Below are 72,089 nucleotides of genomic sequence, written 5' to 3'. Positions count from 1 at the left end.
CAAGATATGTTTCACTTTCATTTTCCCCTTTATTTCTAGTGAGTATCACAATTATTTTTAATCACAAGCTTGAAGGTGATAGCATATGCTTGTCATATAAGTTCATTCTTTGAATGAATCCATCATAGTAATTTTTACGAGTCCTAGGATGGAGAAACTCGGTCTCATCATGGTGATGAGTCTTTCATCGTAAATTTTTTAACGAACCCAGTGGAAGGATAAATCGATATCTTTTTCATATTTAGAGAGTTTGGAAAAGAGACAAAAAAGAAAACTCCATCATGTCCCTTTTTGTAATTTGTCTCTTGAACCCAAAAAAGTAGGAAATAATATTCGAGAGAACCTCTTGTGCATCTCGGCAAAGGGGTACCTTTTTCGTAAATAGTCAATCCTAGCTTGAAAAATGGGTAAACGTATACTGAGATGACGTCAATTCATTTAATTTAACCAGGGAAAATTTTAAGGATGGAAATTTATCTTAAAGTTTGTAAACATTTGCGAATCCCACTTGTCAGTAAAATGAAATCTATAAAATGTTTGGAAATACTTTTGTAAAAATATTCAAATTTATAATATTTTTATATAGTCTATATACAATTTTGTGGTGATTTTTAGGGTAAAATAATTTCATTCTATAAAATTTGGGCGAATCATTATTACAAAAAAATGGAAATTAGCGATTTTTTTTTGGAAAAGGTATAGAAAATTAGCCCCTAAAAGTTTCCCTGAATTTAACGAGTTCGAAAAGACAAGTACTTGACAATCTTTTCCTATTTTTGGAGTTTGAAAAGAGTTGAAAGAGGACTCCATCTGGAGGAACAAGCGGTATGAAAGGATAGCAAGTGGTTATGGTCATGATGGAACTGCTCAAAACATGTAATGGTCAAGAGGCTGGCTAGTAAGACCACTCATCGTAGATGTTCCTCACACAAGGGTAAAACAACCAAGTGAAAAAACCAAGGGTAATATGATAGGCCAAAGAGATGGTGACGATGGAATGAAAAAACCAAGGCTCATCTGGAAAAATAGGCTGATAAAGATGGAACTCGTGAGAGGTAAAGTGGGAAATGGTTTCACTTTTACACAAGCTTGAAACATGGGAAACTGTGCTTGAGTATACTTGAAGATGGTTTCATTTTTTCACAAGCTTGAAAGATGGGAAAAAACTATGTTTGGATTTGGTTTCATTTTTACACAAGCTTGAAACAAAGATAAATTATGCTTGAGATGAGTTTGAATGCCCCCATCATAATGACTGAATTCTAGGTACATGCCCCTCAAGCCTCATCTCATTCACCTAAGTAGAATATTGGTTACTAATAGGTAGATGGAATGAAGGTTCACTTACAACATCAAGTGAAAGACTTGACTCGAATTTTACGAGATCTAATCAAAGACTTGAATAGGAAGGGGATTTGTTTCATTTTTTAACGAGTTTGACACAAGTAAAGGAACTATTCCCATGGGACCTATTTCATTTTTAAACGAGGTTGACATAGTAAAAGAACTAACCTCATGGTCCTTGTTTCGTTTTTTATGAGCTTGACACAAGATAAGGAACTCTGCTCCAACTCTTTGATCATATACCAAAGGAAGTCATGGCTTCCAAGAGTTTCTCATCATATGGGAGAACAACACTCTCCAAGGGATACATGTCCAGGGATCCAAATGAAAAATTGGGCTCCAATGCCCCTAGTACATGATGTACTACATCACCTACTAGATCATCAGTAGATGTGGGCATGGAATAGGTGGCCAAGTAATTAACCTGTGGTAGGGGTGATACCACTTGCATATGAGGACCATTTAGGGACGATGGTTGAGTGGGAGTTGATTCAAGACCAATGAATGTAAGTTGATAAATTATCACAATGCTTCCTTCATGCGTGAAACACATCATGCGAAAGAGGGAAGAAATAAGAGCTCCCATGACATAAACATAATCACATCCAAGGAGTAGATTAAAATCTAAAGGGCCTTGGACAACCATCACATCTATATAGATAGTCTTCCCTCCCAAAATTATAGGTAACTTAGGAAGGATCCCTAAAGGTTGACTAGTTCCTTTGTTAAAAGCTAATAGATTCTGGGTGACGGGGAAAAGCTGAGGAGAACCTAAAGCTTTCCAAGAAAATGAGGAAATAATGTTAACAGATGCACCCTTTTCTATTACTATGCTAGGTACGACCATATGGTAAGCCTATATTGTAATCTGGAAAGGCACATAAGATGGAAGGTGATATCCTTCAAGTTTACTCCCATCAAAATAAGTGACTAAAATACTCAGAGGGGTTGTCATAGGAACGCGAGAGATACCTTCATGCACTATGAGAACATGAGAACTACTTTCATGCACCTTGGTAATGGGAGGATTTCACTCCAATTCATTCAACATTGAAGAAACCAGAAGAACCTAAGTAGTACGAAGTTCACTCTCTACTGGAAAGGTATGGTTAATTGAAGGTGGAGTCAATTCTACCATTTTCTCAACCAATGGTTGATCGAGAATGGACTCATGAGACTCACTTTTAGAGAGAGTGAGGTTGACCAATGACAACTTTTGATCAATCACTGGATCAACTAGTGAAGGATGAGGGGAAACATTTTGATAACTAACCAAAAGACAAGGTTGGGAAGCTGTAAGGTTTTCCAACTCTTTAGAAGCTTCATCCATAAGAGAAGAAAGGTGAATAGGATGATTACCTTCACACAACTTACATGGAAATTTGACTTTTCACTTTTTCCCATGGACTTTATCATTATTAGTTTAAGGTTTTTCACCAGCATGATCACTAGAGGCTAATGACAAAGGTTGATGTGAACCCGTGGACCACACTTCTAAGAGCTTGGGAATACCAGGACAATTTTGAAGAAGGTGATCACCCTTACATAACATGTAAGCGAATTTTACTTTCCGAGGCTAATTGGAAGATTTCTCTACATCAGTTGCATATGTAGCAATGGCTTCTTGGTTTCTCCCTTTCTTATTTTTCTTCTTCTTCTTCGTCCTCTTCTTCTTATTCTTCTTCTTCTTAGCTTCCTAGTTACTAGAATCCAGACTTTCACCAGGTGAAGAGGAAGAATGAGGTGAATAAATAGGTGAATAAGGCGAGGGATCAAATTTAGGATCAACATGAGGTTGATGTTGTTCAGGTGGAGGAGAACTCGGTTGAAAAGAAAGTTGGATACTCAGAATCATTGAGGCCAAAAATAACCAAACTGGAAGACCAATGGTCAATCCAAGAAGGCGAAACGTTGCCATATGAGGAGCACCAGTATTTCCAAAAGAAGGAAGAGGACTAGAATTACTGTCAGAGTGGCTTCCTTGACTGGTAGACTCAGGAAATTTTGTGATTCGTATAAACCTAATACCTACTAAGTAGTATTTCCACAGGAAGGATGTTTTTCTGTGGTCAATTAATTGATTTTAGAACTTTAACAAAAATAATCAAAAAGGGGTAATTTAGGAAAAATGGCTTACCAAGTATCTGTGAACCACTATATACACCTTAGCTGAAACCAAGGACTTAAGGTATTGTGAATGATCTCCCTGAATGTTGTGTTTAGAGTATCACGTTTACAAGGTGGATGACTCGATTACCTATGGCTAAAAGATAGCAACCTAGTGGGGTATCCCAATATATAATTGATGGTATAGGGAGCACAAGTCTGTGTTAGTGATGTATAATGCATAAGTGTTTAGTGAGAGCTTTGCCATATAATTTCCATACTAGAGTACCTCCTATATACTCAAGAGTACTGGAGAACCTCCGATATACTTCCATATTGGAACAGGATTTCACCCCCAAGATACAATGCAGGTAGTTGACGAAAACTACTATGCTTAAAGATGTTGAAACACATCTCTAGCCTAGACCTCTAGATATTTTTGTTAAGTTCCAAATGCTCCTTAGGCTAATTGAGGTAAATTTTAAGTTTATCTTCAATTAAGTTTTGGTTTTAAGGCTCAAAACGATGTCACCTAAACACCTAAGATGCAACTATATGAGAATAGGAAAACTTTCATTTTTATGAAAGCTAGACTCATCAAGGGAAGAAATTTCAATCAATAATGCATCAAACAAAATGCATCATGCAAAATGTATTCCACTAACTTTCACTTTCGTCTTCCAAATGCAATGCGAAAAGTGAAAAAGATTTTCATTTTTCACTATCCTAAATGCAACTTTTCAAAAGAAAACTGATTTTGACTTTACTAAGATGCATTTATATGAATTATGCTTTTCTTTTCATTTTGAATGATTTGATGCACATAATACAATTTTTAGCTTTCAATCACTGAAAAATGTGATCTATTTTCAATGATGAATCTCAAAAAATAACTTTTCAATGCAACTAATCTAATGCATTTTCACGAAAAGTAAATTTTGAAAAACAAGCTGAAAAAAATGTAAAATGATGTTTTCAATGATTTCCACAGAAAATAAAACTCAATCAATTAGCAAAACCAACACCTCAATGACATCAACAAGCAGCAAGCAATGATCAATTGAGCAAAAACCCTAGAACTCAGTCAAATTTCACTTCGAAGACAATGAGACAAATTTTGCAAATTAGTCCAGAAAATCAATCAAACAACTAACAAATCCAAGCATATAGGATGGAAAATACCTTAGGGGCCAAGACACACTAGATTCTAAGGAAGAAACCTTAAAAATTCTCACATTCAAGGATCAACGCTACTTTAGATAGCAAAAACTATGATGATTGGGTTATCAATGCTACTTTTCATAGCCGAACCTGTGTTGGTTGGGGTCATCAGCACTACTTTATATAGCAAAAGTAGTGATGATTTTCAGCATGAGCAAATAGTGAAGAAAATTGTTTTCAGTGCAACTGTAAAGGTAAAAACAAGTGTTGCCAGCGCGACTATCACTCATAAAACTCGCACTAAGCAAGGAATATGGGAAAAAACAAAAATAGTTTCACAAACACTCCAAAAGTAGCACTCTAAGGTAGCAATCAGTGATGGTATAAACCTAGAATGATGCACACAAGACGAGAAATTGATGGTTGATCAAGCTAGTCAAAGGATCAGATTGAAGAAATGGATGGAAAGGGTTATACCTTCCCTAGTGGATTCACCATTTTTTTATCTAGGTAAATCCTCTATGTGGATAGAGACGATCCCTCTAGCCCAATGAGTGGGACTAGAAACCTATGTGATAATCTACTATACACTTTCCTAAATTACAATCAAAATGAGAAGAGGAAGATGGCCTACGTCATTCTTATGCCATATTATCCTCCTTTGTTGAAGACCTCAAATCTATTGTGCCTTGGGATTAGTCCTACTGCTTATAGTGTTTGAATGCCTGCATAAGAGATCAAAGACACAACAAAGCATACAAGTACAATACCATAATAGAAAGTAACCTACTTAACAGATCAAAGAGAATTAATATAAATGATGCATTAACAAAAACATTTATGGAAAGTGAACAAGAAGTTGTATATATTAATAGAATAAAGGAGGAAGCATACAACCAAGCCTCGATGTCAATACACTCTCCTTTAGTGAGTCCAAGCTCAAGCTCTCCAAGCACTCCTTCTCCAAGCCACATGAGTAGCATGTAGGCACAATCTCAGCATAAAGGTGCAAATACTCAAATACCAACCATTTGGGAATGGGAGAGGATGAATATATACGCAGCGAAATGGAGTTAGGATCTCTCTAAACATAGGGGAAGACCCTAATATCAAGGAGGTCACTCATCAGGATAAGATAAAAGGGAAATATTGGGAGAATTCAACCACATCCACACTGAACAACCTCTAGCTCGTCATTTTGGAAGCCTCTAGATCATGAAGCTTCTTGTCATCTATGGGAAAAATTTCCTTTTAGGGATCAGCATAGGTATCCAAGAAAAAAATGCACTAGCAACACAAGGCTAGTATAGTGCAACTAGCGATCAACACAAGTTTCCAGTGCCAGGGTCATGCTGATCCTGAAATTAGGGTTTTAGAGCTCACTTCTTCAGGGAAGGCTCAAGGCATGTTTCCATCAATGTTTCAGGGAGGATTTGAGCTGCATATCACGATGGGTACACTCCATGATTGCCAAGTTTCGAGCACTTCGGGGTCCAAGTATCGGGCACTTCAGGGTATGACACAGGGAAGTGCATGAGGCATGACAAAATAATGTGTAACAAATAAGAAGTCGTTAATTCCAAAATTGAGTTTGAGGAGTGGAAAAGGGAGGTGTCAGAGCAGATATATTTCTATGATGAAACTTCAGATAAATACAAAAATATTATAAAGAGGACTTGTCCTTTGCATAAGATGTTGTACAGAAGGAACATCTAGCTACAAGAAGATAGGAAGAAGTTACAGGGACAAGTCAGATCATTAGAAACTAAAATTGAAATGATCAAAGTTTAGTTGAAAAAGCAAAATCTCAAGATTATTGTTGAAATAGATGCTACTCCTTGGATATGGTAAAACTTTCAATCTTTTCTTTATTATGCTTAACCATTCAATTCAACCTTATGTATATTTGAAAAAGGTATTAGGAGTAATAAGGAGGCACTAGAAACCACGAAAAAAAAAAAGTCTCAGAATTTTCAAATTTCGTAGCAACTCCCCATAGTGACGCTGAAAATTTGTAGTGAAAGTGTTGTAGCTTTTCATGCAATAGAAGGAAAACTAAAAACACAACAAAGGAAGTTCTAAGGGCATGTATATAGCTTAAAAACATTGAGGAAACCCTCATAACTTGAAAAATAGTATAGAGGGGTCACAAAAAAGTGTTTTTTAAATTTTCTACTGAAGTTTCCTACGAAATTGTTGAAGACTCTGTTTTTCTACTATGAAATTGTCAAAATATGTTTTTATTCGTTTTTGAAGTTTTTGGACATCAAATGGTGAGGCATCTAGATGGATTACAGGTCATGAAAGGTTTCCACATCAACTCTTACTTTTAAGGGAGACAGGTCAGCAAGCCAACTAGGTCAAAATCCATGTCGCATGAGACACATCATCAACTCTAGCACATTCAAAAAACTAGTTTGGTTTGATAAGCTCTATCAACAGAATTCAATTGATTTCATTAATGTTGGAAGAGTCCTATTTGTATTCAAATTGTGCAAAACATAAATCCCTAATATTTCTCAATAGGTCGCAAGTAGGATAAGGTCTTTAAACTGTTTGATCGAATCTAGACCCAAGTGGTAGATTTTTATAATTATTGATATAATGGTGGTCTTAGTCTATATATTAGTAGTTTCTTGACTCTAACGGGGTTGATTGATAATGTGAGAAGCTAACTCTATGTAATCTTTTGATCTAGTTAATATCTATATTGTTGAAACTCTGTTTTTATACATGAGATTCATGTTATGGATTTATGTGTTTTTACCATGTTTTCTATGTTTCTATCAGTGTTCATAGTATTTTTATTACCTGGAATTCCTTTCAAGTTCTGCAATTTCCTTCACTTACTATTTATGACTATGAATATTTTTTTGATATCAGTTTTAAAGCCAGAAATGCCTCAACTTCCATTAAACACTGTTGTTTGCCATGATTTTCTTTTATTTGACTCAATGCCCAATGGTGGCAGCCATCACATTTTCCTTCACCTGTAAAACCACCTAAAAAAGAAACCAGACTTAGTCATCTGTAGTATCTTGAGTTGATTAAAGTGAACTTGATAAGTGTTTTGAGAGAGCCCTCTTAGATTGGAAGGGCTAACTACCAGTCAAAATAGTTTGAAATAGTTATGATAGGTTGAAGGTTGACACAACCCAACTCTTTTAGCTCAGTGATAACACAAGATATAGACAATTGTGTTGCAATCTTTGGATTAAAGACACATGGGTAAATCCTTGTCATGGATCTTGGTTTTAGCTATCTCAACCATGGATTTGTTACTCTAAAATCCCATTCTTAGCACCCTCTCGATCCTTGTTTCCCTACAAAAGGTAGAAAATTCCTTGGAGGTGTTATCTCCCCTAAAATTGAAACATTTTGATCTTTCCTCATTTGATTTTCAACCAATGCTTTGAACTCTTTAAAATTACCAGATACTTCATCTTTAGTCTTCATAAAATCAATCTAGCTTTTGTGAGAGAAATCATTAATAAAGGAAACATAATATTGATTATATATGAATGAAGAGGATGACATAGGCCCATAAACATCTAATTGTATCAACTTGAGAATCTTTCTTGATTTTTCCTCACTATATGGAAAAGCAATTTTTGAATGCTCATTAAGTGTGTTGAGAATTCAATAAAGAAATGATTATGGTTATTTATCTTTACTTGATAACTGCTTGTGATTCATTTTTACTTATTAGCCTTGTTCCTTAGTATTTTATGTGTGAATCATCAAATAACTACCAAAACAAGAAGAACAATGAAATAGTATACAGGCTCCAAGCCAGGGCCAAAACCTCTCCTCTTTAGAGGAAAACCCTTAAATCTATTCTCTTCCTTTTAGATTCTTCAATTGAAGAATTCCATAACCTTAAGACTAAGACCAATACCCTTCAAGACCAAGACCAACCTTTTTGGATGATGTGCCAACTTCGATCTAAACAAACCCAGTAAAATCTCTTCTAGTAGCTCCTTTTCAACGTCGTACTGCAGATATGAAATTTTTCCCTCCCTATAACTATTGCTACCACACATGGGAACTTTGATCTTCTTCTAGATCCCTTCTCCAACCTTCACTTGCCTTTCCCTAACTTTTGGAGCTTGAGAGTGACCCTTGGTTACCTTCGCTTGACCTATTTGCTTCCTTTTCTCCAAGATCAAACTTGTAGATGGATGTCGTAGGTCTGTTGCAGAAACCGTAGTCCTCTTTAGCACATGTGAGAGAAAGATAGCCCAAACATAAATATCCTTCGTCCTTTTTCTTCTTCGCTACCTCTTCCTTCCTCTTCCTTTGCTAGAATGAGTGGTGAGTGAGTGTGCTTCAAGGAGGACTAGTCCTATTCTATTTATAGGCTCTTCAAGGGTGGGCGTGGCTCTTACTTTAGGCTGACTTGCCAGCTGCCAAGCTAACTTGGTCTTGGAGGGTATTCTGACACTTTTAAAGACAAAAATAATTTTCTTTACAAGTTACAATGTAACAACCCTGATGAAAATTCCATGTAAAATTATATAAATACCACAGATGATGGGACACATATTCCAAGCTGAATGGTGGGTAGGACATCCTAGTATGTGTTCATTTGGTTGTTTATGGCTAAGGAAATTGGAAAAGGGAATGGCTAAGGCACTAAACATGCAAAATGGTATTTTGGCACATTTATTTATGAAAATAATGGAAATTAGGAGAAAAGGAAGGTGAAAGGCCACATGTTGCATGTGAGGAGGAAAGTAAAGGAAAATAATGGAAAATGAAGAAAATAGAGGTCTCATTAATAAAATGGCTTCTGAGGATCAATGGGCATGAATTGGTCAGTTTAGCTTTGGATATATCTCATTATTCTCTCTCTCTCATACTCTTGGACACTTAGAGATTTCTTGGATCACTTTGGCATTGGAGCAAGAAAGGAAAAGAAGGCAAGAGGAAGAAAATTTCAAGAACGGAAAGGAAAGATCAAGCACCTACAATAGGCTTCATTATAGGTATCAACTTGCATGTGTATTTTCCCTGCTAGATTTGGCATGCATGCGATTGCATGTGTTTTTTTTCTACCATGACATGGGCTTTTCCAGGTGTGATAGTATTTTCAGCCTAGCCTTGTCATTTCCTGATAACTTTGATGAGATGGGTTCTCTCATGTGTTTTGTGGGGGATGGTCAGATTGGATTCGAAGGTGAGTGGGGTGGATCTCCGAATTGTCAAACACATGGTGCTAGTGGTCCTTGAACCAGACTAAGGATGCACGAAGCCGGTGAATGGTGGATATATGATAAAGACAAGAGGTGGATTTTCTCTCTGTTGGGCCTAGTGATTCCAGGATGGAATGCACGGTAAAGCCTATAGGGTATGTCTTGGTGTAGGGCCTATTGATCCCTGGATCAGACTATGGATGCATGGTAAATCCTGAAAGACTAGGAGGCACTAAAATTCCTCACGTTGTAGGCGGAGAACTCCTGTGGCATCCAAATTGATTGGTGTTTTTGATGTGTTCTATGAGTCCCACATTCATGCCTGGAATATGACACGAGGGTGATTGGCTGAAGAGAAACTTGGATCCACCAATCTATGGTCGGGTGGAATGTGGTAGTCCCATCACCAGTTGGTTCATTGCATTTATTAATGAGAAATTCATTCCCTTGATTTTCCTGTGCAAATGTACTGATATATATATATATATATGTGTGTGTGTGTGTGTGGATTTTGATGGCCGATATGTCCATTGTATTTCTTTTCTTATTATGCTAGTTATATGTGCATTTTATGGTAACAATTATGTTTGTCTCTCAGCATGTTTTCACTTTTATATGAATCGATAATGTGTTTATGAGTTAATGGAGGATAATGCAGAAAATGGCATGAGGGAACAATGGTTCATAGCAATTCTTAGATAAGTTTGAGATACCTACACTTAATTCTATTATTTACACCTGTAGGTTACATGTTGATGATATGTTTGACGAAATGCCTGTCATGGCTAGTAGGGGTATGGTGATGATCTTGTTCATACTATTGCTTTTGCATCATTGTTTCCTTACATCCTTACTAATTCCAAGTGATCATTCCCTTTTGGGCAGTGTCCTAGGCTCTGGGCCGAAAAAGGTGGCTCAAATCTCGGAATGCTAGCATTAGTGCTAAGACTAAGTTGCCTAGGCAGTGTCTGGGAAGTGTTATAAAGAACCTGGGCAGTGTCTGGAGAGCGTTAGTCCTGAAACTAACTTGCCTGGGCAGTGTCTAGGGAGCGTTACCTTGCCCTTAAGTCTCTTAAACAGCAATGGGACCCAAGGATAGGTAGTTTGAGTGGCTGATTTGTCTCCTAAAGGTTATTTGGATGATGCTGGGTGACTTTATGTGATTCTCTGTCGATTCCATTTCCTTAAAGTCACCAAGGAGGTTGAATCTTATCATAGTGGCCTCTCGTCGCATGTTTACCCCGGCTGGCCAATTGCTTGGGTAGATGTGGCAGGAGGGTGTTACAGATTGGTATCAGAGCATGGTTCAACTCTCAGACTGAATGGGTTTTATGTGTATTGGTCATACATGCATGTCAGTTTCATGTCTGTATATTACACTTATATACTTGTTGCATTTTCTTGATGATTGATTAGGGTTGTAGTATGGTTATCATGGAGAATTTGATATTGATTTCATGAAGTATATTTTAGATGTTTATGTGACTAACTGTGTATGGATTATATGTCCCTTACATGTTGATTTCATGATACCTACTTACATTCTTGTATGTTAGGTTACATTTTTTTTAAATATTTTGATTACATGCCTCAGTCTCGTAGGTTTATTACAAGATTTGATCACTTATGTTCGACTACATGTGTTTATGCATAGGTGTAGGTGATTTGGCATTTCTTATGCATACTGTTGGTTGCATGTGGCAATGTGTATAGTGGAGCAATGGTTGTTTTCATGCATGAAGTCATGGTTTGTGTAGTTGATATGGTCATGCACTGATGAATGGACTCTAGCTAGAATGGTGTGTATATGGTTTTGCACTCATGTGTTATAGGTCTATATGCAGACATTATGCATGCATGGTCTTGGTTATAGTATTGCATGAATAGTAGGTAGAACATGGCTTGTGAAGTCATTGTATGCAATTTAGGTCATCATGATGTTATTGGTTGTTATGATGCTAATGAGCTAGTTGATATAGAGCAAGGGATGCATATCATCATAATGAGGTTGGAGCGTTAGAATTTTGGATAAGAGCAGATTGTCATACAGGTAGTGTATGTTTGGCATGCAGGTATGTAAGTTAAGGATTGTTATATGCATTAGGCTTATATACATTACGTTTATGAACATGTATTTGATATTATGGTTACATTCATGATAGATGTTGGTTGATTAATGTAGTTATGTGCACATGTGTCAGATAGTCAAGAATGATAATACCCTGTAGTTGTACGCATTGCTATTGTTGTTTTATATTAGATAGCCTGATGATTATGCTATATGTTTCTGATGAGTATGTTACAGGTTAACTTATTGATTGTTATATGATATTTAGCTTGATGATTCAGTTTTGTGTTGTTGATGAGCATGATATATAGCTTATTGTTGTTATATGCTATTAAATTGATGATTAGAGTTATTTCATTGAGATCTTGATGTCGTCATTTGGATTGGTCATATGTGTGATGGTTAAGTTCATTTCATTGAAGATCTTGATGTTATATGTATTGCGTTAATCTAGTTTGACCTATGCAGATGGTTATGGTTGTGATACTCATGTATGTGATGACATATTTGTGATGTGGTGTCGTACTAATTTAGACTAATGATACATATGTAATTATTAAGCATGAACGACATATGATTATGAACTTGTAATATGAACATGTTAGTTAGTTACTATTATGGATATCATAATTTATGTTGACATGTTGTAATGTTATATCTTGCTAACTAGATTGATTATGCAGACAAGATAGCCTCCCCTGAGGTACACTAAGGTATGAGTTTTCTTATGTATCATACTTGGTGTTTCACGGTTGATTATGTCACCTATTTGATATTTGAATGTTTGGTGCCTATTATGTCATCTAATTGATTTGTTTAACATGGTATGTTTGCAAGTGGTTGAATGATTGATGAATTGCTCAATATGAGTATGTGTTCAAATGATTTTGTTTTAAGATGATTGTACTAAAATGTATGCGTTGAGACAGTTGATATGTACTTGAATGTAGTTGATAGTTGTAGTATTATGACTTACGACTATAAGTTGACTATGGATTATGACATGATTGTTAGTCATGGCAATGGTTGATTTCAAATTGATAGATATGATTGTCTTGATATTTGGAACATGTGGTTGACATGTGTGAGCAGTTGCAGGGTAACATTCTTGGTATTAGCATGACAAGTAATAGTTGATGTGTCTATCTAAATAATAGTTGGGTGGTGTGACAACATATAGTAAGCCTCGATTCCAACAAGGTAAAAAGGTAAAAAAAATGAATTGGGCAAGAATTCCTTTGGCTATGTTTGGAAACCCTTATTTCAAATGAATGAGTGCTTTGCACACAAGAAACATTATTAACCTTGATTTTGTCTGGAATTATGTGGATATGTGTTATATTCATTAACATGCACTTGATTAGTATATTAGCTAGTCTTTAGCTACATGTGGATCTTTTAAAGAATTGGAGTCCCTCGAGATATGGTGTGGATGTGTTCAGTTGCAAGCAACGTGCTTGGCATAACAAGGTGAAGTAATTGGTTCATTTTTATGCTTATTTATACATTGATAGTTATGTGTTTCTGGAAGCATGATGTAGGGAGTTGCATGGAAAGAGAGATTTCCATGAAATATTGAAGAAGGCTCATGTTGAGCTTTCCATGGGAACCATGGGGATTGAGTCATGGTGTTTTTTTTTAGTCTTGTGCTTTTGGTCTTTTGTGATTTTCTTGCACTTGATTTGAAGATTTGTTTCTGTCTAGAGTATGGCCATACCACTTTATTTGTGGAGTCATTTTGTTATTGGTTTTCATGGTTTTCTTCTTGTTGTTATTACTGTTCTTGTCTTTTATGTCCTGAGTTTGGGGAATTGGTTGGGAAAGAGGAAAATTAATGGAACTCGAGGAGAGCTATTTGGTCCTCGATAGGTAATGTAAGACATGGATGGAGTTCGGTGTATGAATAAGTGCAGCGAAAGGTAAGACTATGACAATCGGATGGGCTGGTTGGGTCCATTGTGGTAAATGGAGAGAAGTAGTGCAGACATGAGAAATGTAACCAGAAAAGGTAAAGTAAATGGATTAGAGGTGTCATATTAGTGGCTTGTGTGTAAGCGATATGGACAAACGGCCGAAGCCTGATATAATTTATTCTAATTTAGGCTGAATTACTCCTTCTGTTTCAACAGGTGTATCAGTCATCTAATGTTAGACTGACTATCTCATGAGGTCTTCCTCTTATCACCCCAACCCTTGTTATCGGCGCTTTCAAGGAATACACCTATTTTCACCTTTCTCAACCTATAATTCTATAGAATTATAGAAATACATTATCGTTCCTGTAAATAGAGGGGAATGCATTTTTAAACGCAAAATACACAGTCATGGGCTTTTCATTCCAGAGGAATGGAAATACACTATCAGCACCTTAATACCATTGTAGTGTTAATTCTAAAGAATTACACTATCAGGGCTTTAATTTCATGAAATGCATTTAACACAATTAACGCTATCGTTGGTAACCATCGGCCCTTCCAACGCTTCTTCCCCGGTGCGATAACACATAGTGTTATCGGAGGTCACAATCAGCGACTCGAATGCTCTCAATGCTAGTCTCCTCTCGCTCCAATCTTACAATGCGATTAGTTTCGTGGACCCTACACCTTATTCACTCAGCACTATAGCATTTTAGTTCCAAGATATTGGAGTTTCAGACTCCGGTGGCTCCAAAGGACCCTTCCACTCCACTTGTGGTTTTGCGATGCGATAAAGTTTCAGAACCGATATAGGTATGAACTAGATTCAATAATGTTTCAGGTCCAGAACTTTGTCCAGATCAAGTATCTTTCATGGATTTCTTGTGTAAACAGAGTTTCTGTAAAGTAATTAAAGAAGCCAGGCTCGCCAATATGAAAGGAAAACAACCCAGCAGGCCTAAGCTTAAGTGTTAATTGGAAAATAAAGATTGAATCACCATTAATAAAATGTATAAATAACGGAACCGGAATTGATACATGCATAAAAATATTAGTTAACAGGGAAACATAAAATCAGATGAACGGAGAGAGGTTTTTAAAGATGATAATGCTTCTGGCTTCACCCCCTCAGATTGTCCCATTATTTCCTTTTTAAAATAATAGATAAAGCCTTCTCGGCCCTTATCCTTTACAAAAACATGCCTTTTACATAGAGTGATTTAAAGAAATTATGCATAAAGCTTACTACAACTTATACATAAGCGATTATTACAGCATGATTTTATTCTTAATTCTATCGTTATCTTAAACTAGAAAACCATGGAAATTGCTGTCTAAAGGACCCCACTCCTTTGCCTGTAGATTTTTTTGGACTTTTGGATTAAGTTTGAAGATTTTCCCTCCAAGTCACATGCTCTTGCATCAGACTCCTGAGGACAAAATTCTTCATGGGCTCCTGTCCATGAGTTTATCTACAAAACCGCCCAGTTTCTGTAGCATGTCTTCTGTAACCCAAGTAGCTTTAGTGGTTGGCTGATCCTTCCATTTTACCAAATACTGGAAGTATTCTCATCCCCTTGTTTTCTTAAACACCTTCTTGTCCAGAATTCTTTCTGGCTACAATTCCTTTATTGTGGGTAACTGTTTTACCCAGTCAATTTCTTGGGTCTCTTGATCTTATGTTGTATCATCTGCAGTTTCACCTTCATACTTGTATAGGTCTACAACATTAAAAATTGGTGATATTCCAACATGAGGGGGTAACTAAATCTCATAGGAATTTACAGAAAATTTCCTCAACACTCTGCACGGTCCAATTTTTTTGAACTTCAATTTGTTATACTCCCTCTTTGGAAACCTCTCCTTTCTGAGATGTGCTAAACCAGATCTCCAACCTCAAAGTTCACCTCTCTTCTTCTCATGTCTGCTCTAGTTTTGTACTTGATGTTGCTATCCTGCAGCTATTGTTTCACTTGTTTGTGTATTGCTTGCATTTTTGAAGCAAAATCTTCACCCTCTGCACTTCTCAACTCATCCTTTCCCAAGTTTCTTAACTCAGATACTCCTCTTGGATGCACTCCATAAACAATATGGAATGGACTCTGTCCTGTGCCCCTATTAGGTGAGTCATTATATGCATATTCATCTTGTGCCAACACTTGATCCCATTTCTTTGGATGTTCTATAGTAAGACTCCTTAAAATATTGCGCAAACTCCCATTCACAACTTCAGTCTATCCATTAGTTTGTGGATGATAAGCATAACTGAAACTTAATTTAGTTCCCAGCTTCTTCCATAATGTCCTCCAGAAATGTCCAACAAATTTGGAATCCCTGTCTGAAACAATACTCTTAGGCAACCCATGCAATCTTACAACCTCCTTAAAAAAAAATTACCAATTTGAGAAGCATCACCAGTCTTATAACATGGAATAAAGTGTGCCATTTTTGAAAATCTGTCCACTACAAAAAAAATTGAATCATTACCTCTTTGAGTCTTTGGTAAGCCCAAAACAAAATCCATACTTACCATATCCCAAGGCCTATCTGGAATTGGTAATGGGATATACAAACCTATGTTTTATCTTCTTCCCTTTGCATATTGACAAACTTTGCAAGTTTTCACATACTTCTCCACTTCAGATTTCATTTTCAGCCAGAAATAAAATCTGTTTAACTGCTCATAAGTCTTTTCTACACCAAAATGTCCTGCAAGTCCTCCACTATGTTTCTCTTTGATTAAGTTCTCCTTCATAGAACATGTTACACAAAATATTGTCACCATGACTTTTTGCAGTCAGTGTGAGTCTATCACCACTCATGCTGTCCTTCTTTGCAAATCTCAAAACTCAGCTCTTCATGTCAAGCCTTAAAAATGAGAAAAATTCATTGAAAATCTCTAAAACTCTGGTTCTGCACTTTCTCTTAGCATTACCTGCGGTCCCACACCCCTTGGTCATGTTCCCTGTGGACCTTCCTGCTCTGTCTCTAAAGGAATGGGTGCGGACCCCTGTAAAAGTAAAAAAGGCGTAAGTTTATTATTAAAAACTCACTTTGGATCAATTCTGGACGCTTCTAGAAGGAATCTTGAGGTGGCAAGTTCGCTCCTAGGTGGTTCATGCATCCCATAACTAAAGGAGCTAACCCCTTGATGAGAGGAGCTTATCCCTTTGAAGGAGGACTCTATCCCTTTGAAGGTGGACCTGGTAACTTCCTTCCTCTGCACTATAAAATGAGGCATTGGGCTGGTTGCTAGGGAGGTTGAAAGTTGAATATTTTTTAGGGTAAATGTTGTTGGAATTTAGACTTCCTAATTGAGCTTGAGAGGAGAGATTACAAACCTTTTGACCTCTTTGGGAAGAGAGTGAAACTTGTAAAAGTAAAAGAGATTCTTGCTGGACCCTGGGAGGAGCTTGTACAACATCAAGGCACCAAGGTTGTAAAGTTCTTCTTTATTTAAAGTTAATACAATCAGATTCATTTTTCTCAATAAATTGTCTTCTATGGTTTATTTCATGAATTCCTTGATCGTCATGATAAATATGGTTTATTATATTGGCTATGCAGGTGTTATTTGATGTGTGCCTGTTTGTGTTTGCAGGTTCTTCAAAAGGGAGCTCATTTGGATGAACGGAGCGTGGCTTCCATAAACTGGCATTGGACTTGAGGTAGGGTCTAAAACATCTCTTGGCTTTTATTGATAAATCACAATATTTAGAGAAAGATAGAATTTGTTTGTCTTGCTTGTCGCTAGATATCCATAGATACTAGGGAGATCAGTCTTGTCTGCAAGAATGATTTATCCGCCCGACAAAATGGCGACTCCACTGGGGAATTGAATTTTGGTTTTTGCCTTTGCTTTTACTTTGAATTGAGAAACTTTTTCTTTGTTTCTGGTTTTTGCTTGATGTGTGTGGGATTGGGTAGGTTCTTTAGATTTTGAATTGTTTTTGTTTTTCACGCTTTTGAAAGAGGACCACACATTCTGGTTGTAACACAATACTAACATCCCCACACTGTTGCTTTACTACATAGAGCCGTACCGCACCTGGTTATACTGGGGGCCTGCGGACCCTGTCAAAATTTTGAAAAACTTAAAATTTTATCATTCAGTTAAGCTTAGGATTTGTTTATGTGTTTTAGCCTTTGCCCAGATCTGCACGTGTCTTGTCAAAAATGTTTTGTAGGTGAATTCCATTGGAATTTAGGTTTTAGGTGAATTTCTAGAAGTTTTGTGTGCCTGGCTTGATTTTCGTTTGGTCTTTGTAGTAACTCAAAGCTTAGAAGCCTTAGAAACCTCATATCACCCTGGTTTTTGCTGGTCTTCTTTATGAGTCTGACTGATTTGTAAAATCTGCCTTTGGTGAGGAATACATCTCGTTTTTCTCTTTGCGAAGCTTCGAAAGAACTTGTTTTGAAAGTTTTGGATTTCATTTTTAAAAAGGAAACAAAAACTAGTTGTTTTTTGATTAATTTGTTATTCTGAACAAATTAGTCCTTAGTTTTCTCATAACTAAGTAAAACATCCTTGAAAAGAAATTTTGTAAGCTTTTACTTCAATTAGATTTTTAGAATTTATAGATCTAAAGATTAGATTTTTAATGGTTTTGAGTGTGTTCTAGAAATTAAAGAAAAAATCTCTTTTGAAAAAGTTTGTTTTTGTAGTTTTTGAGTGGAAAAAGAAAGGGATATTTTTCGTGAGCGTAATTAGTAGTCTCTTTTTTGAGTTTATTGAAAAAGACAAAAAAAGTTTTTCTTTTCATTTATTTGTTAAGGAAAGATTTGTTTTTCAAGCAATTGCATTCTCAACTCTTTCTTTAGCTAGAAATTCATTGAAGAAAAAGGATTATTTATCATCTTAGGTGCATTTTTAGTGTTTTGGAGTCAAGTCTTCACACCATAAAGTTTCATCTCCACAGCTTTTGACTTAAGAAACAACCATAAAAATAACGCTTAAAGTAAAATCTATCTAGCAATTTTTTTTATTTCTAGGGCTCTTTATCACCAACATAACTTAGGCTAGTATCTTGGAGTAGGGAGTAATTAACTCTCCAAGATAGTAAAAACAAACAAGTAGCTATATCTTGCGGTAGGAGATAAATTCCAATTGTTACATCTATGCTCTGGGAAGCTCCTCTTAAAGGAGTCAAGCACGAGGTCATATCCGAACTAGTGGGGTAATCAATCCTTCCTCATTGGGAACGATAGCAGATATACACGTATTAAAAATGGTAAACCTCGGATTAACCATTGTCGAGGAGCCTGGGGTCACTTGTTGGTAAACCTTGGATTATGTCAAGGAGCCTTCAAGGGGATTGAGCTTTGCTACTCTTTCCTTGCATGTGTGTCGGCTCACAGACTGTTCCCCCAGGTATATTTGTTTCCGTTGGTAACCATAGTGACCATAATCTATAGGATTCTTTCCTAAGGTGACGGTGGAGGGAAGATCCCACTGTACCTGGAGCAGACGTCGACTAGACTCACTTGGACTCTCTGGGGGGTTCTCTTCACTCGAGACGGTTTAGTGGAGAAACTTGTGCCAGTCTGTTTCATTAAGCAAGTTGTCGGGGTAACTGTTCCAACCGCCATTTCTGTATTGAATTCTGTGACATTGGATTTCATCACCAACTAGTATTTTCGGTACTGAAAGTTACTGTTTGTGTGTGGTTTGACCTCCTAGATTCTTTAGGCGTGTGATTCAAATTTTTTGGTTCTTTAGAGACTTTAGGTGGTTTTCATTGAGATTTTTCTTTGTTTGCGTGTGAAGTAATTAAAATATTTAATCATGGCTGAATTACCGAGACAGTCCCGTAGACTTCGGGTCCAACCTCCTAAGTTTTCACCAAGCCATCTTGAAGGGATACAGGCCCTTGTAACTCCTAGTGAGTAGAGTTGGGTCACCCCAAGAAGGAGAATCTTCTTTAGTTGTGCATCCTAATTATCAAGTTCAAGCACTAGAGTATATTATTGAACCTATTTCATTTTCTGAAGTTACTGGTAGTTTTTCTTCTACTAGTGAATTAGCCGAGGAACCTGAAATTTCTGAACCTGAAACTGAACCTGCTGCTACTCCATCATTAGGATTTGCCTCTCCAACTTCCAGTGGTCCTGGTTCACCCAGGGTAGGAAGAGTCATTACCCAAAATCTTCCTTCTGGACTTATTTCTATTGAAGAACTTGTTACTTCGGAAGAAGGTATATCTATCCCTGAAAATCAACCAACTATAGAACTTAGGGAGTGTGAATCGATCTTTTACAGTCCACCTAGGAGGGATGCTTGGTATCTTTCATTGACCAATTTTCTAGAAAACCTGGGACTAAGTTTTTCACCACCTCGCATTCCTTTTCATCCAACACCTAGAGGTTATTATCCTCCTTTGAATATGTCGAGACAGTCATCCATGTTTTCTCAATCTCCAAAAACATTTTTATATGGCAGTCCTTCTATTCCATCTGGGTATCAGTCACTTACTGGTACTCTTTCGGGAGCATCCCCTCAACCTGTTGAACAAGGGTTATTAACTGGTAATAACAGAACTAAGCCATTGAGTGTAGAAGATATTCTTATGATGTCAGGTACCATTCCAAATCTGCAACCTCAAGGTAGTCAGTTACCTCCTGGGGGGCAACCTCAAGGACAGTACATACCTTCGGGATAGTACATTCCTCAAGGTCAACCCCAGACTTAGTACATACCTCAAGGTCAACCCCAGTATCAATATATGCCTCAAGGTCAACCCCAGTTTCAGTACGTCCCTCAAGGTTATCAACCTCAAGGTCAGTACCCAACCCAAGGTTTCCAACCACCTTCAGGTCAATCATTTGTCCAAGGAGCTGGAAATGTAGCTTTGAATTATCAACCCTACCCTCAACCTAGTTATGGTCCTCAATATTCTTAACCTTCTATGGGTCCATACCCCGGAATGAACATACTGTGGGATCCATCTCAATCTCAATAGATCTTGCAACTGAATGTGCAGTTGTCATCTCAATTTGGACAACCCTTGGTTCTGGTTCAACCCAGCAACCTGTCCAGCCTACTATTCAAACTTCTACACCTGGTGTAGTTTCTCAGCCTGGGCCTAGTTCACCTCGAACTATGCCTCAAACGACTGCTGCAACTGCTGCAACATCTATTCAATCTACCCCACCTACTTCTGGAGTATCGACAGCTCCAGTTTCTATTGTTCCTGCATCAATTCCTCAAGCATCTTTACCTTAGTCTAGACCTACAATTCAGACTTCAGTTCAAATGCCTGTAGGACAACCTGGTCCAAGTACGGTTGTCACAAGTCAACCTCAATTTACTTATCAACCGTACCAGGGATAGTACCAATTCGGTCCTGCTGTGTAAGAACCCAGTCTATCAGTATCAACCGTACCCTAGATATACTTATCAGCAACCTCAACAACCCCAGTATGGTCCGGTTAATCCTAGTTTTCCGTGAGGATATAATATCCCAAATGCAATTCCAATTCCAAGTTATCCTAGATATCCTCCTCCTGGGGCTGGTCTCATGGTCCAGGGCTTTCGAGACCCTAATCATCAGTTACCATTCATTGCAACTTTGGACTTGCCTGATTTGTCACGCCTTACGAATGATCAGATTAATTATCTTCTGTTTTGGCCACCAATGCCGAATAAGTTGCCCAGTGATATCCCAAAGTTTGAAGGTAAATCAGGAGAGGATCCATCAAACCATGTGATGATTTATCACCTCTGGTGTGCATCTAACTCCATTTCAGATGATTCAATTCGTTTACGTCTTTTTCAATGCACTCTAATTGGTCTTGCGGCCAAGTGGTACATTGAGTTACCGCGAGCCACTTTTTATAATTTTAGTCAGTTAGCCACTTCATTCTTAACTCATTTTCAGTTGTCTGTCAGATATGACAATGGCACGGAATTATTAGCTTCATTAAAACAGTCAACGTCCACTTATATTTCAGACCACATTCATGAATGGAGACGTCGACGACGTTTAGTGAAAGTTTTTATTCCGGATCAGATCTTAGCAGAATAGTTTGTTAAATCATTATTACCTAAAATCACTGAGGATGTAGCTAAGGCAGGAGTTGTTACTGAAGAGCAAGTAATTTCTCAAGCTCAATACCTTGACCTCGTTTATACGCAGTCTGGTACTTTACATGAGAAAATCCCCGACCTTCCTAAGCAAAATCAAATAACTACAGCTCCTTTAGGGTCTCATGCCGCTGATGGTATGATTAGTTCAGTTAACACCAAAAGTAAGAATAAATCCTCCAAGAATTCTTCTCCTATTATAACTTTACCAGATTCCCTGACAGGAGACTCTTCCACTGAAATTTCTGCTGATATTCATGTCGTAGAGTCATCTACGGCCAAATCAAAATCCGGCGATAAGAAGAAGGGGAAGAAGAAAAATAAATCAGATAAAAATTCGAAAGAGAAACCAGATAAAACGGAATCTACTGATGAGAAACGTAAACCTCGTTATCCTTGTCTCATTTGTGATGAAGAGCATTTTACAAGAGACTGCCCTCATTGCGCTGAGGTTGCGAAAATCGTCAAAGGTTCTTAAATGCCTGTTATCTTGAAGGATCCTTTTCCTAGTCAAGACAGTAAGATGATAGGTTCTTCCTCAAATGCCTCAGAAGAAGCCATAATGATGATGTCCCATGTTAGGATTGCGACACGATCGCAAGATTATGGAAGTAAAAGTCCTGTTGGTGGTAAGGAAGCAAAATCTTCTAATTCGAACCCATCAACTTCAACTCCCGATTCCGATCTGCTACAGATCAAGAAACCTAACCCAGACTTAGTAATCAAACAACCTGCTAAAGGTATACTCCGAAAGTCAGCTTTCAATCCACATGCGAGAGCTGCTCAAAACTATAACATTGTTGAAGATTTAGCTATTTCACCTTCATCAATGTCGGCTTTGGAGGTGCTGCAATCATGTCCAACACAGCATAAATTGATATTGTCAGCTATAGGAGGTTTTGATATTGAGGACTTGAACCTTATAATTTTCGATATAGAAAATAGTACACCTCATTTACCTCATCAAATGGCTTTCCAGATTCCAGTGTTAGTCAAAAACAGACCTTGCTATAGGACTGTAATTGATGAGGGAACTTCAACGTGTATTATGTCAATCCAGTGTTGGAGATCGCTTGGTTCTCCTACGCTTAATCAATCCTCGATGATTCTAAAGGCTTTCGATGGCCGTGGGTTCCATCCTTTCGACATTCTACATGATTTACCTATAGGGGTTGAAGGTAAAACTATTAATCTAGATGTGGAAGTGGTTGATGCCCCTCTAGATTACAATCTTCTCTTGGGTTGTAGTTGGTCTTACGCTATGACTGTTGTTGTTTCATCGGTCTTTCGGCTTATAAAGTTTCCTCATAATGGAAAGATCGTAACTATAGACCAGCTAACTTATTATTCATCCGACCCAGCCTCTTCTGAAAGTATCCAGCATGTCAGCAAAACAACTATCCCTTATAAGGATGTTGGAGTAGGATTAGTTAAAGATTCTAGCTTACTAGGAACTTTTTCCTTTCCTACTCCTAACGTATTTCCTTCTACTACAACCCTTCATATGATTTCATCAGACACTATTGTTTATGATGATCCTTGGATCGTACCTTCTGAATCTAAGATGGATTCATTTGGTGATGCTATGCCTTTGAGTCCCTATGAAATTGCGTATCAGGATGTACAGTCGTTTACTGATCCTTTTTCAACCGAAATTGACCTAATGAATGTGGTCCATGAAGAATCACTTTCAACATCAAACTCAGATTCAACAACTTTTTCCGAACTTGTTCACACTGATGAGCAGATTTGTGAAATCGTGTCTGTTGATGATTTACCATGGGAAGATCTTCATCATAAATCTTCATTCTTACCTGAGATTGATCGTTTTGAAAATGATTTTTCATCTATTTTTACGAATGATTATGTCAAGGAACCATAGAATCCATTGCAAAATCCTGATTCTGAGTTAAATTTGGGCAATATTTCTCGAACAGTTCCTATTGACATTTTAGTTAAACTTGGAATTATTGAAAACATTCATATAGGTGCCTCATGTACGAAAAATGAATTGCAAACATATAAGGCCCTATTTCAAGAATGTTGCGACGTGTTTGCCTGGTCATATGAAGAAATGCTAGGAATTGATCCAGCAATTGTTGTTCATGAAATCAAAACTTACCCAGATGCTAAACTCATCCGGCAATGTTTGCGTCAGATCCACCCGCGAAAAGCTACTACTATTAAAGAAGAAGTTGAGAAATTACTTAAAGTAGGTTTCATTTATCCAATTCCCTTAACAGATTGGGTATCGAATATTGTTCCTGTTAATAAAAAACAAGGAACAATAAGAATATGTATCGATTATAGGGATATTAATCGAGCCTGTCCAAAAGACAATTATCCAACTCCCTATATCGATCAAATCATTGATGATTGTGCCAGCAGCAAAATATTCTCCTTTATGGATGGTTTTTCTAGTTACAATCAAATCAACATTCTACCTATTGATCAACCAAAAACGGCTTTCATTTGTCCATGGGCAACGTTTTCTTATTGCAAATTACCTTTTGGGCTAAAGAACGCTGGTGCAACTTTTCAAAGAGCTATGTCGTACGCGTTTCATGACATCAAGCACATTGTGCAACCTTATCTCGATGATTTACCTGCTCATTCATTACGTAGAGCCGATCATCTCATTCGTTTACGAGAAATCTTTATGATATGTAGGCATTATCGAATTAGGTTGAATCCACACAAATGTGTTTTCTGTATAGAAACGGGTCGTTTACTGGGATTTGTTGTTTCGAAAGTCAACATTCGTGTCGATCCCTCAAAGGTTGAAGCTATTGTCAAATTGCCTCCTCCTTCGACTGTTCACCAACTCCAAAGTTTGCAAGGGAAAGCAAACTTTTTACGTCGATTCATTCCTAACTATGCCAAGATAACAAATGGTTTTACCAGGTTGTTGAACTAGAATACTCCATTCTTTTGGGATGAGATAGCTGACAGATCTTTTGATGCACTAGAACACGTGTTGACCCATGCATTATTATTGCATCCTCCCAACTACAACCAGGACTACTTCTTATATCTCGCTGCCTCTCATTCCACCATCGGGATGGTGTTAGTTCAGGAAGATGAATTCGGTAGTGAACATGTGATTTATTACCTTAGTCGAACTTTGAATCCAACTGAGCTAAAATATTCACTTGTGGAGAAATTGGCCTTGGTAGCTGTTTTCATCATTACATTTTACTACGCAAAACTAATGTAATTTCTGACTGTAAACCTATGATCTATATTTTGACCAAACAATTGCTAGGGGGCAAGTATACCAAATGGATTGTAATCCTACAAGAATTTGACTTGGAGTTTGAAAAATCTAAGTCAAAGAAATCTTTAGTTTTTGCGGAGTTGATGTGTGACTTCCCGCGTGCTGATACTGAAACTATGGCGGAAGATCCCATTGCGGACAAATCCTTATTTCTTATCAGCACTCTTGATCCATGGTATGGAGATATCATGGTTTATCTCCAAACCCAATCCTTTCGGCCTAAAATTTCAAGATCTCAACGTCGGAAAATACGATTCCAATCCCAACAATACAAAATTATTCGAGATACACTTTATCGTCGTGGGGCAGACTCTGTTTTCCGACATTGTTTAACTCATGAGGAAGCTAAAAGGGTTCTAAATGACTGTTACTCTGAAGCATGTGGCGGTCATATGTCTGGGTTTGCCACATCCCAAAAGATATTGCATGCTGGATATTTCTGGCCGTCTTTGTTTAAAGATTGTATTAACACAGTCTGAAAATACCACATATGCCAAATTTTTTATCGAAAGATGCACGCTCCACCTGCTCCTCTCCACCCTATAATTGCCGTCAGTCCTTTTGCGAAATGGGGTATCAATTTTATTACATGTAACCCTCACTCGGCCAGGGGGCATGCGTATATCATCCTTGCAGTAGATTATTTTACCAATTGGGCTGAGGTGATGCCTACATTTTCGGAAGATGGCAAAACTGCTGCAATTTTCGTTTTCAATCATATAATTACTAGATTCGTTGTTCCACAAGCGACTATCACTGATCATGGGCGTCATTTTCAAAACATCATGATGATTGAACTAATAGATCAACTTGGCCTACTTCACGATAGTTCTACTCCATATTACCCACAAGCTAATGGTTTGGTTGAAGCCATCAACAAAGTTCTAGTCATTATGATCCGACGAATCATTAGGATTCATAGGTCGAATTGGCATAACATGTTATTTTCAGCGCTTTGGGCGTATCGAACCTCAGTAAAAACATCAACTGGTTTCACTCCTTTCCAACTAGTTTACGGTTTGGAAGCTGTATTACCCATTGAATGCGAAATCCCATCATTGCAAATGGCCATAGAATTACTTCCAGCCACTTCCGAAGAGGAGAAACATTTGTTGTACTTGGCTCATCTAGATGAGAATCGACGTGATGCTGCATTAGCAATCGAAACTCATGCCAAATGTATTAAAGCTCAGTATGATCGAAATGTTACACCTCATAATTTTTCGGAAGGAGACCTAGTCTTACTATACGATCAAGCAAATGATAAGCTAGGCGCTGGAAAATTCGTACCCATGTGGCATGGTCTTTATGTTGTTAAGAGAAAGCTGGCAAAAGGGGCCTATGAATTGGTAGACTTTGACGGTGTCTCTTTAGGTAAGCCCAGAAATGGTCTTTACCTGAAAAGATATTATGCTTAAATCTGGGTGTGGAGATTTTAGTAGATTAGTTTTCTTTCTAGTTGGTGTGTTTTAGATTAGAAAAGTGTGCTTAGTTTAGAGAGTGTTTTTTTCATTATTCCTGCTTATCTTGATTTTACTCTTGATATTGCAGATGTCGACGTCTCTTTAAACATACATTGGTTTCACTGATGGTGCTTGTCATAATACACGTAAAATTTCTTCTGCAGCTTGGGTTATCTATTCACCCTCTAATGAGTTGGTATCTATGCATGGGGTAAGCCTCAGTCAAACAATGAACGACATTGTAGAGTATAGTGTAGTGATTGAGTTATTATCTGAATCCATCTCATTTGGGATTCGGAGTTTGATTGTGAGGTTAGATTCTGAACTCATTGTATTGCAGCTTAATAAAGTTTATACCATTAGAAACCCAGTGTTATTAAGATTATTTTTAAGAGTTCGTCTCTTGGAACGTGAATTTGATTCTATTGAATATCAACATATTCCAAGATATTTAAATACATTAGCAGATGAAATTGCTTCTCGAATGTTAAATAGACATTTGCAATAATCAAACAGTAAATTTAAAAACATTCCATAACATGTTTTACAACATACCCAGTAATAGTAATATAGCATAGCATAGAGGTGTGTCAATATATACATCGTCTTCGATCATAGGTTGAAAAACACCTTATGATTGGCAAAAATGATAATACAAAAAGAAAAAATGGCATATGAGTCTACAATAGGTGATCATCCTATCACTGGTGATGATCACGATAAGAAACCACTGCACAGGCCACCCTACAAAGGAACCTCTTGAAAGGTCCTGGGACCCCAATCACATAGCGCTGTAGCCTAAGAGGAATGTCATCTATGTTAGTCTCTGGAATGTCTGCTATCAAACACTTTAGATGGTTTTCCAATTCAGCTAGGGACTCTGTAGATTCGTCCCGTGGGGCTGGTGCTACTGCAGCTGGCTGTTTCCTCTCATAGGGCTGGAGAGTGGCTGGTCACCATGGACCTACATCTGTATTTGAAACTTTTTACTATCAGTTTTGGGACAATTTAAAAAAAAAAAAAAAAATTAAACTAGAAAATGTTGAAAATGATTTTACTTGAGTCATCCCATTTCTCTTCTGGTGGAAGAGCCATGTTTGGGTCACCACGATAATACATCCCAGCATAAGGAAAATCCCGAATCACAAAAAATTGGTTCTCCAACCAATGAAAATACTCAGGAGGAAATCAAACAACCTCTGAACCCTCCTCAGGATGACGGGCCATAAATGCAACCCAACGCATCAGCTTGGGCTATCAAGGAAGTCCATCTTCAATGGAAAGATGTTGTGGGACCAACATTGGGATCCTCTCTAGACGAAAGCTCACAACTAAGAAACCATATCCAAAGTTTTTCAGTTTTCTGTTCTTTGCTCTAGTCAGTTGGCCTTTTACATTAGCCAACACAGCTTCGCACCAATTGAAGACGGTGCCTCGAAAACAATCTATTGTCATCTGCATTTGGGATCCAGTGGCCATATGTAGTGTTGCGCTTCCGCAGAGTCTGGTGACAGTAAATGCAGTCACTTTGAGTTCAGGGCGGGAGATGGTTTTGATATCAATCCCTTTGTCCTTGGTTTGGTCGTTACAAAACTCTAGCTGAAGGCTATCGACAGACTGACCACCTGGTCTAGTCCCGAATAGAGTCAATTGTTCACCTCTCTTGGGCAAACCAGTCAAAAAGTAAATGTCCTCTGGCTCCATTTCGAGCTGGTGGCCACCAATAATGAAACACTGGTCCTGCATATTCCACCTGTCCACCAGCCACTGCAGAAAGTCTACTTGGGCCCTCATGCCAGGTATGGCCCAGAATTTAAATAACCCGCATGCCTTTAATGCATCAATTGAAGGTTGATGATTGATTGCGGCGAGGTCCACATCTTCGTGCTCCCGTTCCCGCCAACTAAGCATGGTGTATACCCTACATTGAAAGAAAAGGCGGATTAGAATATTTTAAATCAAAGCTTTTGGGCGGAATTTGAAGAATTTGGAATTTTAAAACCTATGTTGTGGGGACCGCACTCTCTAGTTAGAGACAATGCGTAGGTCCACACTCTACCCAAACAACAGGGGCGGGTCCCTGGCTCTTTCTTGCGTGGGAAAAAGTCGAGGTCTGCAGGTTTCGCATACTACGCCTGCGGACCCCCGCAAGCGGACTTTTAAACAAATTTCTTCCTAGAAATCAAAAAATAAACCTAAAAACAAAATTCAAACGGTTGAAATGCAAGAGTAAAGTGATGTGAATTACCTGGAGGTGACGGTGTTCGTTTCTAACGGACGAATTTTCCACAATCTTCACGGGAAGTTTCTTACCCAAAAGCTCTCTTTTCTCACTCTGAAGTCAAACGGTAAAAATGAATTTACAAAAGCCCTTTTTATAAGATTTTTTGAATAAATAAATTTTTAATTTGTTTATTTTTCACTTTAAAGAGGTAACTTTTGAAGCATTTTTATTTATTTTTAAAACAGGTATGAGTAATGTTTGAGCTTTTGTGCAGAATATCAAAATTTTTAGGCAAAATTGATCACTTTTGACAAAAACATTAGAGTCATATTTAAGCTCTTTTCTGACTACTAAAATATGAAAATATTGTTGAGTTTTTCTTTTTAAGCTCGTTAAAACGAAATTAAAAGGACAGTCCACTTACAGCTCTTTTCTGACCATATAAACATGAAAAGATTGCCGGATTTTTGTCGTTTCAAATTCGATATTGGTTATAAAATGACGTGTCATTGATCGCTTGTTTACTTTTTCGGATCAGAGGCACTAATGATGAAAAGTACTCCTTGATCGTAATGGTCAAGTGGTTCTCTCAAGTATTATTTTATACTTTTTCGGGCTTGGGAGACAGAAATTTACGAAAAAGGACAACCATGGAGTTTTCTTAAGCTTTTCTTCTAACTCCCTAAAATTGAAAAACGTCGAGTTTCTCCTATATTGGACTCGTTAAAATTTAACAGTAAAGGACCTATTTAATTACAAACAAGAATGGACCACTCCTTAGGGTTTGAATTTAAACTAAGTTGGACTCATCCGAAGTATAAACTTGTAATCAAGCAAATGTTATCCTCCTCAAGCTTGTCAAAAATAAAGAGGTACTTTTCAGAAATGGTGGGGGAAAAGAGAGAAAAATGAACCTGTTTGTCATACTTTGTGTCTCAGAAAAACATTTAACCACTCTTGAACATGACACTTTTTGTTCACCTGGGTTGGGAAATCCTTTGCCTAACAATTAATCAAACCATATTGAAAGTCTTCAGCCGGTTTCTAGGTATTGGCTTTGGGTCAATTGTCACCAAACCATTTGCAGTGTCATTATGTGTTCAAGAGGTCAGTGCAAATAAACCATTCATCTGAAAAATATTTGTCATCCATCTTGACCATCCCTGAGTCAGTCCTTGCAACTATATTTCTTCAAACTTGATCTATGATTTCGTGTTGTGGGCTTGCCTACGACAGATCGCTTTCTATCGACTTCAGCTCATTATCTAGAAAGATGATCTAGAAATTGTTAGTACCATGGAATTTGCATGCCTCAATGGCAGGTTTCTCACCTTCGACGACAAGTTGCATCATTGACCTTCTATCAAAGGCTTCTGTGACATGTTTGACATCAACTCATCTATTCACATTTCATGGATTGTACTGAGTACTTTGAGAGCCATTAACATTACTGGTGGTTTCTCTCACACTTGTTAACAGTTTACATCATTGACTGGTAATCAATTGGTTTCTACCATGTTCGACTTCGACACATTCATTCACACGGATAGAATCGTACTATTTCGGGAAGTAGAAATCAAGACCCTGGATCTAGTTTCCACCATCCAGGTTGCGAGGAATTTTGTTATTCATTATACAGTGGACTATTCATAAACAGATGGCTACGCCCATACTATGCCTACATGTGTCTATACTTGTGATGTATTACAAGATCATTCGTATATCAGAGCAATTTAGTTAGTTTTCTAGTCAGTTTTGATCTTAGTATGGGAATGCCTACCTCAGCGATGATATGATCTAATATATATATTTTGCATTGAATGTTTTTACAGGTTCCAACCAGGCTTTCCAGAAGATGATCCTTGAAATGATAAAGTACTTCACTCTTCTTAGATGACAAATACTATCTATTATAGACTTCGCACTTTAGGGGGCAATCTGTTACACAAAATATTGTCACCATGACTTTTTGCAGTCAATGTCAGTCTATCACCACTCATGATGTCCTCCTTTGCAAGTCTCAAACCTTAGCTCTTCATGTCAAGCCTTAAAAATGAGAGAGAGTCCCTGAAAATCTCTAAAAATCTGGTTTCGCATTCTCTTAGCATTACCTGAAGTCTCGCACCCCTTGGTCATGTTCCCTACGGACCTACCCACTCTGTCTCTAAAGGAATGGGTACGGACCCCTATAAAAGTAAAAAAGGCGCAAGTTTATTATTAAAAACTCACTTTGGATCAATTCTGGACGCTTCTCGAAGGAATCTTGAGGTGGCAAGTTCGCTCCTAGGTGGTTCATGCATCCCATAACTAAAGGAGCTAACCCCTTGATGAGAGGAGCTTATCCCTTTGAAGGAGGACTCTATCCCTTTGAAGGTGGACCTGGTAACTTCCTTCCTCTGCACTATAAAATGAGGCATTGGGCTGGTTGCTAGGGAGGTTGAAAGCTGAATATTTTTGAGGATAAATGTTGTTGGAATTTAGACTTCCTAATTGAGCTTGAGAGGAGAGATTACATACCTTTTGACCTCTTTGGGAAGAGAGTGAAACTTTTCAAAGTAGAGGAGATTCTTGCTGGACCCTGGGAGGAGCTTGTACAACATCAAGGCACCAAGGTTGTAAATTTCTTCTTTGTTTAAAGTTAATATAATCAGATTCATTTTTCTCAATAAATTGTCTTCTATGGTTTATTTCATGAATTCCTTGATCATCATGATAAATATGGTTTATTATATTGGCTATGCAGGTGTTATTTGATGTGTTCCTGTTTGTGTTTGTAGGTTCTTTAAAAGGGAGCTCATTTGGACGAATGGAGCGTGGCTTCCACAAACTGGCATTGGACTTGAGGTAGGGTCTAAAACATCTCTTGGATTTTATTTATAAATCTCAATATTTAGAGAAAGATAGAATTTGTTTGTCTTGCTTGTTGCTAGATATCCATAGATACTAGGGAGATCGGTCTTGTCCGCAAGAACGATTTATCCGCCTAACAGAACAGTTTGGTATGCACAGCTGATTTTTCTTAAACAACAGTCCATCTTGTAAGAAGTAAACCAACCATCTACTCCTATCCATCAAAACAAGATTTTTACAAGCTTCAATTGCCTCTTTAAAATCTGGATTTGTTTCATACAATTCTTTAAGAAAATCAAAACCCAACACTTGGATTTGACTCTCTTGAAATAATACAATCCTCCTACTTAAGGCATCTGCAACTTTGTTTGATTGGCTATTTATATGATTCAAAACAAAATGGAAACCTTGAAGATACTCTACCCCTTTGGCATGTTTCTGGCTAAGCTTTGGATGTTGTATAATATATTTTAGTGCATGGTAATCTAAGTAAAGGATAAATTCTTTTGATATTAGATAATGTCTCCATTTCTTTAATTACTGCACAACTGCATAGAACTCCTCGTCATAAGAAGAATACTTCCTTTTTGAATCATTTAGCTTTTCACTATAGTAGTCTATAGGTCTATCTCCCTAGCTTAAAACACCTCCAATTGCTTCTCCGCTAGCATCACACTTCACTTGGAAAGGTTTACTAAAATCAGGTAGAACCAAAATAGGCTTTTCAATGATTTTCTTCTTTAACAGTTGAAATTTTTTTCCTACTTCAGAAATCCATATAAATGGCTGTTTATTCTTCTTTATGGTCTCAATAATAGGTGCATTGATCTTACTAAAATTCCTTATGAATTTTCTATTAAAACTAGCAAGACCAAGAAAACTTCTTACCTCAAAAACACTCTTGGGTAAAGGCCACTCCATGATTGCCTTGATCTTCTCTAGATCCATCTTCAGCCCTTCAACAAAAATAACAAAACGCAAGTACACTAGCTCTTCTTTCATGAATGAACACTTCTTCCAATTCAGCAATAATTTCTCTTGTTGTAGCCTTTGTAAGACATAATTCATATGCCTCATGTTCTCTTCCTGAGACCTGTTGTAAACTAATATATCATCCATATATACTATTACAAATTTACCAATAAAATCTTTAAAACCTTCATTTACGAGTCTCATAAACATACTTGGTGCATTTGACAACCCAAAAGGCATTACTCTCCACTCATACAATCCCTCATTTGTCTTAAAAGTGGTTTTCCACTCATCCACGAACCCTTTCTATTATCCTTATCTGATGATACCCACTTTTAAGATCTAGTTTTGGAAAATACTTTGCTCCACTCAAGCAGTCCATTAAATCTTGAATTATAGGTAAAGGAAATCTGTACCTGATTGTGATTTTATTGATGGCTCTTGAATCTGTACACATTCTCCACCCTCCATCTTTGTTTGGACTCAACACTGTTGGTACTGTGCAAGGGCTCAAGCTTTCTCCGATCATCCCTTTGTCAAGCAATTCTTGCACCTGCTTACTAACCTCTTCATTTTCTGTAGGAGTCATTCTATAAGCTACTTTGTTAGGTAGACTTACTCCAGGAATCAAATCTATATGATGGCTGATTCTTCTAATGGGTGGCAACTCATTTGGAAAATCATCAATAATAATATCACAATATTTCTCCAACATTTCTTGAATTTCAATGGGTAAATCAGAAACTTTAGTAGAAGTCACTATTACCTTGGGCTAGCAAATTACAGGAAAATTTACCTCATTCTCTTCAATCTGCTTCAAATATTCCTTTCCTCCTAGTAACAAAGTTTTTGGATCAATCTTCTTTCCTAGTACATCTTCTTCTTGCAGATGCAGCAACGTATGATTGACACCATCCTTTCCAAACTTGTAGGTGTTTCTTTTCCCATCATGCATGGCTCCTCTGTCATATTGCCATGGTCTTCCAAGCAATATGTGACACACATCCATTGGCATCACAACACATACAATTTTATCTTTTTCCTTGCCCACCTGAAATTCCACTTCACACTGTTCCTCTACTAACAGTTGATGTCCCTTTTGTAACCATGACACCTTGTAAGGTGTTGGATGTTTCATTGTCTTCAGCTTCAATTTCTCCACCACTTCTATAGAGACCAAATTATCAGTGCTACCACTATCAATGATCATCTGACAACATTTCCCTTGAACTTTACTCACTTTCATGAATAAAGTCTTTCTTTGTGATGGTTCAACTATCTCCTTTGCTGACTTGAGCAAAACTTTATTAACTACCAAAGGTTCTCCTCTCTTTGGTATATTTTCTTCTTCTGTCACTGTTGTTGTTTCTTCCCCCCTAGCTTGAGCAACAATAGCATTCCTCTAATTTTTTTCTGCTTTCTTTGGGCACTCAAAGGTTCTGTGTCCCAGTTTGTTACATCTGTAACATCTTACTTCTCTTCCTCTTCCTCTGCCTCCTCTCCCTTTAGAAAAACTCCCTCTACCTTTTGCATCACCTCCTGTGGTTGCATCCTGGGTTAAGCTACTGCTACCTCCATCTTTAGGTGTTGTAGATCTTCCTCTACCACCTTGACTTCCCCTTCCTTGGAAAGTACCTCTCCCTCTGGCAGACTGCTTCCTCATGAGTTTTTCTTTAGCTTTCTTTTCTATCTAATAAGCTTCCTCTACTATTTTAGGAGATAGTATACTTATCTCATGTTGAATGTCCATCCTAAGAACACTCACATCTCTAGCCACCTTCTCATCTATATCCTGGGCTTCTCCAGATCTTATGCTTACCTTGTAGAATTCCTCTGTGTATTATTTCACTGTCAAAGACCTTTGTCTAAGATTTTCGATCTGTCTAAACAAGGTTTGTTGATAATTACTTGGTAGAAACTTACCTCTTAGCTTTTCTACCATCCTACTCCAATCCTTGATATGTTGCTTGCCAAGGCTCTTTCTTTCTACCTACACACCATCCCACCAAAGTGTTGCATGGCCTTTTAACTTGGTGACGGCAAACTTTACTTTCTTCTCATTTTTCGTTTCTTCATAGTCGAAGAATTTCTCCATGCAATTAATCCAGTCTATCAATTCTTTTAGATTCATTCCTCCTTCATATATTGAAACCTCGGTCTTTGGCTAGATGTGGATCTCAACACTGATTGGAGGAATCTTATCTCAGGGGTAAATTCTACAGCTTCCACCTCTGTAGCTTCAACCTCAGGTTCACTAACATCTCCATTGTCTATATTCCTTCCTGTTGTTAATGCATCCAATCTAGCTTACATCTGTTGAAAAACTTCCATCACTTCAGCATTTGCAACAGGTCCTCCTCTTCCACCACGTCCTCATCCTCTTCCAACTCTGTAAGCCATATTAACTTTCCTTCTCCTACCTCTGAGATTCAATTCAATGTTAGCTAGTTGCTCTGATACCACTAATGGTGGCCTAGGTACAAGCGATATGGACAAACGGCCGAAGCCTGATATAATTTCTTCTAATTCAGGATGAATTACTCCTTCTATTTCAATAGGTGTATTAGTCATCTAATGTTAGGCTAACTGTCTCATGAGGTCTTCCTCTTATCACCCCAACCCTTATTATCGGCGCTTTCAAGCAATACGCCCGTTTTCCCCTTTCTCGGCCTATAATTCCATAGAATTATATAAATACATTATCATTCTTGTAAATAGAGGGGAATGCATTTTTAAACACAAAATACATAGTCGCGAGCTTTTCATTCTAGAGGAATAGAAATACACTATCGACACATTAATACCACTGTAGTGTTAATTCTAAATAATTACACTATCAGTGCTTTAATTTCATGAAATGCATTTACCACAATTAACACTATCGGCAGTAACCATCGACCCTTCAAACGATTCTTCCTTGGTGCGATAACATGTAGTGTTATCGGAGGTCGTAATTGGTGACTCCAATTCTCCCAGTGCTAGGCTCCTCCCACTCTGATCTTGTGATGTGATCAGTTTCGTAGAGCCGACACCTTATTCACCCTCCTCTATAGCGTTTCGGTTCCGAGTTATCGGAGTTTTGGACTTCGGTAGCTCCAAAGGTCCCTTCCACTCCACTTGTGGTTCTGTGATGTGATAAAAGTTTAGACCTAATATGGGTATGAACTAGTTTCAATAATGTTTCAAGTCCATAACTTTGTCCAAATCAAGTCTTTTTCATGGATTTCTTGTGTAAACAGAGTTTCTGTTGCGAAGCTCTGTAAAGCAATTAAAGAAGCCAGGCTCATTGATATGAAAGGAAAATAACTCAACAGGCCTAAGATTGTGTTAATTGGAAAATAAAGATTGAATCACCATTAATAAAATGTAGAAATAACAGAACCGGAATTGATACATGCATAAAAATACTAGTTAATAGGGAACCATAAAATCAGATGAACAGAGAGAGTTTTTTGCATATGATAATGCTTCTGGCTCAACCCCCTCAAAGCATCCCATTATTTCCTTTTTAAAATAATAGATAAAGCCTTCTTTTCCCTTATCCTTTACAAAAACATGCCTTTTACATAGAGCGATTTAAAGAAATTATGCATAAATCTTTCTACAACTTATCCATAAGCGATTATTATAGCATGATTTTATTCTTAATTCTATCCTTATCTTAAACTAGAAAATCATGGAAATCGCTGTCTAAAGGACCCCACTCCTTTGCCTATAGATATTTTTAGATTTTTGGAATAAGTTTGAAACTTCGAAGATTTTCCCTCCAAGTCACATGCTCTTCCATCACGTATTCTTTGGCTTGTTGGGAAACGTTTCTCTCAAATCCTTTGCATAAATAAGGAAGTTCTCTTAAACTAGACCTTATGTCATCTGTTACTTATTTTATGATCACGACTATATTGAAGTTTTTATATGTATACATGTATGTATGCATGTCGTTCTCTGATAGGATCATGATTGTTTTATGGTAAGATTTATATACGTATGTATGTATCCATGTATCTGTGTTACTATCTAATAGGGTTGTCAGGGATCATTCTTGTGGAGGAATGATTTCTTATGCAGGAGAATGACATGAAGAGGTTCTTGGTCTTATGATGAATCAATTGGGAAGAGTAGTCACGAAAAATATACGAGGTCAATATCATGTGGATATGAATTGATATTGTATACTTGTATTATGCCTATGTTTATGTTATGAGTGGTAATGTTGAGGGATACACCAGAAAAGTGAAATCAATGTGTCTACGGCATGCTAGGATAAGCATGAATAAGACACTGGAAGCAAGGTTTCTTGGTATGGATAGTGTGGTAGTATTATTGTGCATATGTTGTATATGTTTTACATGGTGCATCTGTGATGGTTGTGCACATGGAGTATTGTGCATATGTAGTGTGTGTACATGAAGTTTATGCAATATTATGTACAGGGTGTTAGTATAGATAATGTTGTATGAACGTTGCATATTCAGTACTGGTATATATGGTGTGATATATATGTTGGATATATGGTGCTATGTATATGTTGGATATATGGTGCCTTATACATATTGAACTGTGCGCATGATGGATATACGATATTGTATGCATATGGTGCTTTGTGCCTGTTGGAGATATGGTGTTGTGTACAAATGATGCTATGTACATGTTGAATATGCAGTGCTATGTACATGTGGTGTTGCGTGCATATTGTACATGTGGTGGTATGTACATATGGTGTGGTTTGCATGATTGTACAAGTGGTGCCATGTGCGTGTGGCACTGTGTACATGTTGTACAAGTGGGGTTGTGTGCATGTGGTGCTATGTACATGTTATGCATGTGGTATTGTGTACATGTGGTGTCGCGTACATGTCATGTGTGTGTTACTGTGTACATGTGCTATTGTGTAGACATTGTATGGTGGTGTAGTGTACATGTGGCATTGTGTACACGCTGTGCAGGTGGCGTCGTGTACATGTGATTTTGTGCACACGATGTGCAGGTGGTGTTGTGTATAGGTGACACTATGTACATGTTGTACATATGGTGTTGGTGCACATGTGGTATTGTGTGCATGTCATACATGTTGTGTTGAGGCATGTGGTATTATGTATGTCCATCATGTAGTCATGTTATTGTAGCATGTGTACTCGTTGTGTGGTACTCTGTGTAGGTATATGTATTGGGTGGTACTTCACATCAGGTATAGATGGATGCATTGTATTGTATACACTGGGTGTAGGTGTATGTGTTGTATGTTAGGTGTATTTGCATGTATTGAATGGTGTGGTATTCCATGTGGTTGTATGTGTTTGATGCACACTATGTGTATATGCACATGGTTGAGGAGAAGGCATTAAGAGACTATCGAGTGTGGCAACCGATCCAGAGTGCGTATGGGATAAAGAAAAAGGTAGAAGTAAGGATCAATGAATGACAAGTATCAGTATTGTATTTCATTTTTATGTGATTTATGGTTCTAGTATATGATGATTACATTTGATATATTATTTTGATCTATGATGGTTGTGTTTTGAGCTAACCAAATGTGATATTTTTATACCTGTTGATTTGGCCAAAGATGGTAGTTTGACTTCTTGTGACAGGAAATGAACATGAATCCAGATGTACCTTATTGACGAACTACCCATGAGGTATGATTTGAAGTTATTTCAATTTATTTTGAATCTAATGGAAGTTACGTGTTTGGTACAGGAACACATGAAATCTGAGTTGGGTGATTCAAATTGACTGCAAGAATTGGTAGTAACAACAAAAGAAATTGGAACATGTTGGTAAAGTATTCAAGAGTAGGGCCATTATGGGACATTGGTACCCAATAGTGTCCATTGATTTCCATGACCATGCTATGACCGATATGATGTGTTGAGGCAGGTATATGCCTGGGTTTTTGTATCTTCCAATGCAAGGAAGCCTTGCCAAGGGATGGACTGCTCGGACTCGGGGTGCCAGTGGAACTTGGAAGGTGAGTGACTACACCGAAGGGATTAACCGGATTGCCCAAGGGACTATGTAGAAGAGAAGGGAAGGTCAGGGATGGATTTGTTTTGGTCATTAGCATTGCAATATGGAATCAAATGCACATTGGGAGTGTGCCCTGGAACGATGAGACGATAATTGTTCGTTTAGAGGAAAAGTGGTGTAGGATTATAATGCTAGACATTGGATGCAGATTTAACTTTATAGTGGATTCTTGACTTCCTGGGAAGGAGGTGGATCCTGGTATTACTTTGAGGGTGGAGGTGTGAGCCTCTAGATTCCTTTATTGATTGATACGAGCATCATATCCTTTATTTGTTGGCTAAGAAAATGTGTATACGTGTATATGTGTATATCATTGTAAATACCGTAATAAGCTATTTTATAAAGCTCCAATAAGCAGTATGGTTTTTATCTAGTCATGTTGTCATCATGTTTTGATTTTGAGCAGGTCTTCCATTGTAAATACTACAACGAGATGTGTTATAAAGCTCCATGAGCATTATTTTTTGTTTCAACATTCATGTTGGTTATAGGTGTCATTGAACACTGAGGACGATGTTCCCCCAAGGGGGAGGGTTTTGTAACAACCCTGGTGAAAATTCCATGTAAAAATATATAAATACCATGGATGATGGGACACGTATTCCAAACTAAATGGTGGGTAGGTGTTATAGACATTTTTGTGCCTTGCAACACTAAGCATGAAATGTCAATAATCTAAGGGATCCGAAGTCCCTAAACATGTTGTTCCTACCCCTAGAGGAACAAGGCTAACAAACCACAACAATTCACAGAAGTTCTCCACCTGAAACTGCTCAAAAACAAGTCAATTCAGGATCATGTCAACTGCTCCACTGACCATCTGCGCAGAATGTCAGTGGCTCCACTGTATACCTGCGTTGAATTTCAACTCCAACACTAGCTACCTGCGCTGAGCGAGTTTGGACATGTGGCAGACTCATTCCTCAAGGTGTCAGAACCCAGGAAGCTTCCAAAATGACACTTGCCTCAGGGAATTCGACTGGTGATGAGTAAGAGGTTCCAAATCTCCAAGTGGAAGCAAGAACCTCCAAGTGGAATCAAGAATTGACAGAGGGAGAGGACACTAGTCAGATCTCAAGCTGACTCATCCTCTCTCCAAACATCTATATATGGATCTCTCCTCCATGAGATCCAGAGGGTGGAATTTTGTTATTGCAAAGAATTGCTGTTGGTTTGAGATTGGAATCATTGGGTGCTTAATGCTTTGAAGGGAGGTGAAGATAGGAATTCCATTCTGCTGGGAAGGAGATGCTGGATTGGAGCCCTCTGGGTTGTATCTCTTCCTGAACCTTGTTATTTATCAATAAAGCTATCTTGGTTTTCTCTTATATACTGATGTATCTTTGATGTATGATTGCATTAGTGTATTTGATTTACTTCTAATCCTGAATCATTTATGAATATGAATATTTGCCTTTGTGTTGTGTTATTATCTTGTCACAAGTAGCTGTTCTCTTGTTGCAAGTAGCTGTTCTCTTGTGATCTCGCAGGAATCAAGTAGCTGTTCTCTTGGGCGAGCGAGGAGGCAAGTAGCTGTGAACACCCAAAGAGAAGAGGATCTGGATTGAAGGACAAACGGAAGACACCGGTAAGTCCATTGATGTCCCCTCTTTCACATTTCATAAAGGAAGAAACTAGAATAGTTGTCTCTGTTTGTTGCTAAGGCACTGTCACACCTTAGGTGGATAGGATCGTCCTGCGTAGGCATTTTTCCCCACAACAAATTGGCGACTTCGCTGGGGAGATTTGTTTTAGTCATTTTATTTGTGTTTCTATCATTGTTTACCTCATAGACTCAACAACAACAATTGAACTGCTTCTGCTATTCTCAGTTGCAAAGTAGACAGTTGCTGCCTTGATCCTTCACTGGATTTTGTCTATGATATAAACAATGGACTCACAAATGATTTGATGATCCTTTGTGATAGATCTTAGTACCCTCTCAAAGCATCCCTTTGATTATACCTTGCTTGTGTTTCTGATTTGGCCTGAAACTGTTGATTATTGAGCAATCTGTGACCCAGAACTTGTGGGAAACGAGAGATTCTCCTTCAGCGCAACTGCTGTGAAGGCATTCTACATTTCAACGCAGTTCCCGTGAAGGCTACCTGCGTTGAATGTCAAAACCACAGTGTTGAGGTTGTTCTCTGCTCTCTGTTGCCCTGTTTTGATCTCTGTTTTTTGCAGCCTGTAACCAGCATAGGTACTAGTCTGATAACTCCTTTTCTCTGCTTAAATTCTGCCTCCTTTTGTACAAAAAGACTGTGAGTGTTTTTATGTGTTTGTGGCATCATTTACAGTTTTCCTTTGCATGAGTGAAATAATCATCCTGTAGCCCTTGATTCAGATCTGTTGATTGTGATCTTAGGAGAGAGTTCATTGGCTGTTTACAGTTGATTATGCATTTACTTTTTCTTATTGGTTTGAGTTTGTATCTTTTAAAGTGTCGAAACAAAAGTTTATTTCGAAAATCGTTAAGTGTTGTAATCTCTTCTACCCTTTCTGATTTTGAAAAAGTAAACTTGTTTGTACTTATTATTTAAAAGCAAATTCAAAGTTGTACAAAAAGCTTTCTTTGTAGGCATCAATACTAAGAAAGCGGAAAACAAACACCTGCATTGTGCATTCGCATTTTGATAAGTTTGCATGCTTGATTTAGGAACAGTGCATTAGAGTGTGTTGATTGCTCTTTGAGAAAAGATGGTGTCTTTCTTTTCCCTTAGTAGCTAGGATTTTCAAAGTTGAAAAGATATAAAGCTTGCTTATCATCTTTAGACTGCATTTAGGAATTTGTATCATACATCTCGTGGTGAACCTTGAAAGGAAAACTTCTAAAAAGATCAACTTAAAATAAATGAACCTAACAACGCTTTGCAACATAACGCACATCATAGAGGTCTAAGCTAGAGACGTGTTCCGGCGTCGTTAAGCCTAGTGACTGTCGATCTCGTGGAAGGTGGGTGATTCCTCCTGAGGGACGATAGTGCTAGTACGGATTGTGCTCCCACGTACCGTCGCGTATATATTGGGAGACCCCTATAGGAATATATCCTTTATCCTTAGGAAACCGTGTTGGCCGCCCTACTGATTGCAATGCAGTGAACACAGCATTCACGAAGATCGACCGCCCGTACCTTAAAAAGTATTCTGCGGTTTTGCGAAAAGTTTGGCACACCCTCTGCCTAGAAATCCAGAGCAGTTTCTTTTGGCCTTTTTCAGACTCTATAACAGAAAAAGTCCATCCCAGCATTTGTCACTTCGGGCTCGTTAAAACATCGAAGGAGACTAGAGTCATCTTTAGATTTTTCTCGACTCTTTAAAAGTGAAAAAGCAAGTTGTGTCTAAAGCGTCATTAACAATTTATTTTAAAAGGAACAATCACCCTTTATTCCCGCGTTGATCTTTGGGTTGAAAAGATGGAGCACACCAACCAAGGAATTCCCCTTGGTGGAAATCCTAGTCCCTTCTCCAATTGGGGAGATGTTGGTGCGCCCCACATGGCCACATTGTCGCTTCCAGGACTGACAATTGGCCTACCAGTCTGGCTCTTTTCAACCAATGTCGTTAAGAACATCACCATTCCTGAACAGTCGAGTCAACAGTTAGACCAGACCAGAGTTTCCCACCAGCCTTCTACTTCATCTTCCTCTCCTCCTTCCTCTTCGCTTGACGGAACTGGTAAAGCAAAAAACCGAGTTCCTAAGGAGAAGAAGGAGAAGAAGAAGAAAGAAAAGAAGAAGAAGGAGCCAAAGGCGACTGGGGGCAAACAAGTGTCGTCTGACAAAAATCCACACACAGCACTGGCAAGGCCTAAATCGCCATGCGTCATATGCAAGGGAGACCACTTCCACAGAGATTGTCCCTGTATCCCTCGGATACTAAGGGACTGGTCTCCCCGTTTGCACAATTCGGTAGCATCGACCTCTGATAGCCATGTTGACTGCTCACCGTCAACTAGTGGAAGTGAAGCCACAGGACAAAGAGGGAATGCTAGATTTCCCTGCAAACTGTGTGAAGGCGATCACGCCATCCACCGTTGTCCCTTCTTAGACGAGGCAAAAAGAGTTCTAGAAGATCGCCCGATTTTACGAGCGCAACTTCCTCCTGGATATCAAAAACTCCTGCCAAGTCCTTCGCTAGTTGAGAACCCGGCTAGCCCGCTCAAGTGGTCAGCCGAAGCGCCAATCATTGAAGATGAACCGTCTGAATCCATACCTGACGAAAGTCTAAAGGTTGAAACGGCAGTTGACCCGGTTTTGCCTTCAGAGGCTCTATCTTCGAATGACACCATCATAGAGGAGAATAAAGATGACACCGTCCAAATTCTCTTCATCAGCACTGACTCTGATGATCATGGGGGCAACGCCACCATTCCTTTATCGCAGGAAGGAAGTTCATCAGAGCGATATCTGGCCGTCTATTCGGTCCCACCACCAAGCAACCTGGTTGTGTCCTTTGACTGGAACCAACTAGGCAGACCCCGCTTGCTAGCTAGCATACCATTCAGAATTATTGTCCAAATATACAGAATGGTAATGGCTGGCATAGTTATTGATGAAGGGGCATCTGTGAGTATCCTTTCCTCTATTGCTTGGAAAACGCTTGGTTCGCCAGCGCTTTTGCCTGAAATGAGAAATCTATCAGGCTTTGATAAAGGAACCAGTCGACCTTTAGGGATCCTCCCCAATGTGCCCATAACATTGAAAGGGAAGACCATTCAAATGAACGTGATGGTTGTTCAAGGACCCTTGGATTATAACCTACTCCTTGGACGAGACTATATATATTACATGGGATCCATCGTCTCATCACTCTTTAGAGTAATGTGTTTCCGCATGAAGGAAGAATGGTCAAGCTCGTGGACCAACTTTCATTCCCCGGATCACGCATCGCAAATAGTCATGAACCATCCCTAAATGGTCTATTCACGCAAGAAGTGTCTCAACCCACAGTCCGTCCTCCTGATGAGCGCGAGTAATCCGGGAGGATATGACTGGAACCCAGGGGGCATGCGTCCTGGTCTGCTTCGGCAGAGAACTTTGGGTATAGGGTAGGTTTCCGCGGGAGAATATGACTAGTCCATACCCCGTTCGTAGAGGAAGAGGGGTTGTTCTAGAATAAGATTCTTTTGTCAAAGTTATGTGAGTCGGCGTTCGTCGTCACTCACCGTTGGTAGACATCGCCGAAGAAGTGTTTTGTTCATAGCCGCGAACGAGACAGTCTTTGGGTAACCTAAAAGAGGTAAGCCTCTCTCATTAGAACAAATGTTTTAACGGAAAATAAGTAGAGGTAACCTTGAAACTCTGTCTTATGCCTGGGGGCATGCAAACCTTTTAGAGTGCAAGTAAGGGGCGACTATTTATTTTTTAAATTTTTAGGACCTCTAACCCTCTAAACTCGTAGGATGAGTCGTTTCCGAACTTGCATAACGAAAGGATCCGAGGCAAAGCTTCATGAGATGAAGCTCCATAAAAAGTAGAATCTCAATGAGATGCTCTTATCATATGACTGGTATATACGAGCAGTTTTAGCATAAAGTTCATGCTCGTTAAAAAATAAACGCAAGATCCGAGCAGTTTTAACGCGGAATTCATGCTCGTTAAAAAATAAACATAAGCACCACCCGGTAAATAACCACTGTGAACGTAAACCTCATCAGCCATTAAAGCCTTGGTCATGTTTGCACCGTCACCTCCACTTTTCATTTGGCCGATCATTCACCTCCATATGATTGTTTACCCATTTTGAGGAACAGCTGCGAAGAGTGATTTCACCTAGCCATCCTTGTGACACTGCCGTGATTGGAAAATTCCAACCTGTACCTGGAATCAGCTGCTAACCCTGTTTATCACTCGTTCCTCAAAAGACGAGTCTTCTTTAAGCTCTTTTCAACTGACTCGTAAAATATGAAAAGATTGCCGAGTTTTGGCCTTCCAGCTCGTTAAAGCGACCGGAAGTGCTATCCCTCCTCTAGATTTTAATCTTTTTGGACCTGAGGGATTATTGCACAAAAAGATCGAGCGCTTGTTTTGTTCGGCTCGTTAAATCGATCGAAAACTCATCCCTTCTGTATTGTTTTATACTTTTTCGGACTTAAGGGATTAGATGATGAAAAAGGAATTTTGGAGTTAACTTTACGTACCTTTTTAGACTCTCTAAAAATGAAAAGGGACCGAGTTGTCTTTGTCGTTAGACTCGTTAAAATCATTAAATAGCGACAAACTTGTCTTTAAACGAGAACGAGTTTCACTATCGCTAGGCTCGTTAAAACATAGCGATGGGCTTGCCCGAAGGGCAGGTTATAGAACAAGCATATGTTATCCTCCTTAAGCTTGACCAAAATAAAGAGGTACTGGTCAGCAATGACTGGGGAAAAATTGGGAGAAACTAAAGAAAACTTTGATGGTAGCAAGTCGCTCTTGAACATGACACTTTTCCTCCGTACCACAATCGGGTTGGGTTGTTTCATTCACCGGTCACATCCATGGTCTCACCATACCATCCATATTTTGGGTAATGCTACCGATCCATCGCATCAGTGTCGCCATATGTTCAAGAGAAGTCATTCAGAAAGAGTCAACCGGGTCCCATCCACTGCCATACATTATCCTTCATCCATTCATGACCGCCACCCTGAATCATATGTCACAGATCGTTTTCACCTCCATCAAAATCATTAGCTCCGTTCCGTGTCACTGATGTGGGATTCGTTAAGGCCCTCCTTTGACGGATTTCTTCTTATCGACATCAGCTCATTATCCAAGAAGTTGATCTAGGAACAACCCCTTCAGTACTTTGAAGCTTGCATGCCTCAATGGCAAGTTTCTCACTTTTGGCGACAGGTATACATCATTGACCTTTGACCAGAAGATTTTGCGCGGTGTTCGATGCCAAGTCCTTTATTCACACCACGTGAATTGTACTGCAGTGCCTTGAGGGTCATTATCATTATTGGTGATTCCTCTCGCGCTTGTTAATGGTTTACATCATTGACCGATAATCAAGCGATGTCTTTCCATGTTCGACTTCAGAACAATTCTCACATGGATCGACTTGTACTTAGAGTGAAGATCGAACGAGATTGAAGACCCCAGATCTAGTTTCATCCATCCGGGCTGCGATATATATTCAGGAAATATAAAGACATTTGACATGTACATCATTGTAGCAGATGATCATCCTACTCAAAGGATGATAATTTCACCAAAATTATCAGTCTACCATCAGACGATCGTCTGTTCCATGTACAAAAAATGAATTTATAAAGCTGAGCATGGGGATGCCCGCCTCAGCTAGATCATGAAAGCAGTATGAAAAATAATGTATTGTATTGTATCTTATTACAGGTCTCCTCCCAGCAAATGGATGAACTTCGGACCCTCCTGGATAAAGCATTTCACCCGATAAACGGCCTCATACTTTAGGGGGCAACTGTTATAGACATTTTTGTGCCTTGCAAAACTAAGCATGAAATGTCAATAAACTAAGGGATCCAAAGTCCCTAAACATGTTGTTCCTACCCCTAAAGGAACAAGGCTAACAAACCACAGCAATTCACAGAAGTTCTCCACCTGAAACTGCTCAAAAACAAGTCAATTCAGGATCATGTCAACTGCTCCACTGACCATCTGCGCTGAATGTCAGTGGCTCCACTGTCTACCTACATTGAATGTCAACTCCAACACTAGCTACCTGTGCTGAGCGAGTTTGGACATGTGGCAGACTCATTCCTCAAGGTGTCAGAACCCAGGAAGCTTCCAAAATGACACTTGCCTCAGGGAATTCGACTGGTGATGAGTAAGAGGTTCCAAATCTCCAAGTGGAAGCAAGAACCTCCAAGTGGAATCAAGAACTGATAGAGGGAGAGGACACTAGTCAGATCTCAAGCTGACTCATCCTCTCTCCAAACATCTATATATGGATCTCTCCTCCATGAGATCCAGAGGCTGGAATTTTGTTATTGCAAAGAATTGTTGTTGGTTTGAGATTGGAATCATTGGGTGCTTAATGCTTTGAAGGGAGGTAAAGATAGGAATTCCATTATGCTGGGAAGGAGATGCTGGATTGGAGCCCTCTGGGTTGTATCTCTTCCTGAACCTTGTTATTTATCAATAAAGCTATCTTGGTTTTCTCTTATATACTGATGTATCTTTGATGTATGATTGCATTAGTGTATTTGATTTACTTCTAATCCTGAATCATTTATGAATATGAATATTTGCCTTTGTGTTGTGTTCTTCTCTTGTCACAAGTAGTTGTTCTCTTGTCGCAAGTAGTTGTTCTCTTGTGATCTCGCAGGAATCAAGTAGCTATTCTCTTGGGCGAGCGAGGAGGCAAGTAGCTGTGAACACCCAAAGAGAAGAGGATCTGGATCGAAGGACAAACGGAAGACACCGGTAAGTCCATTGATCTCCCCTCTTTCACATTTCATAAAGGAAGAAACCAGAATAGCTGTCTCTGTTTGTTGCTAAGGCATTGTCACACCTTAGGTGGATAGGATCGTACTACATAGGCATTTTTCCCCACAACAGTAGGACATCCTAGTGTGTGTTCATTTGGTTGTTTATGGCTAAGGAAATTGGCAAAGGAAATGGCTAAGGCATTAAAGATGCAAAATGGTATTTTGGCACATTTATTTATGAAAATAATGGAAATTAGGAGAAAACGAAGGTAAAAGGTGACATGTTTTATGTGTGGAGAAAATTGAAGGAAAATAACGGAAAATGATGAAAATGGATGCCTCATTAATAAAAAGGATTTTGAGGATTAGTGGGAAGGACTTGGTAAGTTTAGGTTTGGAGCTCTCTCATTATTCTCTCTGTATCTCTCATACACTTGGACGCTTAGAGATTTCTTGGATCACTTTGGCATTGGAGAAAGAAAGGCAAAGAAGGCAAGAGGAAGAAACTATCAAATAGGGAAGGGCATGATCATGCAGCTACAAGAGGCTTCATTACAGGTATCAACTTGCAAGTGTATTTTCCTTGCTAGATTTGGCATCGTGGGATTGCATGTGTTTATTTTCTACCATGGCATGGGTTTTGCCAGGTGTGAGAGTATTTTTAGCCTAGCCTTGTCATTTCCTGATAGCTTTGATGAGATGGGTTCTCTCACACATTTTGTGGGGGATGGGTGGATTGGATTTGAAGCTGAGTGGGGTGGATCTCTGAATTGACAAACACATGGTGGTAGTGGTCCCTAAACCAGACTGAGGGTGCACAAATCCACTAGCCTAGTAACCCCTGAACTAGACTGTGGGTTGCGATAAAGCCATATTGTGTGCCTCAGTGGGCCTAGGAATCCTTGCCAGTGAATGGCGAGATATACGGTAAACCCAAGGGGTGGATTTTCTCTCCGTTGGGCCTAGTGATTCTGGGATGGAATGCATGGTAAAGCCTAGAGGTATGTCTCAGTGTAGGGCCTATTTATCCCTGAATCAGACTGCGGATGCATGGTAAAGCCTGAGAGACTAGGAGGCACTCAAATTCCTAATGGTGTAGGTGAAGAACTCTGATGGCATCCACATTGATTGGTGTTTTTGATGTGTTCTATGAGTCCCACATTCATGCTTGGAATATGGCATGGGGGTGATTAGCTGAAGAAAAGATTGGCTTAGCCAATCTATGGTCGGGTGGAAGGTGGTAGTCCCATCACCAGTTGGTTCATTGAATTTATTAATGAGAAATTCATTCCCTTGATTTTCTTGTGAAAATGTACTGATATATATATATGGATTTTGATGGCTGATATGTCCATTGTATTTTTGTTCATATTATGTTGGTTATATGTACATTTTATGGCATCAGCTATATTTGGCTCTCAGCATGTTTTTACTTATATATGAATGGATAACATGTTTATGAGTTAATGGAGGATAATGCATCAAATGGGATTAGCGAACAATGGTTCATAGAAATTCTCATAAAAGTATGAGATCCCTACACTTAATTATGTTATTCACACATGTAGGTTACATGTTGACGATATGCTTGACGAAATGCATGTCATGGCTAGTAGGGGTCTGGTGATGATCTTTTTTATATTATTTCTTTTGCATCATTGTTTCCTTACATGCTTACTAATTCTAAGTGATCATTCCCTTCTAGGCAGTCTCCTAGGCTTTGGGCCAAAAAAGGTAGCTCAAATCCTGGAATGCTAGCATTAGTGCTGAGGCTAATGTGCCTGGGAAGTGTTTGGGAAGTGTTATAAATTGCCTGGGCAGTGTCTAGGGAGCATTAGTCCTGAAACTAACTGGCCTAGGTAGTGTCTAGGGAGTGTTACCCTACCCTTAACTCTCTCAAACAATAGTGGGACCAAGGGATAGGCAGTCTAAGTGGTTGATTTGTCTCCTAAAGGTTATTTGGATGATGTTGGGTGACTGTATTTGATGTTCCATTGAATCCATTTCCTTAAAGTCACCAAGGAGGTTTAATCTTATCATAGTGGCCTCTCATCGCATGTTTACCCAGGCTGGCTGGTTGCTTGAGTAGATGTGGGAGGAGGGTGTTACATACAATGTGCCCAGTGGGGTCTTCAACTTATGACAATGACTCTTTTGACTTCTTGAGCTAGAAAAAACCCTAGAAGCACTCAATGGGTGTTTGACATATACAATAAAAGACCTTAAACGTGAAACCCATGCTCCAAAATAATAATAATAATTTTCTTTGATTTCATAATTTACAAGAATCAGAAATACATTTCATACTTATGAAAATCTAACCTAGTTACACATTTTTCAACAGAGTGCACACCGTATACACTCTTTAATCTTCTCTACCTTCAATTTTACCAATCCATACTCCATATTCTTCAAGAGTGGAAGAGATCCATGGTGCATGTGACCAAAGTGCTTGTACCACAACTTGCAGAGCTTGCCACTATCATGCACTAGAGTATCATGCTTTCTAGTATTGAAAATAAGCTTGTAAATGCCCCTTTCCAACACACATTTATCCAATAACCAAGGAAATTCATGGCTCCAATCTCTAATAGTTCATTGTTGATCATTGAACTCAACTATACACTTGGTATTTGTTATAGATGAGATAGAAATAAGGTTCTTCATTAATTCTGGTACATAAAAAACATATTGCAAATGAAAAATATCCCCTAATGGCATCTGAAAAGTGATGGTTCCAATTTTAATCATAGGATATGTAGCATTATCAATTTATTAGCCAACTCCACTAGTATACCCACATCTTGTTCTAGAAGCTTGCTAAAATTTTTCTTATTGGTCACATGTTGAAATGCTCTATTATCCACATACAAACCTACACTAGAAGGGGTATTGGTAGAGAGGCATGAAACCATAGAAAGGTTGGTTTCAATCTTGGATACTAAGTCATTCACTCCAGCTATAGAGTTTTCACTAGTGTTGCAAACATCTTGATAACATTTCGATTTTATCTCAAAATCATGATTTTTTGGCTTTTGCAGATTTTTTTACAGATATTTTGATGGTATCTTGATTTTGCTAATGTTTGCAAATTTTACTGATATTTTCCCAAATTTTTCGATTTTTTGGTTTTCTAGACCCTTGTCAATTTTATCCCAATGTTGATATTCGCAACATTTGTTTTCACTCGTTGCAACTTGCTTCTACTACTTCTAAGTTATTACCCTTATATTTTACCTTCTTTAGACATGAATGACATGATGCCCCTTCTTGTGGCACCTTAAACATGTTACATGACTCATGTTGTTTACACTGTGATTTGAAAAACATGTTTCTTCCTTCTCAGCCATCATGGTTCCTCTATTCTTACCACCTTTCGTCACCTTCCCAATGAGAGCAAGGCTATGAGCCTCATTTGTTATCGGGAAAACTAGTGTCTATACAAAACTGCTAGTCCCACTAACGGAGATAGCTACCTTAGAAACAAACACACTAAAACCACTTTCATTTTCCTTTATGGTAAATAGATGAGAGAAGAATAAAGGAGACCGACCTCTGTCCTGCGCCTGGTTCCTTGCTTGATTCCTCTCCCTTCTGATAGTCCTTTGCTACTTGCTTCCTTGTATACCCAGCTTCAAAGAGTACCTGTAGAATCAAAGCAGCATAACACTATATGAGAACATAGATCTATTATCATAAGCAATATAGGATCAGATGTATATTAACCACACAAATGCATAAAACATCAATCACACAAGCATGTGGAGGAAAACTTGAATAGCTTTATTAATAATCAAGAAAGAGCAAAGACTATTACAACCAATTGTTCTGACCCAACATCATCCTCTCAGCAAGAAGCCCTTCTTCACCTCATGAAAAGCTTAGATCACTCAACACTATGATATTGCACCAAGAAACCAACAACACTTCCTTACAAGATACAAAATTCCAGCCTCTGGATCTCTGGGATGAGGGATCCATATATAGATGTTTGTAAGGGGGGTGAGTCAGCTTTTGAGATTTGATTAGTGTCTTCTCTCTAAAAGTTCTTGATTTCACTTGGAGATTGATGGTCTGTTACTCATCCCTGGTCGAATTCAGAGAGGCAAGTGTCACAGGAGAAGTTTCTGGAAGATTCCATGCTCTTCCACCTTGCAGATTGACCCTGCCATTTGTCCCTTCTCGCCCATCGCACCCCATAGAAGGGATTTTTGACATGCATCGCACCTACTGTGTGTGTTCAGGTGGTATGCAACGCACTTTGCCTATGGAGCAGGTGAAATGGTCCAGTTTTGACCAGTTCTGAGTAGATTTTCATGGAGAACTTCTGGGAGAAGATGTAATCAGTTGACCTTGTTCTTCTAGGGGTCGGAACAACACGTTTAGCGACTTAAGAGCCCTTGGTTTACGGACATTTATGATTGGGGTTGCAGTGCCCAAAAATGTCTATAACAGTTGCCCCCTAAAGCATGAGGTCATTAATTTGTTGATGTCGGGTGAAATGCTTTATCATGAGGATCTGAAGTTCTTTCAAGCTGGAAGGAGACCTGTAATAAGATACAATACAATACATTATCTTCATAATATTTTCATAATCTAGCCGAGGCTGGCATTCCCATGCTCAACTTTATAAATTCATTTTCATGTACATGAGACAGACAATCGTCTGAGTGTAGACTGATGATTTTGGTAGAGCCATCATCCCTTAGACTGGATGATTATCTGTGCAGCAATGATGTACATTTGATGTCTTTATTTTCCTGAATATATATCGCAACCCGGATGGATGAAACTAGATTCGGGGTCTTCAATCTCGTTCGATCTTCACTCAAAGTACAAGTCGATCCATGTGAGAGATGTTCTGGAGTCGAACATGGAAAGACATCGCCTGATTACCAGCCAATGATGTAAGTTGTTAATAGGCGCGAGAGGAATCATCGATAATGATGATGACCCTCAAGGTACTATAGTACAATTCACGTGGTGTGAATAAAGGACTTGGCGTCGAACACCACGCAAAATCTTTTAGTCGAAGGCCATTGATGTAAACCTGTCGCCAGAAGTGAGAAACTTACCATTTAGGCATGCAAGCTTCAAAGTACTGAAAGGGTTGTTCCTAGGTCGACTTCTTGGATAATGAGCTGATGTCGACAAGAAGCGATCCGTCATAGGAGGGCCTTACGGAATCCCACATCAATGACATGGAATGGAGCAAATGATTTTAGTGGAGGTGAAAATGATTTGGTGATATAAGGTTCAGGGTGGCAGTCATGAAAGAATGGAGCATAAATGTATTGGAGTGGGTGAGACAGAGGTGAATTCTCTGAGCGACTTCTCTTAAACATATCGGTGACACTGACATGATGGATTGGTAGCATTACCCCAAATGTGGATGGTGTGATGGAACCATGGTGATGTGACCAGTGAATGGAACAACCCAACCCGACTCGGATGCGGAGCGAAAGTGTCATGTTCAAGAGCGACTTGCTACCAACAAAGTTTCTTCAAGTTTTCTTCCCAATTTTTCCCCAGTCATTGCTGACCAGTACCTCTTTATTTTTGTCAAGCTTGAGGAGGATAACATATGCTTGTTCTATAATTTTCCCTTTGGGCAAACCCATCGCTATGTTTTAACGAGCCGAACAAAACAAGCGCTCGATCTTTTTGTGTAATAATCCCTCAGGTCCAAAAAGATTAAAATCTAAAGGAGGGATAGCACTTCCGGTCACTTTAACGAGATGTAGAGGCCAATGGCTCGACAATCTTTTCATATTTTATGAGTCAGTTGAAAAGAGCTTAAAGGATACTCGTCTTTGAGGAACGAGTGATAAATTCGGGTAGCAGCTGATTCCAGGTAAGTTTTGGAATTTTCCAATCACGGCAGTGTTACAAGGATGGCTAACAGGATCACTCTTCGCAGCTGTTCCTCAAAAGGGGTAAACAATCAAATGGAGGTGAATGATCGACCAATACAGAGTGGAGGTGATGATGAGAACACGACCAAGGTTTTAAAGGCTGAAGTACTACATTCACGATGGTTATTTACCTGTTCATTTTTTAATGAGCTTAAACGCGGGGAGAAACACTTGCTCATGACTTATGTTTATTTTTTAACGAGCTTGAACTATGCGCTAAAACTGCTCGATTAATCCAGTCGTATAATAAGGATGTCTCATCTAAGATGCCATTTTTATGGAGCTTGCACCTTACAAAATTTTGCTCCGGAGCCTCTTGCATGCAAGCTAGGAGCGACCAACTATTGTTTATGGGGTTAGCTAACCACTAAAGTCAGGTAGGAAACTCTCTCCTTTACTCCGTCAGCGCCTTTTGAAACAAAAGGCCCTCTGCGAAACGAACGGTCGGTCCGACCACTCACCTAACTTAAGCAGTTATAGTTAGCGAATGTATGAGGTTAGCATTACGCTGGTCTCTTTTCACTTGCTTACAAGAGGTTTGCATGCCCCCAGGTATAGAATAGAGTTTTGAGGTTACCCCTCAATTTGCAGACAAAACATTTGTTTTATCGGGAAAGGCCTACCTCTTTCAGGTTACCAAAGATGGTTCTATCTGCTTTACAAACAAAACACTTCTTTGGCGATGTCTACCGAAATAGACAAAGGTGAGTGGCGCAGATGCCTCCACTCACATAACTTTGACGAGGGAATCTTATTCTAGTCTAATCCCCATTTTCCTAAACGGACGGGGGTGTTAGACTAGTCATATATCCCTCGCGGAAACCTACCCTATACCTGAAGTTTCCCTATCGAAGCAGACCAGGGTGCATGCCCCCTGGGTTTCAGTCATATCCTCTGAATCACTCGCACTCATCAGGAGGACGGACTGGGGATTGATGAGACATTCCTTGCGTGAAAAGACCATTTAGGGATGGTATACGACTATTTGCCATGTGTGAACCAGGAAATGAAAGCTGGTATATGAGCTTGACCACTCTTCCTTCGTGCGGAAAACACATTACTCTAAAGAGTGATGAGATAATGGCTCCCATGCAATAAATATAGTCTCGTCCAAGGAGTAGATTATAATCCAAGGGTCCTTGGAATACGATTACGTTCATGTGAATGGTTTTCCCTCTCAATGTTATGGGCACATTGGGAAGGATCCATAACGGTCGACTGGTTCCTTTGTCAAAGCCTGTTAGATTTCTCATTTCAGGCAAAAGCGATGGCGAACCAAGCGCTTTCCAAGAAATTGAGGAAAGGATACTCACAGAAGCCCCTTCATCTATGATGGTACCGGCCATGACCATTCTATATATTTGAGCAATGATTCGAAATGGTCCACTAGCTGGTAAACGAGGTTTTCCTAGTAGATTCCAGTCAAAGGAAACAACCAGGTTGCTTGGAGGTGGGACCGAATAGACGGCCAGATACGACTCTGATGAACTTCCTTCCTGTGGTAAAGGAATAGGTAGACTGCCCCCATGTTCGTCGGAGTCTGTGTTTACGAAAAGAATTTGGATGGTGTAATCCTTGTTCTCTTCAGTGACTGTATCATCTGAAGATGGACCCTCTGAAGGCAAGACCGAGTCAATTGCCGCCTCGACCTTTTGAATTTCGTCTAGTGTGGATTCGGATGGTTTGTCTTCAATGATTGATGCTTCGGCCGACCACAAGGGCGTGTCAGCCGGATTTTCAACTAGTGACAGACTTGGCAAGAGTTTCTTATATCTAGGAGGAAGCCGTAACGGTGAAACCGGGCGGTCGTCTAAAACTCTTTTATCCTCATCTAAGAAGGGACAACGGTGGACGACGTGGTCGCCTTCACACAGTTTACAAGGAAATTTACATTTTCCTTTTTGTCCAGGGGCTTCACTTTCACTAGTTGACGGTGTACTTTCAACATGATCACCAGAGGTTGATGACATCGGATTGTGCAAACGAGGAGACCAGTCCCTTAAGATCCGAGGGATGCAAGGAAAATCTCGATGATAGTGGTCTCCTTTGCAAATGACACATGGCGATTTAGACCTGGTCGGTGCAGTGTGTGGATTTTCGCTAGATGATGCTTGGTTGCCCCTTTTCGCCTTTGGCTCCTTCTTCTTCTTCTCTTTCTTCTTCTTTTCCTTCTTCTTCTCAGGTACTTGATTTTTGGCTTTACCATCTTCATCAAGCGAAGAGGAAGGAGGAGAAGAATTGGATGAAGTAGAGGGTTTGGGGGTAACTCTGGAATCGTCTAGTTGCTGACTCGATTGTTCAGGAATCGCGGTGTTCTGAACAACGGAGGTTGAGAAGAGCCATACGGGCAAGCCGATTGTCAATCCTTGAAGCGACAATGTGGCCATATGGGGTGCACCAACATCTCCCCAAGAGGAAAAGGGACTAGGATTTCCTCCAAGGGGAACTCCTTGGTTGGTGGACTCCATTTTCCTCAACCTAAGACCAACGTAGGAAAGGTGATAATTATTCCGTTTAAAATAAATTTTAGACGCTTTGACACAACTTGTTTTTTCAATTTTTAAGAGTCGAGAAAAAACAAAAGATGACTCTAGTCGCTTTCGATTTTTAATGAGCCTGAAGTGACAAGTGCTCAGATGGACCTTTTCTGTTAAGGAGTCTGAAAAGGAATGAAAGGGACTGCTCTGGAAATCTAGACAAAGAGATTACCAAACCAATCGCAAAACTGCAGAATACTTTTTACGGTACGACAATCAATCTTCCCGAATGTTTTGTTTAGTGCATTGCGATCGATAGGGCGGCAGACACGGCTTCCTATGGATAAAGGATAAAGCCTATTGTGGTCTCCCAATATAAACTCGATGGTACATGGGAGCACAAGTTCGTATTGGCACTTGTCGTCTCAAAGTGGAGGAATCACCCAACCAACAATGAAGGCAACAGTTACCACGTTTTACGATGCCAGAACATGTCTCTAGCCTAGACTTCTAGATGTTGTGCATTAGGTTCCAAAGCATTTTTAGATTCATTAAATTTATTTTATAGTTGATCTTGCTTAAGAAATTTTCCTTTTAGGTTCACCGCGTGATGTAGATGTACAATTCCTAAAATGCAATCTAAGATGATAAACAGTCATTTAGTCTTCTTTTTGCAAATGAAAATCCTAGCTACTAAGGAAAGAGAGATGGCATTCTTTCAACAAAGAGCAAAGAGAACACACTATATGCACTATCCTAAATCAAACCAATCAAACAATCTAAATGCAAATGCACATGCATGTATTTGTTTTCAGCCTTCTTAATATGTAGATGATAAAAAGAAAGCTAATGCGCAAATCTGAATTATTTTTTCAAAGCGACAATTACTAACAAGTTTCTTTTCAAGACAAAATGAAGACAATGACAACACTTTGCGATTTGGAATTGAAAACTTGCTTTTGACACTAGAAAAACTACTAATTCAGATCGAATACAAGAGTAACAGTGTAATCGACTATCAAGAACAATCAAATTCTCTTCTATGACTGAAAACGACACTTGTGACACTTTCAAATCAAGAAACAACAGTATAATTACGCTACTTCTTTGTAAGGGAGAACTGAAAATGACTCAAAATACATAAAAACATTTATAGTTCTTTGCACAATGGAGGCAGAATAACAGCAAGGAAAGGGATTTCAAACAGAGGTGTACTAACTACAGGCAGCAAAACTCTTGAATAGAACTGAAAAGAGTGAACATAGAAACCAAAATTTAGGAACAAGGCCTTGTCTGATCAGCGCACCTGTAACACAGTGAAACTAAATGCAGCACACCTACTACACTCGGGAAGTGCGATGCAGTTGAAGTTCACAGAACAGACAGTGCGCTGGACCAGGGACGAGACTTTGACTGGGTTCCGAGTCACAGTTTTCAGTTCAGTTCAGGGATTTAGGCCGAGAAAGTGGCAATCAGTAAATCAATCATAGGGGTAGATATAAAGAGGTTACTAGAGCCACCACAAGGGCAATTAGAGAGCTTGTAAATCAATTGTTCAATTTATAAACAAAACCCGGAGATTGACTGAAGCAGCATTGATCTACTTTGCATTCATAAAACAAATTCAGTTCGAAGGCTAGCTGGCTTGGCTTCAGGCTCCATCTGTAAGTTTATAAAGTAAACAAATGGAGATAAACAAACAATCTATTCACTCCCCAGTGGAGTCGCCATTTTGTTATCGGGAAAACTAGTGTCTATACAGAACTGCTAGTCCCACTAAGGGTGATAGCTACCTTAGAAACAAACACACTAAACCACTTTCGTTTTCCTTTATGGTAAATAGATGAGAGAAGAATAAGGGGGACCGACCTCAGTCCTGCGCCTGGTTCCTTTCTTGATTCCTCTCCCTTCTGATAGTCCTTTGCTACTTGCTTCCTTGTATATCCAGCTTCAAAGAGTACCTGTAGAATCAAAGCAGCATAACACTATACGAGAACATAGATCTATTATCATAAGCAATATAGGATCAGATGTATATTAACCACAAAAATGCATGAAACATCAATCACACAAGCATGTGGAGGAAAACTTGAATAGCTTTATTAATAATCAAGAAAGAGCAAAGAGGATTACAACCAATTGTTCTAACCTAGCATCATCCTCTTAGCAAGGAGCCCTTCTTCACCTCATGAAAAGCTTAGATCACCCAACACTATGATATTGCACCAAGAAACCAACAGCACTTCCTTACAAGATACGAAATTCCAGCCTCTGGATCTCTAGGATGAGGGATCCATATATAGATGTTTGTAAGGGGGGTGAGTCAGCTTTTGAGATTTGATTAGTGTCTTCTCTCTGATAGTCCACTTGGAGATTGATGGTCTGTTACTCATCCCTGGTCGAATTCAGAGAGGCAAGTGTCACAGGAGAAGTTTCTGGAAGATTCCATGCTCTTACACCTTGCGGATTGACCCTACCATTTGTCCCTTCTCGCCCATCGTACCCCATAAAAGGGTTTTTTGACATGCATCGCACCTACAATGTGTGTTCAAGTGGGATGCAACACACTTTGCCTATGGAGCAGGTGAAATGGTCCAGTTTTGACCAGTTCTGAGTAGATTTTCATGGAGAACTTCTGGGAGAAGATGTAATCAGTTGACCTTGTTCTTTTAGGGGTTGGAACCACACTTTTAGGGACTTAAGAGCCCTTGGTTTATGGACATTTATGATTGGGGTTGCAGTGCCCAAAAATGTCTATAACATCATCTATTCTTGTTGACATTGTTTCTCACCTTGTTTTTTCTTTGATGAATTCTTCCCAAATATTCTCAAAAGTTGGTACATGTTCTTCAATAGAAAGTTGAAACACCTTGCACAAAATCTTCCAAACATGGAGAGAAACCATTCACTTAAATGGACACTAACTCCTCATCTTCAATCTTCACACTTGTAGCAAAGCATTGATCTCTATGCTTGGTGATCTTAATGAGGAAACTCCCCACTATGTTGTTAGATTTTTATCTTTTTTGGCTTTGTCAGTCTTCTCCATAGTACCAAGGTGTACTTAGCAAGTGGGTACATCTCTAGGTTTGTACAACAATGTTGAGGGTGCATTTATTGCAAGTCCATACAGTGGTGGTATGGTAGAAGTTTTCTTTGGTTCTTATGCATAATAGAGTGTGAGGGAGGTGCAATTTTGTAAGATAGTAGGGAGTGCATGCATGTTGAAAATTCTTTCAACATGCATGCACTAATATGAGTATATTTCTAGTTTTTCCACCTTCAGTTAAATTGAGTTTATTCATGTCCCAAATTTAGCACTTTCTAGTTTGCTTAAATTCTACTTTTTGGTCAATCCAATTTTCAAATGCTCACATGACGTATTCTTAGACATGACGTGGATCCCTGGGTTTCTTAAGGAACTTGTGTGGGTGTGATTCCAATTAAGGTAGAGGGTGAACTTAAGGAAGGGGAAACATCCTTACATACATTAGCTTGTCATCCAATTGAGATGCATTAACTTGGAATGCTTATCCATGGGGCTAGGGCATACTAGGTGATTATACTAGGGTTAGAGTTTGATTAAGTCACCTTGAGTGCTTCATGCAAGTGATTGGACATGTTGTGTCCACACCACTATTTTGGTTAGTGAGTTTTTGGTTTTGAGCTATTGCAATGTATTTCTTCTTTCCATATTCAACAGAAGATAGATGTGATTGAAAGTTTGGATTTGTGTACTTGTTATTATTATTTCTCTATAGTATGTGTTCGTAAATTCTATGATTCTAAAATTTGTTTCTTTGATAGGTTTCTAACTTTAAAGCTACCTAGGGTTTTCAGGATTATTATTTGAGTGTAAAATTTGCTTACGATGGTCTAAATAGAAACTTGGTATTATAGCGTTTTTGCTAGAACATTCTAGGAATTTGTGCATGAATAGGACTCCAACTTTAAATCTACCTAGGGTTTTAAGGATTATTATTTGATTGTAGAATATTCTTACGATGGTCTAAAAGGAAACTTTATAATAAATTTCTTTTGCCAAAACTTTCTAGGAATTCATGCATGGATAACAACACAACCTATGAGAGGGAGTTGTTGGAGGATTTAAAGGGTGGAATGCTTGAGATTTAGTAATTGGAGTATAAAATTTTTGTGTTGATGAGTTTCAATTCAAAACATACATTTCTTCTCTTAAAAAGAGGTTTTTTAGATCTTAACCCCATGAATTTTCAACTTTAGGTTTGTTATGAGATATAAAAAAAAAACAATAACAGTAGTGGATGAGAATCTTGCACAATGTCAAAACATGCAGATAGGGAGGCAAATATTGCAAAAAACATGTAGCTAGGGAGGAAAATCTTGCATAATTCTATCACTAGGCTCCAAATCCACTTATACCAGAAATAAATTCAATTTTAGGAATTAGATCCATTTCAAATACAAAAAAAAAACCTATGAATCCTATACAGATTCAAGAATCTATGATCTACAAAGTATCAGATGCATGTGCAGGTTCCTTGAGGAGAATCCCTTAACCATGCAATTTCCCAATGAAAAACATATGATAAAATTTAACATTATGTTCAGGTAAGAGAATTATGCATATGAAAAAATAAAATTCAGATTTGTTGTGATTAGATTAATCCAACTAAAATTATGATCGCCCTGCTATCTCAAAATTTTATAAACAAGATTTTTATTTTAATATGAGATAGTAATATTTAAATATCATATGAAAATTCTATTATATTAAAACTTGGTGCATTAATAAGAATTGGAGAAAAAATTCTTGAAGTTTGGGAAAAAAAAATATTTCCAAGTACTGTCACTAAGCCACCAAGAATCCATCAATATCCTCAAATTACCATACTATATTTCTTGAAAAGGAGACAAGAGTTGAAAAATCAACGTGAACTAACAAAAACTAAAACTAAGAAAATATAAGTTATAAATGGAGAAGTATTCCTACATGGAGGTGAACTAGTCTCAAAGGAGTGTAGCTTACGTTTATGAATGGAGGTTAGTCTACAATGGAAATGTGTTAAGAAAGCCATAAGAGTATTCATTTAAGACTTAGGAGAACCAAGCTCACTGTTAAAGGTTGAGGATGAGGTCCAATAGTTATTGAGAGGCCAAATATATACTATGATATGAGCATGGTATTGCTATGTTGGTATTAATTTTGAACTAAGATCATGGAGTTCTTCCTTAGAGCATGGAGATGTTACATTGTAGATAGAGATTGGAACATTGAATAATTACTTCTTAGCATCATTGTTTCTTAGTATTCCTCAATCATTTCTTGTGTGGTTAGGGGATTTACATATATGAGTCAATTTGTAAAGGAAGTCAACGCTCGAGTTATTAATGCCAACAAGATTGTAAGTGTTGGAGGGTGGAGAGCCAAGTTGCGTTGAGGGTATGAAGACATTACCAGGTAAAAGAAGTCTTGGGCATTGAACCATTGACCAAAGCATGTCAATCCATGAGATTTGGAACAGATACAAATGGTAAGTTATCATTGCCTGTAAATTTGAAATACCTAGAATTAAATTTCCTTTGAGATCCCATTGATGGTAATGGGTATTTACAATTGGGCAAGGATCTAGTGGGTATTTGACTTGTTTAAGTTTTGTATTGAAACTTGAGTTGAATTTTAGAGGGATATCTAATGAGTCTTTAACACTAGATTGCATCTTCAATATCTAACAAATGCCTTTCCATGAATTGTGTAAGTATATAGACACTAACATTGTCTATATTATGTGTGTAACTGCATATATAAATAGAAACCTAGAAATTAGATGGTCAAATATCATTTTGGTTTTCCAAAAATTAATATTGGGTTCAATTGAATAGAGGAGGTGATCCAGATTTAAACAGGAATGCAACAAATTACAGATATAACCATAAAGACAGGGATGCAGCAGAAATAACACTTCATTTCATGGATATCAAATACTGAAATATGCTTACAAACAGAATGGAAATAAGACTAGCTCAGGCAATGGTAGCTTATCTCTTAGAAGAGATGTGGTGGCTACATGCCTTTGAACTATGTTACAATGAGGCTCAAAGGCCTATTTATTGTTGAGAAACAATGGGAAACCCTAAATTGGTACATCAACTTCCTGGGGTCGCAACTTTGGCATACGATATTTGTTTCACGCACACAATACCTCGTTAGAAATATATATCCGAGGACTACAACTTTTGAATGGCCAAAATTGGTCAATGACCTTGTTTGGCCCCCATTTTCCCAAAAAACGTCATTTAGGGCCTCAAAATGGCTCCAGAAGTTCAGAATCCAAAAAATAGCCAAAAATAGTAAATCGTGCTACAATTAAGGAAATTGAAAGATGGAAAGAGACAATTGTGGGGGTCCAGGTGGGATAGGTGGGTAGACACCAACATACACCTAGATCATTCCTCCCCACTTAGGAAGTAGTGGTCCCCATTACGTTGAGTGCCACCATGAGATGGGGAAACTTCTGCTGAACTTGATCCCTAGTGAACCACTTGCCCTGGTGAAGGAGTTGGCCTGGTTTAACAACTCGATATAGTTGGATCCTTTGTTGTTGGGTGTTATTGATCTATGTGTCCATGATCCAATCATTTGTGGCTTCTTCCATGAAATTTAGATTTAACTCTGTAGGTGTGAGTTGTTCTGCAATGTCGGATGTCTCTAACAATGGTGGGAGGTATGGTCGAAGGCAGTCCACATTGAACAATGGGTGCAGGCCAAGGAATGGGGGAATGTTGAGCTCAAATTCATTGCCTCCCATAGCCTTCGTAATGGTGTAAGAACCATATTGGAGTGGTTTTAGTTTTCGATAGGCTTAAGTAAGGTGTTCCTTTTGAAAATGCAACCAAACTTTGTTGCCCACTTGAAACTTGTGTGGCACCCAATGTTGATCATGTCGCTGCTTGTACTTGGAATTTTCCAGACTGGGACAGTGATATATTGACCTGTTGGGTAGTGGTGCTTCGGTAGTCAAATTGAATGAATGCTTGACCTGACAGTGCGACGATACCCCGATGGGTGGGGAGAAGATGTTCCTGTATTCTTTCATGATTGTATCCCCCTGCTCTTCTGTGTGGAGGAACCCTTCCTGGGGGCCATGGATGTGCTACGATCTTCCCCTTACTTTGAGAGCAAACTAAAAAGAGAATGAATTTCCTAGTTTGGAAGATGATCTTACTGCATTCCTTAGTAGAGATCAAAGAGTTGGTGGTAGGTGGGGCTACCTCCGGTATCTTGTATAATGAATTACCCAATAAAATAATAACAGTGTGAGGCCTTGACTCATACACAACATGTGACTTCCACAAATATGGTTGGAATAATAATACATCACAAACATCAAGAGTTGCAACATCACACAATACCTCATCTATGAAGGGCTTGATGATGTAGTGAAGGCGACACTTCTGGCAGACTCGGAGATCTTGTCCTTGGTGAAGCCACCCGATGTTGTGTGGTTACAGGTGTGGTATGGTCAGTAGGCCCGAACGCTTCATGACCTCTGCTAAAATGAGGTTCTTTTGGCTACCATGGTCAACAATGAATTGTAGCGGCGAACCCTTCACCCACATTTGTAAGTGGAAAAGATGCCCCCCCTCCTTAGGATATTCAAGCTCATTCTTCTGGATCTTGGTGGTAGAAATAGTGGCGTTGGGCTCTACATCAATGATCCACTTCCCTTTATCATTCCTCTTGTCGGTTTTTGACTCAGGGTCAGAACATGCATCTGATTCTGAAGCCTTAAACTTGGCCACCAACGACTACTTAGACCGACACTCACTTGTGTTATGAGTGGGGCTCTTATGGAACTCACACCACTTTCCTATGTCCTTCTTTCACCTTGTGGTGCTTTTCTTTTCTTGTGGCCTCGATCAGTTGTCTTGGGTCACAGTGTCTTGGCTTTGTCCTTGGTTGTGCGGTTTGGGGAAGCCTTTCCCTTGCTTCGGATTCGCAGATCCAAAGTCTAGCTTCTTCTGTTTAAAATTCTGCTCAATCTTGACAGCGCATCCGTACACCATGCCCATCGAGGAGATGTCCAGGAACTCCATCTCGACTCAAATGTACCTATGTAGGTAGTCATGGTATTTGAGTACCAAATGTAGCTTAGAATCCTTAATACCCAACTTTGTGCGAAGGGTATGAAAAATGTTGGTAAAATCTGGCACGTCTTGGTCCCTTCCCTACAGCAGCATGGTCCACTTTATGTATTTATCCTCATAGATTTCGACAGGGTGGTACTACTCCCTGATGGCATCCTAGAATGATTTCCAAGTGGGTGCGGCTGAAAATGGTGAGGCCGTACTTTCATCCTTCCACTTGCAATAGGTTTCCCACCAGTCCTTGACATGGGGGGCAGATTTGAGAAGAGCGAAAGTAATCTTTTCCTGGCTGGAAAAATCTTGAATAGAAAAATACCCATCTAGTAGATTTAACCACTTACGTATGGCATCTGCATCTATCTGACCCTTGAATATGGGGATTTCAAATTTAACTTGTACCTTAAAGGGTGTGGCATTTCCAGAGTAGTTTCTTGAAGTAGATACGTCGCCCCTAGGTAGCCGCTAAAGGATCTACGCAAAGTTGTCCATCATCATGTTCCTTTATCACTGGACGACTTCTTTGAACAAGATTTTGATAGGATCTCCTACCCCTCATATTTCTTTTCTTTTTCCATGGGAGGCCGTCGGGATTTGTGAGGCTAGTCTTGTAAAGGTTCGACCAGTTCAACCTCTAACTCCTTATATTGCAACCTCGTTGGGGACATGCAAAGAAAAACAGAGAAAGAGCAGACCGCTCTGATACGACTGATCCTGATTTAAATAGGAATGCAACAAATTATAGATATAACCATAAATATAGAGATGCAACATAAATAACACTTCATTTCATTAATATCAAATACTGAAATATTCTTACAAACAGAATGGAAATAAGACTAGCTCGGGTGATGGTAGCTTATCTCTGAGAAGATATGTGGCAGCTACATGCCTCTAAAATGTGTTACAATGAGTCTCTAAGGCCTATTTATTGTTGAGAAACAATGGAAAACCCTAAACATCCAAAAATCTAACCCTAGGAGATGAAGCGCCAAACTATGGGCCGCATTTGGGTAAATTGGTACATCAACTTCTCGGGGGCGTAACTTTGGCACACGATCTATGTTTGATGCAAAAAATACTTTGTTATAATTATCAATCTAAGGACTACAACTTTTGAATTACCAACATCAGTCCCGTACTCCTAATGTTCCCCTTTTTCCCAAAAAATGTCATTTAGGGCCTCAAAACGACTTTGGATGTTCGGGACTAGAAAAACTACCAAAAATAGTAAATTGTGCTACAATTAAGGAAACTAAAAGACTGAAAGAGACAGTTGTGGGGGTCAAAGTGGGATAGGTGGGTGGCCACCAAGATCCACCTGGATTAGGAGGTAAATTATTGAGCTAATTATTGGTTTTCAAATCCCATAAGCATACCTTTCTTTTGAATAAGGTAAGCTTCAACTTTAGAGAGATTTGTAAGGTTTACTGGATCTTGGTATAGTCTAGTTAAAATATAGAAATGTTGTTTAAAACTGTAGAGACTGAGATCATACTCTAAATATGAAATAAAGATATGATTTTATATTCATGTTTACAAGAAATTTTGATTTCTTGTAACAAAGTTTGAAGGTCTTGGGTTAAGAATGAATGTTGGTAATATTTGTAACCTACCGAGAAATTTATTTGCATCACTCGAGCTCTTGAATTTAGGAATGATACAACCCATTACAAAAAAATCAATGGTAAAGTAAAGTTGCAAGGAAAATATATATTTTCTTTCATTTCGACCCCATAAAAGTTGGTGAGGAGCGAATTGATTTATACGATAAGGACATGCAAGATGCTTACTTGTGCCTTATTTTTTGATGAGTTGTTGGTCACAACCTAGACTTACATCATCATAAGGATTAAACCCTCAAATCTAAATGAAATTTCTAACTTGACCATATAAACCCTCAAAGATGTTTACCCATAAAAACATAAAATGTTGTTATCATTTTTAGTAAAAAGGAATACCTCTTTGATGGCCAATATCTCTCAAAAGTCCAAATTCATACTCATCTAATCTTAGTCATAAGCTCCACACCCAATGAGCTCACCCTTCCTCCACTTGATTGTTGCTTCTCTCCTTAGGAGTTTCCCATGCAAACTATAGCTAGCTTTCAATTGCCATGAAATACAGAGATTGCTTTGAAGGACTTCCTTCTTGTGGCATTTTCTAGCATTTCCATGTAAATATTAGCAGGGAAGAGGAAATTCAGCACTCCAATGTGATCCGTCATAAACTTTGGAATAAAATGGTGCAACTTTGAAATGAAATGGCATAAAATTTGTGATGTGTGGTAAACTTTGGAATGAAATTTGAAGTAATATTTATAACAGAAAAAATAAAGTATATAAATTACAATTGGATTAAATGTTTTATTTTTAATATTAAATTAAAGTAATTGTTGTTTGATATTATAGTTTTAAAAATTAGTCTTGATTTCCAATTGGGTTTTAAATTCTAACTAGATCGAATTAGGTTTAGGGGAAAAAGTTTTCAATATATATATAAATTTATTTTTATTATAAATTTATTTTTAAAATTAGGAATTATTAGAGATAAATAATAAAAAATTTATCTATACATAATGTGAGGATGAAAAAGTGTTTAAGAAAATATAAATTTTCATCTAATCTATAATAATTTTTTAATCCACTATCACTTGTAAGTTTAGATTGAAGAAGTGACACAATTAAAATGACTAATATAAAAAAACGATTTGTATTATTGTAGTACTTATTACGTAGTTATAGTTTTGTTCCTAGACTAAATTAGTCATTCACCTTAGTCATTTTTAGTTGTATTATTTATTATCTAGTCATATATTTTATTCTAGGACAAAATTACTCATATATGTTAGTCATTTTTAGTTGGGTCACTTAAAATTTCTCATTTTTAGTAGTTTTTCACTTGGAAAAGTTGCATTCCCTAATGTTTTTAGTCACCTAGTCACTAATTTCTCATTTTCTACTAGTGCTGAAGTTTACAGCCCTCGGCACCTTGTGGAACATGTTTCATAATATTTCATACTAGATCTACCTATCTCAAATACACATCAAAACATGTAGGTCACCTTTCATCAAAATTTCACACTGAACTTACACCCAACATTATGATAAATACCAATTAACCACTCTGAAGCCAAATAATGAATCAAATCATCCAATCACTGAATAAACCATGAATCATTAAATACTAAATCACCATAACTAGATCACACCAATGCACAACCACTAATCAATATACCAATCCTTAAATCAATCCACTGAGTAATTAGTTATGAATAAACATAATAGACACTTTGTCATCAACACATTTAGTGTAAACCCTGATCAAATTTACTTTAGAATGTATACACAGTTATTCTGAAGAAAACCTGCATATATGCGTGCTTCCTTTGCATAAAACCTGTGTATAGATCTCAGATTATTTAACACTGAACCATTTAACTAACTGAATCATTGTAACACTGAACCAAACACTGAATTAAGTACTCAACCAGTCACATATCATTGAACCATACCCAATCACACTTCTGCAACATTATAACCGATCAATATACCAATCACAACCAAACATATCAAGTCATCATTGACAGAAAACAACAAATAGAATAGACCTCATCAATTATCATCATCAAGGTGCAATTAAAAATCCTAGTATATATATGTGACCTCCATAAAACATATATTTGTATGTACCTGATTACCATGCATAACACATGTATATATATTTCAACATACTGAATAAATCATCGAATAACTTATGCGCGACAATATTGAACCATATTTTCATATGTACACGGTAATACTAAAGGAAACCTATGTACGAACCTTAAACTACTTAATGAAATCTTTGTTGCAAATCACAACATTTGTTAAACCCATATCTTGATGCACATCATCATAGCTACAGATATAACATTTTTAATTACAAGTATAAACATATCAATCAAGTATATTCATTAGTCTTCACTGCACTTTCATATCTATCTAATATGAGCCATCTCCTTGCTTCCTAGATGACACCTATTTCATATCAAATCACACATGAATAAACCATTCATTGCACACATGTCACCTTAATCTCCATCTCCTTATATAACTTTTTCCTTATACAATACCTTAGGTAAATACCTTGGTAATGTTTTTAGTATTTGTTGACGAGATCAAATAAACATTGTCACCTTAATTACTATGGGAAATTACCATGGTAATGACCCCTAGTATCCAAATTTCCATGTTTCGGATTATGTTCATGACTTTTACTCAAAAGACTTGTGTATGTGCATGACCCTCCTTCACAGGAACAACATATACCTTTTAATATTTACATTTTTTATCCATCTGTAACTGAACTTCCATTTCTCTCTCCATATCTTATGTAACATCTATACCAATATTCCTGGTATCTGCAATAGTTCCACAATCATCATATTATCACTATGTTGACATCAAGGACATATATATCAAGCAAGTTTCCATCAAGGATAACCCATTAGCCATAATGCTAATAGATAGAGCATATGCTACTATTTTTTCTTTCCCATTCATATGTAATATTTCCACGTCAAAGGAAGAATTTTCTTCGATCCATTTTTGTTGTTCTGTAGAAACAATTTTTTTATGGAGGAGGTGCTGAAGACTATTATGGTATGTTCATATTAAAATCTTACTTCCCAAGATATATTGTCTCCAACTGGCTAGCACATTCATTATAATGGCATGCATTTCCTTATTGTATGTAGACTTTAGACATTCCATTTTATTGAGCTTCATACATTCAAATGCTATTGGATAGCCATCTTGTATCAACATTGCTCCTATTCCAAAACTTGAAGAATCACATTCAATTACAAAAGGCCTTGAAAATTCTTTAGTTTCTAATACAGGTGCATTGGACAAAATTTCCTTTATGGCTTAAAAAAACTTTTTTGCCTTATCATCCCATTTAAATGAGATTTTCTTTACAAGGTTTGTTAAAGGTACAATTACATGAGCACAGTTTCGAATAAACCTTCAATAGTATCCAGTCCACTGTAATACCCCATTTAATTTGGTGATGTTAGTTGGTTTTGGCTATTCTTTTATAGCGTTGATCTTATTAGGATCTACTTTTACTCCTTCCTTGGATATTATGTGTCCAAGGTACTCTACTTCTTCCTTCCCAAAAGTGTGTTTGGACATCCTTGCATAAAATTGATGTTCTTCTAATATAGTGATAATTTGCTTGAGATGTTGTAAATGCTTCTTCCATGTTTTACTATAGACTAGAATATACTCAAAGAAAATGAGCACAAAATTCCTTAGATATGGTCAGAATACCTCATTCATGCTAGCCTGGAAGGTTGTTGGAGCATTAGTTAACCAAAAAGGAATTACCTTAAACTCAAAATGACCTTCACGAGTTCAAAAGGTATTTTGGTATTTTCTTATTCTAATTTGGTATTTTCTAGATCACAAGTCCAATTTTTGAAAATACTTGGCTCCATGAAGTTCATCTAGCATTTCATCTATAAAGGAAATAGGTAACTTGTTCTTAATCATTATCTTATTTAATTCTCTATAAATATGCATAGTGTAAATGATCCATCCTTCTTTTGGACTAGAACCACCAGAGAGACATAAGGGCTTCTACCTTTTGTGATGATACCACACTTGAAAAGATCCAAGACTAAAATTTTGATTTTAGTTTTCTGATGATGTGGATATCTATAAGGCTTGATGTTGACAAGATTTGATCCCGATTTGACTTCAATTATGTGTTCAATTTCTCTTTAAAGTGGCATATCTATTGGAAGATATTGGAATACCTTCTTGAGCGTTTCAATTAAATCCTTAACTTTAGGTGGTTTTTTGCCAATCAATTTTGAAGCCAACATTTCCATTTGATAACACTACACTATATACGTTGGTGCTCCTTTTTGAATCAACTTCATCATCTATTATGATTATACAATTTGATTCTAAGGTGTTTGAAACCATATAGCTTATATTTTTGTCTTTACCATCTAAACTTTATAAATTTCTTTTTATTAATTTTCCTAAGGGCTATATTTCCCTTTACATTAGATAATTTCATTTCATTATTTACACATTGAATTCACCCCATAGCATCATAAAATTATTCAGTAACATATGAAATTATATGGAAATAATAATATCATCATCAATGAAGCAAAACATAAATTAACAATGGAAGAAAATCATCCACACATAAATACACTAGGATTGGTTGGAGACGAGGGAATAACCACACAAGGGGGAAAACCCTTTGAAATTCTTCTTCTTATTAGCTTGTCATTTTATGTTTCAACAAACAGAGAGTATAATGATCCATATCCTCAATGAAAAAACTATCCAGTAAAATCAAATAAACAACATCCAAGTGATGAACCCAACAATGTCAAGAATAAAAACCCTAGTTCAAAATCTTGCATTTAGTTGTCAATATTTGTGGTCAACTACTAAATTGTGTGGTCAACTGAAGAAATAAAACCGTAGTTTCTAGCTGAACAAAGAGTGTGTACATGCATGTGTTGGAAACCCTCCAACCGCACGAATGAGCCTGCATGCCTATGGTTGCAATTGAAAATTACTTGTGACAACTTTGTGACTGCAAATCAAAACCCTAGATCACATGTGCGAGCTTTGGACCTTGCAATTTTGGACATGTACAAAAAAATCTCTTTAAAACACTTCAAACTTGTCTGAACTAAACCAAATAAATAAGAACAATGATGATGATGCCCAAATGATGATAACTTGAGCTGTATTTATATCCATCCATGGGTGTCGAATTTCCTTTTGTGACTTATCCTTGTTGTGCACATGAGGGTTTCCATATTAAAATATATTTTTCCTTGAACAAATTAAATTCTTCCAAGGGATAGAAGTGGTCTTTCTTGATGATGAATAGTGTCCAAAGAAGGGAATTTATCCTTGATCTACCAAAAATTAACACCCCCTCTCAGCTTGGGAGAAATTACTGACTGCAACATATGTCTCAAATGTCGTATTTTCTCATCTCTACTCATCCCTCCTTATCTCTTATCATATGCCAAACACTCTCGAATCTAAAAGAAGAATATTTTGACATGAAAGGGGAGCCCAATCTGCCACCATCTCTTTATTTTAGAGCCACTTCTACCACCCGAAATCACTACTAGTAGGAAGCCAATATTGCTAATCGGGAATCTTTGCCATCGAGGAGCCAATTCTATGACCCGGGAAACTCTACCAGTGGGGAGCCAATGCTCCCACCTCAAGATCCATAGATAATAGGAGGTATTCCACTTACCTTATGAGGTAAGGATTGCACCTATACCATTATTTGGCTATAATAGGAGGGATATCACTTACCATAAATGATAAGGATCATGCTTATCATAGTCATCTGCAGATCTTCCCAACATGACCTTAAAAACTCAATGGTAGAACACTTGCATCTCTAGCTTGAGTGGGATTCCACTTACCATAAGTGGCAAGGATTGTGTTTAACTGAAGCAACCAACACCCATTGACTAGATGTGTATGAAAGACAGATCTCAATTGGGGTATGCCACATCTTCCACCCTATGGGTGATAGATAGGGGTGATACCACATTGTCCATAGATCCCTCATCCCCAGTATTAGGTCCCTATACTGCTAGTGTGGCCCCTTATTGTTATTAGTGCAACAACATTATTATATTGTTTTTCCCATGTATTCCCCATATTGTTATTATTGTGCCCCATAGAAGCCCACTATTGTTATTTTTGTGCCCTTACATTATTATTGTTATGTCAGTTCTAATTATATTGTGACCCCTTAGACTCATATATATATAGAAAGGAAGCCTTTTCATTTGTATCATCCAAGAATTAATCATTTATGTAATGTAAAGGAGGTTTCCCCCTCAAAGGGGCTTATTTTGAAGTCGTTGATCTATCTCTTCATCTATTTTGTGAGTTGATTACATAACATTTGGTATCAGAGCTTTGGATTCTAGGGTTTTTCTACTTCAAACACGTCATTGTGGAATTGTTGCTATAAAGTTTTGTATATGAAGCTTCAGAAGTGGAAATAAAAACCCAATTGAGAGGAAATCTTGATGAACATCTTCTCCGCATTTCAGATCTTGTCTCATTATATTTTCGGAGATATGATATAAGTAAGTTAGGGTTTTTGCAGGCTCCCAAATTCTATCTCAAACCGGTGAATTTAGAAAAATCGTCATAATTTTCTCTCTGAGAATCAGACTCAAATTCCTTAAAACGTGACAGAAAGAGGACAGACTATACTTTGGTGGGTATTGTTTTCAGGGCCGAAGATCAAAACACTAACATGTGTCACTTCTTATAAGTTCGCTCTACTAAACTAGTTTATAATCAAGTCATCTAGGATATTGGGCATAACCATTTCTTGGAAAGTCCAATCTTGATAAGAACTATCGACCTCGAAAGAGGACTCAGAGGGATACCATAGGAAAAAATTTCGAAACTTAGAGATAT

This window comes from Pinus tabuliformis, chromosome 6 (assembly GCF_031772625.1).
Source record: "Pinus tabuliformis cultivar Carrire ecotype Pingquan chromosome 6, CPIR1, whole genome shotgun sequence".
NCBI classification, from domain to species: domain Eukaryota; kingdom Viridiplantae; phylum Streptophyta; class Pinopsida; order Pinales; family Pinaceae; genus Pinus; species Pinus tabuliformis.
Note: the sequence above shows the minus strand (reverse complement) of the source record.